The 72,089-nt window shown below is 39.3% G+C and overlaps 2 non-coding genes across 2 annotated transcripts; one reads left to right on the top strand and one right to left on the bottom strand.

The window, feature by feature from the left end:
* Positions 1–9,698: 9,698 nt before the first annotated feature.
* Positions 9,699–9,805, top strand: LOC138849206 (U6 spliceosomal RNA). Its single transcript, XR_011387645.1, has one exon. It is a non-coding gene; the product is annotated as a U6 spliceosomal RNA (small nuclear RNA).
* Positions 9,806–24,178: 14,373 nt separating this feature from the next.
* Positions 24,179–69,245, bottom strand: LOC127491738 (uncharacterized). Its single transcript, XR_007920631.2, has 3 exons — positions 69,106–69,245; positions 26,015–26,235; positions 24,179–25,452 (listed from the first exon to the last, which is right to left on the bottom strand). It is a non-coding gene; the product is annotated as an uncharacterized protein (transcript).
* Between the last annotated feature and the right edge of the window lie 2,844 nt (positions 69,246–72,089).

The raw sequence follows: 72,089 nt of genomic DNA, 5'->3' as shown, positions 1-72,089 counted from the left end.
TGCAAATTGGACCTGGCCTGCTATAGTTTGAACATATTTTGCCTCCAAACTCATGCAGGATTTGAAATACAAAGTCATTAAGTTAATGATACTAACGGTGTGGGAAGTTCATCCAATTATGGTGTCTAGTAGTGGGCCCAGCGGTTGGTCCTGGGTCCCTGGGGCTGTGCCCTTAAGCATAGTTCTAAAGGTTAGTTCTGAGTTGGGTCCAGATGTTCTCTCTGCTTTCTTGCTCACTGTGTGATCCCTGCTCTGTATGTGCTCTACCACTGCCATCCACCCTTGTCAGAGGCCAAACCAATGATCTTGAACTTGAACCTCCAGAACTGTGAACCAAATAAATCCCTTTCTTTCATAAATAGCTTGTCGTGAGTATATCATTATAGTAACGAAAATGACTAACATATGGCCATCAGTCACCTTCGAAAGAATAATTTAGCAGAGTGGAATTCAGATAAGAACAGGCTAAGAATTTTATTTACATTTGAACTACATATATTTAATTAATTGTTTCTGTGAGAGGAGCAGAGAGAGAGAGAGAGAGAGAGAAATAGTTAGAGCTCCTATCCACTAGTTTACTCCCCAAATGTCTACAACAGCCAGGGTTGGGCCAAAGCTGAAGCTGAGATCAAAGAATGCAACCCAGGCCTCACATATGGGTGGCATGAATCCACCCTCCAAGGGTCTGTATTAATAGGAAGCTGAAATCAGCAGTCAGAGCTTGGAATCAAACCCAAATGCTCTGATATAGTATGTGGGAGTCTTACCCATTAGGCTAGATTCCTGCTTCTTGAACTATCAAATATTTTGGAAAGGAAGAAAGGAATTTAAGACAGCAATGTTCACAAAGTTTATCTGAAGAAGAGAGTAGAGGAAGGGAGTGGTACGTGTTTGTGTGTACTGTGAATGTGTGTGTAAGACAGAACTCAGGCATGTTTAAATGCTCTTGGAAGGGAAAGTTGGGGGAGATTGTTATAAGGGCATGAATTTTGGGATGTAGTGAGGGGAGATAAAGATAATCAATACTGCAAAGTTCTGCACATATATTGAAAGAAATAATATGTTTTTACATTCCAAGAGAGGCAAATTGTAATACTTTCCAAAAAAAGTGACATATTAATGGAAAAGTGTTTTGAAAGATTTTTAATTGATTTTACTTTTAAAAAAAGACAGTTGTTTTTGTCATTATTTCCAAGGTAAATTGGGTAAATTTTGGAAAATGGGTTGTTTCTACAATTATGCACAATATAAAGCAGGTTGAATGATAGATACACAGTTAATTGATTAGGAGATGAGTAGGTAGTGAAACTCCTTAAGATCTACTCTGTTGCCTCTATTATCAAGTACATAAGCTGAATATAGCATCTGGCTATTGATTTAACCTGTGAGATTTCTGGTTTCTAGCATAAAAGATCATGCCTGAACAACATTGAATGGTAAACCAGTTACTGCTTTGAAATGTGTGTGGTCACAGGTATATGCTGGTTTTTTTTTTTTTTTTTTGAGCTGTTTTTCGTCTTAATTAATCCTTTTACTTCCTTCTTAAATTCCTTATGGCATATTCACTCCCTGGAATGGCAAGAAATTTAGAGCATCCACTCCCATATTGCCTGTTTCTGTCATAGTAATTATTGCCTGGTGATACTGTGATAGAAAGAGCAGAATGTTTGGAGATCAGAATTGGACTACTAATGAATGTTAATTTACCATTTAATCTAGTAGTTTATTTTGATGATGTTTGTGTTAGCCTTTGGATCTATGGTTAACAAGATGTTCCAGTTGATTACATGACTGTTACAGGTAGGGAAGCGGACATTATATCATTGAAGGTAAGTGAATTTTACTGTACTTTATCTCTTGTTTTATAAATCATGGCAGATACCATAAATTACTTCAGTAATTTATTCCTATGGCAATTATATGACTACAAAGGCTATAGTAATGGAGAAAAGATTTCATTTTAAAACCCAAGTACTGCTCCTTTAACAATATTACATATTTCATCAGTCTTCTGATGACTAAAGAAATACTTTAGTATTTTTTCAGTTTCCAAATTTTTAGTGATGGATTTTCAATTGAAGATTTTAAAATTGTCATCTAGAGAATGTTGCGTTTCCTTCTTGAAATAGGGAGGTTAAAAAAATGAGATACAGGGAATATTATACATTTAAATTTTCAGTGTCAGCAAAGTATGTTTTCACAGGCCCCTACAAATGCTTGTGGAAACAAACAAAACTGGAGTAAGAGTTTGGACAACAAGGGTCCAGGGTTATGTACAAATGACTACAAGCTCTTCAGCAAGTCACTTACTATTTCTAAGTTTCTGTTTCCCTAACTCAAAAATGAGGGCATCAGATGTCCTCTCTAATATCCTTCCTAGCTCTACCATTCCATGGGCAACCACACTTAATGGGTCAGAGAATAATAACTACAAATAATGGCATGTTTCTTCTGGAAAAGCATGCATACCAAATTACTGTATTACAAAACATGGGAGGATTATATGATAATAAAAAGGGCATGTAATGAACCAGCCTGGAGCTCAAATCCTAGCTTCACCATTACTGGCATTTAGTAGTTCATGTATTTCTCTCTGCCAATTTTCTCACCTCTAAAATTATAGTGATTATTCCTCCTTGATGGGGCTATGGTAGCAAATAACTAAACAGTCATACAGAGCTTAGCATAATGCAGGGCTCAGTAAGTGCTCAGTATTGGCTAAATATTTGTTGTTGTTTTTATTTTTTTATTTTTATTTTTTTTGACAGACAGAGTGGACAGTGAGAGAGAGACAGAGAGAAAGGTCTTCCTTTGCTGTTGGTCCACCCTCCAATGGCTGCCACGGCCAGCGCGCTGCGGCCGGTGCACCACACTGATCCGATGGCAGGAGCCAGGTACTTCTCCGGGTCATGGGGTGTAGGGCCCAAGCACTTGGGCCATCCTCCACTGCACTCCCTGGCCACAGCAGAGAGCTGGCCTGGAAGAGGGGCAACTGGGACAGAATCCGGCACCCCGGCCGGGACTCGAACCTGGTGTGCCGGCACCACAAGGTGGAGGATTAGCCTAGTGAGCAGCGGCGCCGGCCTGTTGTTGTTTTTATCAGAGGATTGCCATGAATATAAAAGTAATAATATAATCTGAGTATTATATAGGTAATAGATATTCTTAACTCTTTAAAATTTAAGTATCAAAATATATGCAGTAGAAGACTAGAGGTAAAAGAATAGTCACAAAGCATAAGAAAAGCAGCACTAAAAATGTCTAGAAAAATTCTCAAAGTCATGAAAATGAGGCAAGGAATTTCTTCATAAGGCCAATAATCCCATCCTGGTGAAGTGGGATAATGATGACTCAGAGTGGAAACCCACTGAGGTTAGCATTAAGGAATATACCAATGCAGAAAATACGGTAAGGAAATAAACAGAGAATCAAAAAAACCACCTCAAACAAGAAGCCAGTTCACTCAACAGTAAAAATCGGTGAGGTGGGAAGGCTTGGGGAGGACAATCAATAAAATGCGGATTCTCCCTTGAGTACAAGCGTTAGCAAGTACCATGCAGAGTTCTTGTTAACAGAATTGCCCTACACTTCCTTGCTGTCTTCTGGCTGTGTTCTCAGTGTATTTTTGACACAGAAGAGCACTGCAGTTATAATCAAATCAGAATACTCACTCTGGTCTGCAATGAAGTCTGGTTTCTCCTCTCTGGGGAAGGCACTGTAAAGAAAGAATTAAGCAATGTAAGCTGTTCTTATGTAATTAATATTTCAAATGGGTTTCAAAATTCTACTTTTAGACTCGAACTTTCCAGTGGTCCATTTGCTGGAAATAAGCTCCTTTCAGTGTTTCTGCTCTGTTTGAGTGTTCCTAAGAGATCTTGAGGTCTCTGACAGAATCTTTTCTTTTGTTCTGAACTCTTTTTTTCTATTTCACCATTGATTCTACACTTACATGGTAGCCATGTGGGAAAACTACACTGGCATTCTTCCTCATCCTATTGGCAAGGGTGATTTTTCTGACCATGTCACATTCCGTGGGGTAGGGCATCACTGGGTCTATTCTCTCCTTCAAGAAAATTCTCTGAATACCAAGGACCCCAGCCCTGCTCAAGGTGATATTAATATTCTCATGCATTTGTTCTGAGGATAGAGCTTGCTAGTGGGCAGCCTTTTGGGCTCAAAGCAATGCTGAAGGTGACTGTTTTCTGTGGGAGTGTGGGGCTTAGAAACACGGCCTATGAAATACTCACATGTGGATGAGAAAGGCCCTTCATCAAATGGGACAGAGCAAATGTGGAAAAAGAAAGGTGGTAAGCCGGCACTGTGGCTCACTAGGCTAATCCTCTGCCTTACAGCGCCAGCACACCAGGTTCTAGTCCAGGTCGGGGTGCCGGATTCTGTCCCGGTTGCCCCTCTTCCAGGCCAGCTCTCTGCTGTGGCCAGGGAGTGCAGTGGAGGATGGCCCAAGTGCTTGGGCCCTGCACCCCATGGGAGACCAGGAGAAGTACCTGGCTCCTGCCATCGGATCAGTGCGGAGCGCTGGCCACAGCGCGCTGGCCGCGGCGACCATTGGAGGGTGAACCAACAGTAAAAGAAGACCTTTCTCTCTGTCTCTCTCTCTCTCTCACTGTCCACTCTGCCTGTCAAAAAAAAAAAGAAAGAAAAAAAAAAAGAAAAAAAAGAAAGGTGGATTGTTGGTAGGGTGCAGTGGAGGAGGCAGAGAATTCTCAATTTGAAGTAGCCTTCAGCCTTCAGAGAGATTTGTTGGCCTAGGAGGAGCAGACATTCTAAGCATTTAGAGGGGCTGGATTATGTTTAAATACTTGGGCACAGGTGTGCATGTCTCCTGGGTACTCCTGCCCAGGCCTGTGGATGCTGGGGCAGGCCTGTCTGAGATTAGAAAAATCACCACTGATAGCTTCTCTTCAACACTAGGGAGTGTTCTGTGTGTAATTATTCCCCTCAGCACAAGGGACATTAATAAGACTGTCCTGATGACTTGGAAATAACAGAAGTCTAATTAAGACTAATCAACAACTGTTATTTGTAGTGGCTACTTTTAGGACCCATAGATCAAATTGGACTGCAGAGCCCCTGATTCAATCTGTTAGATTCTGGTATTGTGGAGACCAGCTCAACCATATTAATGGAAATCTGCAGGCACCTGCAAACTCTAGTCTAGGCCCAACTATATATTGTTATTCATGTTCCTGCTTTAAATGGAGTCATACTCATTTTATTGGTGCCAAAATGATTGACAGTGGTACTACCTGAAGGAGATTCCACCTTCCCCTTCAGCCCCCGTTTGTGTAGCCTATGGTCACAGTGGCCTAGAAGAGAACAGCACAATTATTCCCCTGATTTCTCAAAATCAGGATTACTCTATCATAAATAGTATGTGTCTCAGTTACTAATAGTTAAGTCTAAGCAGTGGAGCCATAAGCTCCAGGTCAATTCTCTGTTGCACCCTCAATGACGCAGGACTGTGGAGGAAGGAGGGAACTGGTCAGTCCCTGCTGCCATAGCCTGACCTCAACTTCCAGAATCCTGTGAACAATCATCTAGACAAAAATAACACAAACCCTTTGAGAACCAAGTGTCCCTGACCCGACGGCAATCTAAATCAAGATTGAGGTGGAGAATTCTAAACCTTCAGAGGTAAATTCCCACTACTATGCTCAGTTACACAATTATAATATTGGATAGAACTCAGTAAATCAGCCTGAAGTAGCATCTCTTGGGCTATATTCTTTTTAATCTAGAGCTTCCAGAAAATACGGGTCTCCATTTATATATCTACATCTGCAAGATTTAAGAAGTTTATCAAAACCAATTCTCCTAGGACGAAATGAGTTATCAGCCATTTGCTACCCTTTCCTGTTTGGTGGTTCTAAATTATTGGAATCAAATCTCTACCATACATAACTAAATATGTTTATTACTAAAGACATTGGTGTTTATTGCTACAGTGAATTATATCTGTTGTATCCATATGATGGACTACTGTGGAGAGTAAAAGTAAAAATGGTTGCTGGACAGTAGCATCAGTAAGTACGAAGAAGAGTGCCCAATGGCATTACTCTTATACACGTGAGTTTTAAAAGGTAAAGGCTAGTTAATTCTGTTACTTTTCCCTTTGTACTGGGGGTGGCTGTTCTAGTGAACATATTTGAATTTAATTCAATAATGTTCTATTGTGTGCTTTCTAAGATACAACTCTGTATAATAGGCATAACTCAAACATTTCCTTAACTCGAAGTTAACATTTTCAACTAAACTACTTAGTTGCATTTATACGTATCCTGAAAAACCTGAAAGAGCCCCATTAGTTCAAAAGTTTGAGGATATCTTTTGTTTTCTTCATTTTTCTCCTTAATCATCTTATATGACCAAGGATCTCCCTTCATTTAACAAAACAAACATTTTGTTTTATTTTGTTTCATTAACACTATGTATCAGGCACAGCTATCTGTAATGGTAATCAACAGACCTGTTTTCAAGCTCTTAATGGTTGAGCAATATTATAACATCATCAGTTCTGACTTTGATCACATGTCAGACTGAATTTAGTACTTATCTCATAGGCTTGTTTTGAGGTTTAAAGAGGATAATGAATATACAGCACTTAGTGTAGTAAGGATATACATATTAATAACTGAAAAACAGTATTTCATTTCTGAAATAGGTGTTAAAAGAGATACACAGGTTATGTAGAAACTCCTAATGTCAAATGTAGAATCCTTCTAAACAGAATAAACTATACCTAAATGATGATGTTTACCATATAAGACATGGAAAACTCTTTGTTATCTAGAATCCTATGCATGCAAAGTAGATATATCAGACAGTTGGAAACTGAACAATGAACCACTGCAGCTAAATTAGGTGCACACACATACACACCTTGTACAGGTAAAGGATACAAGTAGGTTTTTATTGAGGTAAAAACTACAGTAGTAAGCCATACTCTTTTCATGTAATACTATTATGATTTTTCTCAGGGAAAATCATCTTATTCAAAGCAAAGCTTTTCCAATTTGGTCCTATGCTGGATGTCACATTCCAGAAGTTCACTCATCCAGTCAGCAAGTGGGACACACACAAAGAGATATACAGATTCCAAGGCCACACAGACTGAGCAGCCAACCTCAGACAATCACTAACTCCCAACCCACGTTAGAAGATAACACTGAAGGAAAGGAAACTCATTTCTGATAAGGCAGCTTTTAAAGTCTGACACTGGGCAGCTGTAGACTCAGAGACAGAGAATATCCTGGAGAACAGCAATAGGGCCCTGATAGACATGCAGGTTTTCTAACAGTTCTCCAAAGGTGGCAAGTCCTCAATGAAGTCAGCTTTCATTATTATTTTTCCAGGAAGACAATTTGGACAGAGAAAAGAGTCCTGTGGAAACTGGAGAGCTGAGGGTACATAGAACAATTCAGAAACTTGGAAATTTAGACTCAAAAAGCACCTAACAATATCCTATTTGTTCAAAAGAATCAAGTTCTGAGTAAGTGAGGGAACTGGTCATCTTCTAGAAGATCTTTTGTAATTGATTTCATGTTTAGGTTAACTCTTAGTAACCTGCATGCATAGTTATTCTTGAGTTTAAAATGTCATCTTCTAAGCTTGTGGTTCCTGGTTTTGGAGCAGCCCAGCTCTGACTGTTGTAGCTATTTGGGGAGTGGGCCAGCAGATGGAAGACCTCTCTCTCTCCCCCTCTCTCTCTCTGCCTCTACCTCTATGCAATTCTGCATTTCAATAAATAAATAAATCTTTAAAAAAAAAAGTTCCAACCTCAAACCCTCACAGGTATCATTATACTTCATAGTATCTGGATCTACTCCAGGTGTTAAAGTTCTAGGGCCCACCCAGAGTGGGAAGAAGAGATAAACCCGTCACCTCAAAGCAAACTGCCTCCAGATGTTGTTGGGACATGCTATAGTATCAGTCATGTGTTTTACTCAAAGATGAGACCTTACTCAAAAAAAAAACAAAACAAAACAAAAAAAAAAAAAACAACTTACTCTTCTATTTTCTAATTTAATGGTAAACATTTATTGAATCTGAATATCAACAAGGCTATGGATATGCACCCAGCCAGCCAGAGTAAGGTAGACTTTGTACTCATAAACTAAATGATAAATATGGTGAAGGAGCAGCCCCTGAACTAAAACCTGTTCTCCAACTTCTGTATGAGAGGGAGAAAATAGAAAAGTGTGACAGTTCTATTTTTCTGGTTTTGAGTATGTAATTCCGAGGTTTGTAAATTGCACTCCAGAAAGTGAAATGCTGCTTTCTGATTGTCCATCACTTGATTCATGTGAACTTTTGAAAGCACACTCACATACACTCCCTGCCAGCATATAGACTTTGAAGGCTTTTATAAAAGCTAGTGACTCATTGGGCAATCTGTGTGATTTAAACACAATGGCGACCTGTGCAGGTGGTTACTCTTGTCACATACTGTGCCTGCTGTGTATATTTCTTCTATTTAGTCATACATCCTGAAGCAGTTAAGGATGTCTGTGGTGAGAAATATGAATTATGCTGGGACTGCTTTTAGCCTGACCTACGATGAACCTGAATGAGTAAAACACTCCCTGGAGAGAAAATTGCTCACTGTATAAGGGAGGCATACTCATTTCTTTCAAGGCAACAGGATACATTTAGCAGCAAGGAAAAAGGAGTTTATCAAGTACATCCTGAGCAAGACTCTTTGGTGGTTTGTTGTTCATCAGACTCAATTTCTAGGCTTCTAATATGAATCCCTTACAAAAAGACATAATCCAAAAGCTGAAACTGATCAAGAACTATATTTTGCTCATGAAGTTATTCCTGGTGAAGGAATGGAATGAAATTTTATTTAATTTCTAATCAGAAGTCTAGGATGATTTTTAGATAAATTATAAAGCTATCAACTTGTATTTAATTTGCCCTGATCAGATTTAATTATTCTCAAGGCAGCTTTCTCTAATTAAATTTGATATGAAAAAAATTAAAACACAGTAAATTGACCAGAGAAGCTGAACTCCAGATAATAAAGGTGAGAGAAATTACACGTTATACCTAAGCAGTGTTCTGGAAAGGGCACTAACAATTAAAGGGGGGTTGGTGTGGTTGTGTGAGGAATGAGTCTCTGGGCAGTGCCTGAGATTTTAGAAGAGAATAAATAAAGACTAGAATGAGAGTGTTCTAAATAAGACTTTAATCACCAGGTGACACAAAAGATGAGGAGAAAGGCCCTCTCATGGAAAACTAATCTGTCCTACAATACAAAGCAAGGCAGTGTCAGCAATAGGGTATTTGTCAGCCTCTTTCTCCAATGTTAGGTAATTCAAACCCTCAGGTTCTGCCTTGCTTCTTGAGTGTCGAAGGCACAAGTTTTTAATAGTACTTAAGATTATATGCATATTGTCAATAAAATATATGACTAAATATGTATAGACTCACTTGAAATAGATTCTTTCTGCCAATAAAGACAGAATTGGGAGTGTGTGGGGCATATAATATATGTAATACACAGCTGAAAACTGTAAGAATTTGGGGGGGAGAGGGTGCTCATTTAATATTTAAAAAACAAAGTGATATAATATTGAAATACAGCTTTTACAATCAGAAAATTATCTAAGTATTTTTAACTGCATTGGAAGATCAAAGATGTACAGATAACAAGTAAGAATAAGAAAAGACATGCAGTGCTCGCTTCGGCAGCACATATACTAAAATTGGAACGATACAGAGAAGATTAGCATGGCCCCTGCGCAAGGATAACACGCAAATTCGTGAAGCATTCCATATTTAAAAAAAAAAGAAAAGACATGCAGCATCATTTGTCATTCAAAAATTAAAAATTAAAAGAACAATGAGACTCTACTAGTGATCTTTATTAAAGACTACAATTGAAAAAACAGAATATCAATTTCTGGTGAAGATGCAGAAGAAGGAATGCTCACTGATTGCTGATGATAATGCAAAATAAATAAATAAATAAATGATTCAGCCATTTTGGAATGCAGTTCAGTAGTTTCTTACACAACTGCACCTAATCTCACCACATGATCCAGCAATTTTGTTGCTGTGTATTTACTCAGCTTATCTGAAAACTCATCATTACACAAAAATCCACACACAAATGTTTACAGCAATTGTAGCCTTATTGTTTTTGTATTTAAAGTATACAAATATTTATGTATTTCATATATACAGATTTAGGAACATACTGATACTTCCTACCCTGGCCTCCCTCCCACACATGCTCCAAACCTTCTTCCTCCTTCCTCTCCTATTCCCTCTCTTAATTTTTGCAATGATCTACTTTCAGTTCACTTTATGTTCATAAGATTTGTGCTACACTAAGTAAACAGTTCAACAAATAGTAAGAGAAAAAAAAACATTGCTCATCAGGAGTAGAGAGAAGGACTGTAAACAATCATCGAATCTCAAAAATGTCAATTTCACTCCTATACATTATATTTTAGGTACTCTACTAGTTACCAGAGATCAGGGCAAACATATGATATTTGTCTCTTTTTTTTGAGATTTAAAAAGATTTATTAGAGTCAAAGACCTCCAGCCAGAGTGGCATGGAGGGGGGCTTCCAAGAGAGAAAAAAACCCAAAGAACCTCATAGCACTGTTGTTTTTTTATTTCTTTTAATTTTTTTTTACAGGCAGATTTAGACAGTGAGAGAGAGAGAGACAGAGACAGAGAGAAAGATCTTCCTTTCCGTTGGTTCACCCCCCAAATGGCCGCACGGCTGGCGCGCTGCAATGATCTGAAGCTAGGAGCCAGGTGCTTTCTCCTGGTCTCCCATGCAGGTGTAGGGCCCAAACACTTGGGCAATCCTCCACTGCCCTTCCAGGCCACAGCAGAGAGCTAGACTGGAAGAGGAGCAACCAGGACAGAATCCGGCACCCCACCTGGGATTAGAACCTTAGAACCGGGGGTGCCAGTGCTGCAGGCAGAGGATTAGCCAAGTGAGCTGTGGCGCTGGCCTGCACTGGGATTTTTAAGTACAATTTCAAAGAAAAAAAAAAAAAACTTGTCTTCCTTTCACTTTGGTTCACTCCCCCAATGGCCGCCACAGCTGGAGCGCTGCACCGATCTGAAGCCAGGAGCCGGGTGCCTCTTCCTGGTCTCCCATGCAGGTGCAGGGGCCAAGCACTTGGGCCATCCTCCGCTGCCCTCCTGGGCCACAGCAGAGAACTGGACTAGAAGAGGAGCAACCAGGACAGAATCCAGTGCCCCAACCGGGACTAGAACCCAGGGTGCTGGTGCCGCAGGTGGAGGATTAGCCAAGTGAGCTACAGCACCAGCCTAACAAGCAGTTTAAACTCAGAGGATCTAAAACTGAGGACAGAGTCATTATTAGAGGTCCTAAGAAAGGTGTCTAGACCATGAGCAAGATTTGTTTTTTCTTTTTTTTTTTTTCCACTGAGAGGCAAATAGGAACTGACAGAAAGGGCTTGAAAATAATCAGGTGAGCTGTAAGGCCTTGCCAGTCATGAGGCTCAGACCTATCTATCTCTTCACATGGAGTACATCATAAGGGAGGTATCCTGCTGACTTCCATTATCTAGCCGGCCTGGCAAGAGATTTGGCTCAAAGAGAAGGTAGGTGGCATTTTTAAAAGGAAAACATTTTTAGTTAACATAAAGTTCTGCTGACCACAGCAGTGGTTATTTTGGAAGCTGGGCTGAATGAAGGGTTCTTTAGTGCTAGTTTATTTCACTAAGTAAAATGACTTCAAGGGTCTTTATTACTGATTTAATCTCCATCTTGGTTATTGGTTTGTTTTAGATTTTCTGTGTCTTAATGACTCAATTTTGGTAGATTGTATGTGTCCAGGAATCTATTCATTTCTTCTAGATTTTTCTTTTTTTTAACTTTTATTTAATGAATATAAATTTCCAAAGTACAGCTTATGGATTACAATGGCTTTTTCCCCCACCATAACTTCCCTGCCACCTGCAACCCTCCCCTCTCCCGCTCCCTCTCCTCTTCCATTCACATCAAGATTCATTTTCAATTCTCTTTATATACAGAAGATCAGTTTAGTATATATTAAGTAAAGATTTCAACAGTTTGCACCCACACAGAAACACAAAGTGAAAAATACTGTTTGAGTACTAGTTATAGCATTAAATCACAATGTATAGCACATTAAGGACAGAGATCCTACATGAGGAGTAAGTGCACAGTGACTCCAGTTGTTGACTTAACAAATTGACACTTTTGTTTATGGTGTCAGTAATCAACCTAGGCTCTTGTCATGAGTTGCCAAGGTTATGGAAGCCTTTTGAGTTCGCGGACTCTGATCATATTTAGACAAGGTCATAGTCAAAGTGGAGGTTCTCTCCTCCCTTCAGAGAAAGGTACCTCCTTCTTTGATGACCTGTTCTTTCCACTGGGATCTCACTCACAGAGATACTTCATTTAGGTCATTTTTTTTTGCCAGAGTGTTTTGGCTTTCCATGCCTGAAATACTTTCATGGGCTTTTCAGCTGGATCCGAATACCTTAAGGGCCAATTCTGAGGCCAGAGTGCTATTTAGGACATCTGCCATTTTATGAATCTGCTGTGTATCCCACTTCCCATGTTGGATCGTTCTCTCCCTTTTTTTTTATTCTATCCGTTAGTATTTTCAGACACTATTCTTGTTTATGTGATCCCTTTGACTCTTAGTCCTTTCATTATGATCAATTGTGAACTGAAATTGATCACTTGGACTAGTGAGATGGCATTGGTACATGCCACCTTGAGGGGATTGAATTGGAATCCCCTGGTATGTTTCTAACTCTACCATTCGGGGCAAGTCAGCTTGAGCATGTCCCAAATTGTTCATCTCTTCCCTCTCTTATTCCCGCTCTTATATTTAACAGGGATCACTTTTCAGTTAAGTTTCAATACTTAACAATAACTGTGTATTAATTACAGAATTCAACCAATAGTATTAAGTAGAACAACCAAAAAAAAAGATACTTCAATTTATTGACCTATAGCTCATTGTAGTAATTCCTGATGATTTTTTAAATTTCTTTTTTTTTAACTTTTATTTAATGAATATAAATTTCCAAAGTACGATTTATGGATTACAATGGCTTCCCCCCCCCATACCGTCCCTCCCACCCACAACCCTCCCCTTTCCCACTCCCTCTCCCCTTCCATTCACATCAAGATTCATTTTCGATTATCTTAATATACAGAAGATCAGCTTAGTATACATTAAGTAAGGATTTCAACAGTTTGCTCTCACACAGAAACATAAAGTGAAAAATAATAGATGATTTTTTTTAAATGATGATGAAATCAGATCAGACCTATTGTCATGTTTAATCCCAGTGAGAGTCAAGTTAGGAATTGATAATTTTTTTTTTTTACAGAGGATCAGTTTAGTATGCATTAAGTAAAGATTTCAACAGTTTGCACCCCCATAGAAACACAAAGTGAAATATATTGTTTGAGTACTTGTTATAGCATTAAATCTCAATGTACAGCACATTAAGGACAGAGATCCTACATGAGGAGTAAGTGCACAGTGACTCCTGTTGTTGACTTTACCAATTGACACTCCTGTCTATGGCATCAGTAATCTCCCTATGCTCCAGTCATGAGTTTCCAAGGCTACGGAAGCCCTCTGAGTTCTCCGATTCTTATCTTGTTTAGACAAGGTCATAGTCAAAGTGGAGGTTCTCTCCTCCCTTCAGAGAAAGGTACCTCCTTCTTTGAAGACCTGTTCTTTCCACTGGGATCTCACTCACAGAGATCTTTTGCCAGAGTGTCTTGGCTTTCCATGCCTGAAATACTCTCATGGGCTTTTCAGCCAGATCCGAATGCCTTTAGGGCTGATTCTGAGGCCAGAGTGCTATTTAGGACATCCGCCATTCTATGAGTCTGCTGAGTATCTCACTTCCCATGTTGGATCACTCTCCCCTTTATTTATTCTATCGGTTAGTGTTAGCAGGTACTAGACTTGTTTATGTGCTCCCTTTGACTCTTAGTCCTTTCATTATGATCAATTGTGAACTGAAATTGATCACTTGGAATAGTGAGATGGCATTGGTACATGCCACCTTGATGGGATTAAATTGGAGTCCCCTGGTATGTTTCTAACTCTACCATTTGGGGCAAGTCAGCTTGAGCATGTCCCAAATTATATATCTCTTCCCTCTGTTATTCCTACTCTTATGTTTAACAGGGATCATATTTCAGTTAAATTTCAACACTTAAGAATAACTGTGTATTAATTACAGAATTAAACCAGTCATATTAAGTAGAACAGACAAAAAAACTACTAAGAGGGATAATGTATTAAGTTGTCCATTAGCAGTCAGGGCTATGCTGATCAAGTCACCATTTCCCATAGTGTCCATTCCACTTCAGCAAGTTTCCTTTTTGGTGTTCAGTCAGTTGTCACCGATCAGGGAGAACATATGGTATTTGTCCCTTTGGGACTGGCTTATTTCACTCAGAATGATGTGTTCCAGATTCCTCCATTTTGTTGCAAATGACTGGATTTCGTTGTTTCTTACTGCGGTATAGTATTCTAAAGAGTACATATCCCATAATTTCTTTATCCAGTCTACCGTTGATGGGCATTTAGGTTGGTTCCAGGTCTTAGTTATTGTGAATTGAGCTGCAATAAACATTAGGCTGCAGACCGCTTTTTTGTTTGCCAATTTAAATTCCTTTGGGTAAATTTCAAGGAGTGGGATGGCTGGGTCGAACGGTAGGGTTATCTTCAGGTTTCTGAGGGATCTCCAGACTGACTTCCATAGTGGCTTGACCAGCTTGCATTCCCACCAACAGTGAGTTAGTGTCCCTTTTTCCCCACATCCTCGCCAGCATCTGTTGTTGGTAGATTTCTGCATGTGAGCCATTCTAACTGGGGTGAGGTGAAACCTCATTGTGGTTTTGATTTGCATTTCCCTGATTGCTAATGACCTTGAACATTTTTTCATGTGCCTGTTGGCCATTTGGATTTCCTCTTTTGAAAAATGTCTATTGAGGTCCTTGGCCCATCTCTTAAGTGGGTTGTTGGTTTTGTTTTTGTGGAGTTTCTTGATCTCTTTGTAGATTCTGGTTATTAACCCTTTATCTGTTGCATAGTTTGCAAATATTTTTTCCCATTCTGTCGGTTGTCTCTTCACTCTCCTGACTGTTTCTTTTGTAGTACAGAAACTTCTCAATTTGATGCAATCCCAATAGTTAATTTTGGCTTTGACTGCCTGTGCCTCCCGGGTCTTTTCCAGAAACTCTTTGCCTGTGCCAATATCTTGAAGGGTTTCTCCAATGTTCTCTAGTAACTTGATGGTGTCAGGTCGTAGATTTAGGTCTTTAATCCATGTTGAGTGGATTTTTGTGTAAGGTGTAAGGTAGGGGTCTTGCTTCATGATTCTGCACGTGGAAATCCAGTTTTTCCAGCACCATTTATTGAATAGACTGTCCTTGCTCAAGGAATTAGTTTTAGATCCTTGATCAAATATAAGTTGGCTGTAGTTGTTTGGGTTGATTTCTGGTGTTTCAATTCTGTTCCATTGGTCTATCCATCTGTTTCTGTACCAGTACCATGCTGTTTTGATTACAACTGCCCTGTAGTGTGTCCTGAAATCTGGTATTGAGATGTGCCTCCGGCTTTGTTTTTGTTGTACAAGATTGCTTTAGCTATTCGAGGTCTCTTGTGCCTCCATATAAATTTCAGCACCAATTTTTTCCAGATCTGAGAAGAAGGTCTTCGGTATCTTGATTGGTATTGCATTGAATTTATAAATTGCTTTTGGGAGAATGGACATTTTGATGATATTGATTCTTCCAATCCATGAGCATGGAAGATTTTTCCATTTCTTGGTATCCTCTTCTATTTCTTTCTTTAAGATTTTGTAATTTTCATCGTAGAGATCTTTAACGTCCTTGGTTAAGTTTATTCCAAGGTATTTGATTGTTTTTGTAGCTATTGTGAATGGGATTGATCTTAGAAGTTCTTCCTCAGCCATGGCATTGTCTGTGTATACAAAGGCTGTTGATTTTTGTGCATTGATTTTATACCCTGCTACTTTGCCAAACTCTTCTATGAGTTCCAATAGTCTCTTAGTAGAGTTCTTTGGGTCCCCTAAATAAAGAATCATGTCATCTGCAAAGAGTGATAGTTTGAGTTCTTCCTTCCCAATTTGTATCCCTTTAATTTCTTTTTCTTGCCTAATAGCTCTGGCTAGAACCTCCAGAACTATATTGAATAGCAGTGGTGAGAGTGGACATCCCTGTCTGGTTCCAGATCTCAGTGGAAATGCTTCCAACTTTTCCCCATTCAATAGGATGTTGGCTGTGGGTTTTTCATAGATTGCTTTGATTGTATTGAGGAATGTTCCTTCCATTCCCAATTTGCTTAGAGTTTTCATCATGAACGGGTGTTGTATTTTATCAAATGCTTTCTCGGCATCTATTGAGATAATCATATGGTTTTTCTTCTGCAGTCTGTTAATGTGGTGTATCACATTGATTGTCTTGCGCACATTAAACCATCCCTGCATACCAGGGATAAATCCCACTTGGTCTGGGTGGATGATCTTTCTGATGTGTTGTTGCATTCTATTGGCGAGAATTTTATTGAGGATTTTTGCATCTATGTTCATCAGGGATATTGGTCTGTAATTCTCTTTCAGTGCTGCATCTTTTTCCGGCTTAGGAATTAAGGTGATGCTGGCTTCATAGAAAGAATTTGGGAGGATTCCCTCTTCTTCGATTGTTCTGAATAGTTTGAGAAGAATTGGAGTTAGTTCTTCTTTAAATGTCTGGTAGAATTCAGCAGTGAATCCATCTGGTCCTGGGCTTTTCTTTGTTGGGAGGGCCTTTATTACTGTTTCAATTTCTGTCTCAGTTATGGGTCTGTTTAGGTTTTTGATGTCTTCCTGGTTCAATTTAGGTATGTTGCATGTGTCCAGGAATGTATCCATTTCTGATAGGTTACCCTGTTTGCTGGCATACAAGTCCTTGTAGTAATTTCTGATGATTCTTTTTATTTCTGTGGTGTCTGTTGTTACGTTTCCTTTTTCATCTATGATTTTATTGATTTGGGTCTTTTCTCTTCTTTTTTTAGTTAGTTGGGCCAATGGGGTGTCAATTTTGTTTATTTTTTCAAAAAACCAGCTCCTCGTTTGGCTGATTTTTTGTAATGTTTTTCTTGATTCAATCCTGTTGATTTCTTCTCTTATTTTAATTATTTCTCTTCTCCTACTAGATTTGGGTCTGGTTTGCTGTAGGTTTTCTAGATCCTTGATGTGATTTGAAAACTCATCTATTTGGTGCCTTTCCAATTTCTTGATGTAGGCACCTATTGATATAAACTTCCCTCTTAACACTGCTTTTGCTGCATCCCATAAGTTTTGGTATGTTGTGCTGTTATCCTCATTTACTTCCAGAAAGTTTTTGATTTCTCTTTTGATTTCTTCTATGACCCATTGTTCATTCAGGAGCATGTTGTTCAATCTCCATGTGTTTGCGTATGCTCTAGGGATTCCTGAGTTGCTAATTTCCAACTTCATTCCTTTATGGTCTGAGAAGCTGCATGGTATGATTCTAATTCTTTTGAATTTGCTGAGACTTGCTTTATGGCCTAGTATGTGGTCAATCCTAGAGAAGGTTCCATGTACTGCTGAGAAGAATGCAAAATCTTTAGCTGTAGGATTGAAAGTTCTGTATATATCTGTTAGATCCATTTGGGCTATAGTGTCGTTTAAATCTACTGTATCCTTGTTCATCTCCTGTCCTATTGATCTGTCTATTTCTGAGAGTGGAGTATTGAAGTCCCCCAGTACTATTGTATTGGGGTCTAAGTCTCCCTTTAAGTCCGTTAACAAATCTTTTAGATAAACCGGTGCCCTGTAGTTAGGTGCATATACATTGATAATTGTTATATCTTCCTGTTGAATTGATCCCTTAATCATTATGTAGTGTCCCTCTTTGTCTCTCTTAACGGTTTTTGTGGTAAAGTTTATGGTGTCTGATATTAAGATGGCTACGCCCGCTCTTTTTTCATTTCTGTTGGCATGGTATATCTTTTTCCAGCCTTTCACTTTCAGTCTGTATGGATCTTTGTTGGAAAGATGTGTTTCTTGTAAGAAGCAAATAGATGGGTTTTGTTCCTTAACCCAATCAGCCAATCGGTGTCTTTTAACTGGACAGTTCAGGCCATTCACGTTCAATGTGACTAATGATAAGTGGTAACTTTGCCCTGCCATTTGCCAAAGATAAGTTCTAATATATGCTTTGAATTCCCTGTGATCTTTTGCTGTGAAGTTTCCTTCCTTGGTTTCCTTCCTTTACCTTCTTTCATATTGATGACCGTGTTTCTGTGTTTCTGTGTGTAACACATCTTTAAGCATCTTTTGCAGGGCTGGACGAGTGGCAACAAATTCTTTCAATTTCTGTTTGTTATGAAAAGTCTTTATTTCACCTTCATTCACAAATGATAGCTTTGCAGGATATAATATTCTGGGCTGGCAGTTGTTCTCTCTTAGTACCTGGGCTATATCTCGCCATTCCCTCCTAGCTTGTAGAGTTTCTGATGAGAAGTCAGCTGTGAGTCTGATTGGAGATCCTCTGAGAGTAATCTGACGTTTCTCTCTTGCACATTTTAGGATCTTTTCTTTATGTTTCACTGTGGAGAGTTTAATTACAAAGTGTCGTGGTGAGGATCTCTTTTGGTCATGTTTATTAGGGGTTCTGTGAGCTTCCTGTACTAGTATTTCTCTGTCCTTCTCCAAACCTGGGAAATTTTCTGCTAATATCTCACTAAAAAGGCCTTCTAATCCTTTCTCCCTCTCCATGCCTTCAGGAACTCCTAGAACCCGAATGTTGGGGTTTTTAATAGTATCCTGTAGATTCCCGACAATATGTTTCAGATTTCTAATTTCCTCTTCTTTTCTTTGGTTTGACTGTATCCTTTCCTGTTCTCTGTCTTCTAAGTCCGATATTCTCTCTTCTGCTTCTCCCATTCTGTTTGTAAGGCTCTCTATTGTGTTTTTCATTTGATCTATTGAATTCTTCACTTCAGTCACTATCCCAGTTTCCTGTTGTACTAGTTGTTACGTTTCATTTTGATTCCTCCTTAATATTTCATTTTCACGAGAGAGATTTTCTACCTTGTCCATTAAGGATTTCTGTAGTTCAAGAATTTGTTTTTGAGAACTTCTTAAAGTTCTTATCAATTTTTTGAGATCTGCTTCTTGCATTTCTTCTATGTCATCATCCTCATAATCTTGAATTGGGGTGTCTTTTTCATTTGAGGGCTTCGTGGTGACTTCCTTGTTTTTATTACCTTGGTTTTTGCGTTTGTTATTTGGCATATTGGAGATATTTGGTTTCTTCACTGTGGTGCTTTTTCTTGTTATACTATGACTCTAGATTAAGTGGACTATCTGTTTTTGATGGAGCCTTAGGGCTTGAGATGGGTGTGGCCTGAGAGCTCTGTTTGGTGTGCCAAAGGTGACACTCCCAGGTTAGGCGTGGTAAACCTCTCTCTCTCTCTCTCTCTCTCTCTCTCTTTTTTTTGATTCAAAAGGGAAGTTATTCTGCACAGCTGAACGAAGTTGGAGGTAGTTAGCAGGCAAATGATATACCCACAGGAGCCAGAGATCGGAAGCTCTTTCCCAAGGACTACACAGGGAATCTGTTCGGCCCTCAGAGTGGGCTCAAATTCTCCTTCAGTCTCCCACTGGGTTGCCAAAGTTACGGAATTGTAGCGTCTCTGGAGAGTGCTCACGTGAATTCCGTGAGTTCTCTCCCCCACCGTCTCTTTTTTCACAGTCTCAGTTCAGTAGCACCACAAATTTACTAGGTCCTAATCTCCTGTTAATTCGCCCCACCCAGAGTCAGGTTTTTCTGCTAGGCTCAGGGCCGGTGCAGACCTGAGGTCGCTCTGCTTATGACGTATGTCCAAGATGGCGCCTGCTCTTTGTCTTGCTCGCCCTTGAGAGGTGAGCGGAGAGAGAGAAACCCGTGTCCGTACCAGTCACCTTTTTTTTTCCCTCTCTCTCTCTTCCAGTTAGCTTGGTGAAGTCCCCCCCCCGGGGGTCGTTCCCTCTAGTCTCCTCTCTCCGCTTGCCTGCTGGTGTCTCGGGTTATTGAGGTTCGGCTCACCTCGCGTTCCAGCGCTGGTGTGTTGAGTCTGCCGCTGGTGTCCCGAACTGTGGGCTCCCACGCTCTCCACACAGGTCCGCTCCCCTTCCAGCGCCGATGTGTGGACTCGGAGCCCTGGACGTCCCAAGTCTCCCCGCTGTTGTCTGTGTGGCACGCACTCCCCTTCGAGCACTGGCGCGCAGACCCTGCAGCTTGCGCAGCTCGGTCCCGCGACTCGGCTTCCGCGGCTCGGCTTCCGCGCGGTGGGCGACCTTGTTCTCCCAGTAGGTCCTCCGATTCATGGCCACTGGATCCAGAAGAGTTTCCTCTGCAATATTTTCCTGGTTCTTTTTTCTGAGGCTACCGTAACTCCCCTTTTATTAAACTAAATTTTCCCGGACTATCGGTGTGCGCCCTCACTATTCCGCCATCTTGGCTCCGCCCCCCCAGGTGTCTTCTAAAGACCGATTTTTTAAATTTCTGTGATATCTGTTGTTACATTTCCTTTTTCATCTCTGATTTTATTAATTTGGGTCTTTTCCCTCTTTTCTGGTTCACTAGGCCAATAACATATCAATTTTGTTCATTTTTTTAAAAAAACAGCTCTCATTTCACTGATCTTTTGTATTTTTTGGCTCAATTTTGTTTATGTCTTCTCTAACTTTAATTATTTCTTTCCTTCAACTAATTTGGAGTTTGGTTTATTGTTGTTTTTCTAGCTTCTTGAGATGCATTGATAGCTCATTTATTTGATGCCTTTCCATTTTCTTGCTGTAGACACCAATTGGTATAAATTTCCCTCTTAACACTGCTTTTGCTGTATCCCATAAATTTTCATGTGTTATACTGTCATCTATATTCGTTCTCAGAATTTTTTTTACTTTCCATTTATTTCCTATTTTCTTATTTGAAAGAAGAAACATGCTCATCCAGGAGCATGTTGTTCAGGCTCCATGTGTTTGCATACATTCTAAAGAGTCTTCAGTTGTTAATTTCCAGCTTCGTTCCATTGTGGTCAGAAAAGATGTGTGGTGTGATTTCAATTTTTTTGAATTTGCTGAGACTTGCCTTGTGGCTTACCATATGGCATATCCTACAGAAAGTTCCATGCACTGATGAAAAGAATGTGTATTCTGCAACTGTGGGATGAAAAGTTCTGTAGATATCAGTTAGGTTCATTTGGTCTGCTGTGTAGATTAGCTCTTTGTTTCTTTGTTGATTTTTTTGTCTAGGTATTCTGTCCCTTGATGAAGGTGGAGTGCTGAAGTCCTCCATTACTATTACATTGGAGTCTATGTCTCCATTTAGATCCATTAACATTTGTTTTCTATAGCCAGACACCCTGGCCTGGAGTGCAAATACATTTATTACAGTCATATTTTCCTGTTGAATTGATCCCTTAATCATTACATAGTGCCTTCTTTGTCTCTTTTAACAGTTTTTGTTTTAAAGCCTGTTTTCTCTGATATTAGAATGGCTTTACCTGCTCTTTTTTGTTTTCTGTTAGTATGACATATCTTTTTTCATCCTTTCACTTTAAGTCCACTTGTATTTTGGTTGGTGAGGTGTGTTTCTTGTAGGCAGCAAATAGATGGGTCTTTATTTTTAATCCATTCAGTGAGTCTATATCTTTTAATTGGAGAATTTAGGCCATTTACATTCAAGATTGCTATTGAGAAGTGATCTGCTCCTCCCTACTAGCCTGTCCCATCCATGGAAAGGAAAATATCATCCCAGAGCCACCTTGTCAGTTTGAGCTCCAGAGTCTATGATATGTTGAGAAGCTGGGGGCACCTTAAGTCCTACATGGGTTCCCAGCTCCCTGTCAATCCTCCCAGCCAGACTCAAGGTCAGCGAGGAATATAGATTTTTTTTCTCTCTGGTAAAATCTCTGGATCACATGTGTGCATAAGAGCCACCCTAGCCATTGCTGTTGTCAATATGGTACCGTCTCCTGCCTGTTGCTGGGTGCATGCCCACAAGCCATGACCAAGCTGCTACTGGTGTCAAGGTGGCACTCCTCCCAGCTGGTTGCACAGTAGAATTGTGGGGCAATGGGCAAAGAGAAACATGCTGTTTTTTGCTGGGTTAGGCATATACCCTGTCCTCCTTAGGGCTCTAGTCCAGATCAAAGACAGTGTAGTCTTCCAGCTTCTCCCTCAAGCAATATCACCCATGGCATGGGCTGCTCTCACCTCACTCTCCAAAGCTGGTGCTTCCTCTAGCTCTCTGCTATGGGATTGAGTGTTGTGTCTTCACTCATTGCTATGTGTCTACAGCTTCCATACTGATCCACTGCATCCCTCTTCCTTTTGTAGAATTTCTACTGTAGGTTTCTCTTTAACTCTCCCCAAGAATGCATTTCCTCTACCTCTTTTTCTACTATTTTCCCCTAGCTTAAAGAAGTACCTCCTTTCCCTACTCCACTATCTTGGAAGAATCCCCCTCAACTTTATTCACAGAATGACTGAGATATTTTCCTATAGATAAATAGGTCTTTTTTGTGAAGATTTTTATTTAATGAATACAAATTTTCATGTGTACCACTTTTAGGGATATAATGTTTCTTCCCCCCATACCCACCTTCCCACCCGCACTCCCATCCCACCTCCCACTCCCTCTCCCATTCCATTTTCTATTAAGATTCGTTTTTAATTGACTTTATATACAGAGGATCAACTCTTTACTAAGTAAAAATTTCAACTATTTGCACCCACACAGACACACAAAGTATAAAGTACAATTTGAAGACAAGTTTTACCATTAATACTCACAGTACAACTCATTAAGGACGGAGGTCCTACATGGGGAGCAAGTGCACAGTGACTCCTGTTGTTGATTTAACAATTGACACTCTTATTTATGATGTCAGTAATCACCCGAGGCTCTTGACATGAGCTGCCAAGGCTATGGAAGACTTCTGAGTCCACAAACTCCGGTGGTTTTTAGAAAGGGCCATAATCAAAGTTGAAGTCTCTCCCCCCTTCAGAGGAAAGTACATCCTTCTTTGATAGCCCCTCTTTCCACTGGGGTCTCACTCACAGAGATCCTTCATGCAGAACCATTTTTGCCACGATGTCTTGGCTTTCCTTGACTGAAACGCTCTCATGGTGTTTTTAATCAGGTCTTAGGGGCTGATACTGAGGTCAGAGTGCTGTTTAGGGTGTTTATCATTCTATGAGTCTGCTGTATGGACTGCTTCCCTTGTAGCAACTTTCTCTCCTTTGTAATTCTATCTATTGTTATTACCAGGCACTTGGTCTTATTTATGTGATCCCTTTGATTGGTGGTCCTATGTATATGATCAATTCCATACTTAGTATGATCATTTTATCACATAAAATGGGATTAGTTCCACTCAGCTAAATGGGATTTGGAGTCCCATGGCAAATTTTTAGCTTCACTGCTAGGGGCAGGTCTGTGGGAATGTGTGCAGAACTGTATAGCTCCTACCTCTTTCATTCCCACTCTTATTTTTAACTGGGATATACTTTCAATTGACTTAATACATATATGATTAATTCTATGTTGAGTAAGGAGTTCAGCCAATGGTATTAAATAGGGAAGAAAAAAAGAATAAAAAAAAGATGAAGTGAAATAATAAAGTCAATACAATGGCTGTTCAAGTAATTGCTTTTCATAGTATCTGTTTCACTTCTACAGATTTCCTTTTATGTTAAATAGGTCTTTTGGAAAAAAAACTGTGATATTCCCAAACAATGGAATATTATCAGTCAAAAGGAAATAAACCATCAAGCAATGAAAACACACAGGTAAATCTTTGATGCATATTGCTGTGTCAATATGCTTTTCAGTCTGAAAGCTATACAATAAATGATTCCACTTACATGACATTCTGGAAAAGGCAAAACTACCCTGATTGTAAAATAATTCATGAATGTCAGGGACTCAGGGGAAACAAGAATCATAAAACAGGTGAAGCACAGGGGAAACTTTAGGGTTATAATTATATTCTACATGATATCATAATTGTAGACACTTGCTACACTTTTTCAAAACCTAGAAATTTACACTATAAAGAGTGAATCTTAATGTACTCAAAGTTAAGAAATATAATTAAGGAGTGTAGGGGATCCCTGAATGAAATGCCCAATGTTACAGAAGAATGTAATTATATCAAAATGTGTGAAAACAATCTTCCTGAAGGCAGTGATAGGTAAAGTTAGATTGGCCTAAGTAATTTGGGAAATGAGTAAGGTCTGTAAGACCAAAAACAAAGAAGACAATTTAGTTGAAGTTGTTTTCTTACCAGTGGAAATTTTAATAGCATTATACATGTATACTGAAATGGAACAATTAAGTAAAGGAATAAGAAATATTAGAAGCCACATTTCTCAATGTAGGAATGAAAAGTCATAAACAAGTAGATTAGGTGATAGATCAAGTTGGAGATGTTAGTAAGTACTCATGTTTACTATATATATAAATGGTTACATGCGGAAATATACACACAGGTTACTATTCACACAGACAGATCACTGCTCTGACAGCTGAGAAGTCGGAAAAGCAATGACACTCTAGTAGCCTGGACATGAAGCACCCAGATGGCTTCTTATGCCATTCTCCAATAAAAGGACTAAGGCTTCCTAGAGAAATGGTTGGCCCAGGTCTGGAGCAAGAAATATGCAAGATAAGATTACAGCATCTTGTCCTGCCAGAAAAAAAGGAAGTGATAAGAGAAAGCAACCTAGCAGACAAACAAAATACAATGATGTTAAAGGGGGTACTAAGGCCAATGGAAAGAGCCCTCAATAGTGAAAATTGGAACAATTTGAGCAACCAAAATAAGTAGGGTTACTTTGGACTATGGCTCAAAGCATAAATAAATCTCCATGAGTCCATAAATAAATAGTTGATTGAAGGCAGGAAGGAATGAAAGAAGAAAGAAAAAAACAATCTCCCTTGCAGACATATTTCAAGTAATTTAAGTAAATATTCTGTCTTCAAGGAGTGGTGAATAACTCCCAGCTCTTTAAGTATAGATTGCACAGAGACTTCCTTCAAAACAGTACAAGACAGAAATATGAGAGAAGAATTACCTTGCCATGGAGACAGCTGACAAACATACTCTTTGGTGATCAAGATTAATGTCAATAGTGACATCAATTTATAGATGTGGCCCTCTATGATCTTCCTCCCCAACACACATAGCAACAATCTAATCATGAGAAAAACATCAGTCAAATCCCACTTGAGGGATAGTTCATAAACTATCTGACCAGCACTTCCCAAAATCTGTGGATGTTATCAAAAACAAGGTAGCCTTGAGAAACCATAATAGCCAAGAGGAATCCAAGGTGACATAATGGCTGTATCCTGAAACAGAAAAAGGGAAATGCTAAGGGAATCTGAATCACATATGGACTTCAATTAATAATAAAGGGTCAATATTAGTTTATTAATTGCTGAAGATATAATATCCAAACATAATTTGTTAATAATGGGGAGAGATATTAATAGTGGATGTAGAGTTTATGAAAACTCTATCATCTTCCAATTTTTATTAATACTATTCTCAAATTTTGTAAAATGTTGACTGAAAATACATGTTAGGGGAAGAGTTTCAGACTGGGGGTGCTGAGTTTCACAAGTCTTAGGGAAAAAAAATGAGATTGGTGTTTTGCAATGACCAAAATCAAAGGATTGGCAATCTTGATCTTGCCAGATCCGTTACTTTTTAGACCTGGAGGGGTAGGAACTCTTCACATGCAGGCACCACTGTTTGTAAAAATGGAATGCAGTGGGAAACACTTCTAATTTTACTTCAGCCTCTTTTTAAAATTCAGAATTTTTTATATTTCAGAGTTGGGGGGAGAGAGAGAGAGCAGGCAAGAGAGAGAGAAAGAGATTTCCATCTGTTGATTCACTCTCCACATACCTGCAGTGGCAAGGGCTGGGCCAGGGCCAATGCCAGAAGCTGGGTACTCAATCCAAGCCTTCCAAGGATCTTGGAGACACACAACTACTTGCTGCTCCACGGGGTACAGAATAACAGGAAGCTGGCATAAGTCGCTAAAACTGGGAATCAAGTTCAGGAACTCTGATATGTCACGAAGGCATCTTAACTGCTAGGCTAAATGGTTGCTCTCTTACTTTAATCTGAGAAGATAGAAATAGCACAAGAAATGCATTTTAATACTTATTTGACCTTTTTCCATGCATTCATTTCCATTGGTAAATTTGCAACCAGATAGTAGATAAAAGCAGAAAAAAATCTTATGCTTTCTAAATTACTAAATACTGAAGATAAAATCTCTCTCTTCAGGAATTTTCCATATTAGAATATTTCTTAAACATACACATTCTTAGCACATTTGATTGTTTAGGGCTAGATCACTCAATTTGTACATTCTTCATTCCTTTTATCCCTCTCAGCCCCTCTGCCAACCTCTCATTTTGATAGAAAATAATTATTTATACTGAGCGGAAAGACAAGCTACAGAATATCAAAAGTTTTATCCAAATGGACTTTAAAATTATTTGTACATCTGATGTCTCTATGCTATTTTTCCATCCAGTTAATGCAGTTATTCACCCACGTCACATGTTTCCAGTTGCCCAGAATCAAAGAGAATAGACTGTTGGCAGAAAGCAGTCTTCGCAATTAGATTTTGAACTGTCAGGAGTCCTTGTCCTTAATTTCATTCTGAATGATTCACAGGTCTGCTCATGGCCTTGGGTTTAGAGGCTCCCCCAAAGTTCTACCTTCACCATGTGTTGACGCCAACTTTGAGTGTCACCTGGTCATCAGATTGCTGTATCCAATATTATACTTCATCAACACAGAGGAAGATGTATCATCGGCACTGTTTGTTCCCATACCTCAATCCTGCTTGGAGGCCTTGGCCAAAACATTCCCTTTGTCTTAAGAGTGTAAAAATTGGTAGCAATGTCCCAGGCCATTTGATGAATTTATAGTGTACTTGAATGCAGAAGAAACAAAGTTTTTACAAAAGTTGGATCAATCTGTAAATTCCAGCAAGCCTAAACCAGACAATACACATATTAATTATTCCACAGTTTCAATTTTTGTCAGCCAACAAGCAACAGAGCGCCTGCTGTAATCTAATACACCAAAATTCTCTTTCAGTTTCTGTTCTTTTCTCTGTTTTACTTACACATACTTGTATATTTTATGTTTGTCTTTCAAATACCCTAGTTTTTAAAAAGTTGTGCTGGCCTGTTCCATATCATCTTCTTGCTCCAGTGTCTCTGGAAAACTTGCTAGGGTGTGTGTGTGTGTGTGTGTATACATATGTCTGTGTAGTGGAAGGCTGTAGTTTGTTTCATATCTCAACAGAAAGGACTTTGATTTTTGTTGAGAATGTTTCAGCCCTTGTGGTCAAAGGTGGGAGGAGGGCTTGGGAAAGGAGCTTGTTTCCACCTAAAATGACACATTCAGTTCCCAATTAAGTCAGACAAGAAAAGTTACAAAGGAAGGTAGGCTCATTATAGACAGCTAGCTAGTGGGGACCATATGAAACGCTGGCTATGCCTTCCCTCTGTAGAGAGCATGGACTAGGAAAGGTTAGATTCTCTTGTGGCTATCACCTACATAACAGTATGGGGTCAGGACACCTTGAGGGGAATGAGGGTGAGGGAGGTAGAGGGAATGGAAGCAAGGTCATGCCTCTGCTTCACAACTCTCTCTTTTGTTTGATACATTTATATCATGTGACAAGGGCAGCAAAATTTAAAATAAGTGAAAAAAAAGTTTGATAGCTGTTAGTTTGCTAAGACTGCCATAATGAAGTACCCCAAAGTGGATGGCTCAGAACAACAAAAATCTGTGGTCTCAGTTCTAGAGACCTAAAGTCCAAAATCAAGCTGTTGGCAGGGACACGGTCCCTTTGGAGGTACTAGGGAAGGATCTATTCCAGGTCTCTCTCCTAGGTTCTTGAAGTTCCTTGGCTTACTGCATTGTAATATCAAGTTTCATATGATGCATCTCTGTGTAGATTTCTCTCTGTGGCCAAATTTCCCCTTTTGTTAAAAGCAACAATTATATTGGATTAAGAGGCCCTCATCCGAACTAATTACATCTGCAACAACTCTATTCACAAATAAAGCAAAATTTTGAAGTACTAGGACGGTAGTGTACTAATTTTCAGAGGACACATTTCAACCCACAGGAACACCAAACTATATAGAGAGACTTGAGGAAATGCCTCTTCTTACAGCTGATGGGTCTGTGTACTAGGAACATTCTGTCTTTGGTCTGTGAAATAATTAAACTGCTGTTCTGGCCAAGGACATGTTGAAATCCTAACAATGGTATGGATTGGGACTAGACTAATTATATTTTCAAATGGTAAACTGTCTTTCTAGAGGTAACCCCTTTGTTTATTGAGATGCTCATCTTACTTCAGTATGCCTACCTTTTCCTTTAGTGCATGTCCAAAATGCTTACTGAATAATACTTCCTCGTGATTTTCCCTTTAGCCTAGTGAAAATCCTTGATGGGTCACTTGGAAGCAACTTGGCATGTAGTAATTTTATAATTAGTTTATATGTTCGTAATAATTTTTCTGTGATACTTCAATCCTTGCTGACTCTTTGCATTTCTTAAAAGTTAAATAGAAATAATAATTTTAGTTGTTTAACATAAGAAAAAGAATATTTCAGGTGGTGTCAATGCAGCACAATAAGTTAAGCTACCACTTGAGACTCTGGCATCCCATATGAGAGTGCTGGTTTGAGTTTCAGCTGCTCTGCTTCTGATCCAGCTTCCTGCTAATGTGCCTAGGAAGGCAGCAGCAGATGACACAAGTACCTGAGTCCCTGCCACCTAGGTGGGAAACAGAATGGGGTTCCTGGCCACTGTCTTCAGCCTGGCCCAGACTTGCTGTTGTGGCCATCTGGGGAATGAACCAGTAAATGGAAGAAATCTCTCTCTCTCTCCCCCTCTCCATCTTTCTCTACTTCCCTACCCATGTTTCTCCCTCTCTGTGGTGCTGCCATTCAAATAAATAAATAAATAAATCTTTAAGGTTAAATCATCTTTACTATTTATTTAAAAGAAAAAAGGAACTCTAAAAGAACATTCCAGAATTATTCCTGTGTTGCACTGGACTGGAAGTTCAAGAGCTGCTAACACATCTAATTGACTCCAATTCTATACTAGCTTTTAATAGTCTTACACTAACTTTCTTCTTTTTTTTTATTTATTTGACAGGTAGAGTTATAGACAGTGAGAGAGAGAGACAGAGAGAAAGGTCTTCCTTCTGATGGCTTATCCCCCAAATGGCCGATCCAAAGCTAGAAGCCAGGTGCTTCTTCCTGGTCTCCCATGCAGGTGCAGGGGCCCAAACACTTGGGCCATCCTCCACTGCCCTCCCAGGCCACAGCAGAGAGCTGGACCGGAAGAGGAACAGCTGGGACTAGAACCCAGCGCCCATATGAGATGCCAGCGCAGCAGGCAGAGGATTAACCAAGTGAGCCACAGCGCCAGCCCAACTTTCTTCTAAAAATGAATCTATGAAAGGTTTCCCTATGGACATTGTTATTGTTAATTAATAAAATATAACATACAATAAAGGAAAGGTACTGGTTGGGCAAAAATGTTCAATTTGCATTTTTTTAAGAAAAGAGAGCCTGGATAGGAAGTGAATAATGCTTCCATTTTTTAAACCTCACAACAATCCTAGCATTCTATATTTTACCTTGTGGACAGAAATGGTCAGAACATTGATATTTCCCAGAGCAAATAACAGACACAGTGATAACTCTACACTGAATCATTTGGCATAGTTGTTTTATGACAAGGTATTCTAGCAGAGGAGACAAGACCCTAATTAGCAAAGTACCCTTGTTAACCTTTAAAAAATTGTCCTGTAGGATCTCATGAGGTTTTAAAAATAGACACATCATTTGTTTAGATCACTTAAGTTTTGTGACTCAATGTATTTCCAAAACTGGCTGCTAGGCCTGACTTATTTTGTCCTCCAAATGAGCCTATTAGAAATTGCATTGTTGAAAGTTAGTTGTTCTTTGAAAACTTCCTTGGTACCCTTTCCCTAAGACACTATTTAGTATTTAAGCTTTCTTCTTTCAATAATATTTACTAAACCACTGTCAGTCAAAGCCACATTTCCTAGGCTAGTGCTGTGTGGCACAGCAAGTTAAGCCACTGCTTGGTGATGCCAGCATCCCAAATCAGGGTGCTGCTTGAATTCCTGGCTGCTCTGCTTCCAATCCAGATTCCTGATAATGCACTTGGAAAAGCAGCAAAACATGAGCCCAAATATTTGGGCTCCTGCCACCCATTTGGATGATTAGGAGACCAGGATGGAGTTCCTGGCTCCTGGTTTTGGCCTGGCCCAATCTTCGTTATTGTGGCCATTTGAGGAGTGAGCCAGTGGATGGAAGTGCTAGCTTGCTCTCTCTCTCTCTCTCATTCTGTTGTTCTACCTTTCAACTACATAAATACACATATTTATGTCTTTCTTTGAAAAAGCTACATTTCTTTTGGGAGGTGATGAATATAGGGTGACCATGTGAAATAGATAGTATCCACTGAACTAGCCTTGACTTCCACATTCTTAGCTGTGGCACAGATGAGAGGTTGAGGTTAAACAAAGGGAACAGGAAAATAAAGAACATGAGATCTGACCTGACCTGACTGCCCAGAGTTTGGAAGGACTCAGGAGACCTACTGGCATCTACCTGTTTTGGTATAGACTCCAGGGGCAGAGGAAGCAGGGCCTGGATTTTGCAGGAACATTTGTCCAGGTTGTTTCCTTTATATTCTAAGAAGAGATAAATGGAGCTTGAACTCAATTCACAGTCAGAGAGAAGCAAGGATATGGTAGCTATTAAGAGTTTCTTTATTACTAAAGGGAGTTGCCAAGGTTGGCAATGAGTTCACATGCTCTTTCCTCCCACTGCTTGCTTGCCTAAGGTAGACCCGAGCTGCAGGCCACTAAGTAACAGTTTGCCAAATATTCTCATTTCCTTCCAGCTATTTGTTCTCTAGGATCCAGCATTTTTGAGATCACTAAAGCCTCACTGTCTGGAAACCATCACACTCACTTTTATTTTGCCTGTCTCTTGATTACAGACACAAGAGAGTACATTTACTTGGAGGGTTTTACTCCATGGCATTTTCTGTTAATATCCCATTATGTATCCAACACAGAGAATACAGACAGAAGAAGGAAGTCTCAAGAAAGTTAACAACAAAAATATTATTAGAGATTAGCCTTTACTGAATGCTTCCTTTGTCCTAGACTTTGAGTTAAGCATTGTGTGAGTTAATACATATTATTTTGTTAGCCCTTACAACAGAACTATAGGAGCTAACAGACACATAAACTCTCAAACTTATCTCTATACCATTCCTCAGAAGAGGATTCAAACCTAGAAACTTTCTTAGTAGGATGATGCTTAACATTGGGGCTATATTGCCTAGCATAATTTCCCTCCCCCATTCAGATTAGAATAACAGAAAATCATGCTTACAAATCAATGAAGTAGGGGCCTGCGCTGTGGCACAGTGGGTTAACGCCCTGGCCTGAAGCACTAGCATCTCATATGGGCGCCAGTTCTAGTCCCAGCTGGCTCCTCTTCCTATCCAGCTCTCTACTATGGCCTCAGAAAGCAGGAAGATGACCCAAGTCCTTGGGCCCCCGCACCCACATGGGAGACCCAGAAGAAGCTCCTGGCTCCTGGTTTCGGATCGCCGCAGCTCCAGCCATTGCGGCCACCTGAGGAGTGAACCAGCAGATGGAAGATCTCTCTCTCTCTCTGCCTCTCCTCTCTCTGTGTAACTCTGACTTTCAAATAAATAAATCTTTATAAAAAATGCTGGTTAGACTGTGTATAACTTGTACTTATTGACTATAAATTGCTATTTGCTGGAGTCCCAGGTTGATTGCTCACTACCATCGTTCATGAGTTCCACTTGTTAAATCTAGTCAAGAAAATCTAACTTTTAATGAACACAGTGTGTGAGAGAGCTCTTAGACTAGATTCTGGATCCATACTTCCTGGGATTTGTAATCTCAAATATTTGATCAAGTCAGCTTCCCCACTGTGCATTCCTGGCCCAATGCCCACAGGATTTTTATGCAAAATAAACTGACTCCTGTAGCATCTGCCCACTGGCTGTAGGTTTGGATTTGCTTTGTCCTAAAGCAACCACAACTGATTTCTACCATTGAAGTCTAGGGGGTATACAAGGTTGATTCTGAACTCAGGTAGCCAACCCTGACTTGTGTCTGACTATAGAAACTAAAACAAATCTCAGTTCAGGAACTGAATACTGTAAAATGCAGGAATTATATGATGAAAGGGAAATGAAACCTGGATGCCCTGAGAGTATTTGGATTCTATGTTCCTTTAAGGAAAAGGAACTTTTTATTTTTTTTATTAAACTTTTGTCTTTATTTATTTGAGATGGAAGACAGAGAGTTGTTTTCATCCATTGGTTCACTCCCCAAGTGTCTGCAACATCTATGGCTGGGCTGAGGTGAAAACCCAGAACCAGGAACTCAGTCTGGATTTCCCATATGAATGGCAGGGAGTCGACCTTTGAGCTGTCACCTGCTTCCTCCCAGAGTCTGAATTAGCAGGAAGCTGGAATCAGGATCTAGAGTGGGAACCCAAACCAAGGTGCTCTGATATGGGATTTAGGTATCCCAACTGCTAGGCCTATGTCAAATGCACATTCTTTATTTGCTTTTTAGAAGGGAATGCTCATTAAATGCAACATAAATGATATTTTTTAAAAATACAGGATATATTAAAAGAAAATTATAAACTAATTCCATTGCCCCAAAACAAACACTGTAACAGTTAAGTCTATTAACATCCAATCTTTTTCTTGGTTTCATTAAAAATACTATTATTTGTATCTTATAACTAGGTCCTTAATGAATATTTGTTGAGTAAACAAAAAAATAACACTTAATTAGATTCTGAGAGCTATTTGCTCAAAGGGATTTTAGTGAATGGTTATAGTTATATTTCAACGAGGTACTATTTCATAACAAAACTGTTTATGTTGATTGCAAATGTCACTGTGAGGGTGATTTTGCAAGCAGCAATTCCACATTATTGAAAGAATACTGATGTGACCAATTCATTAAGGTTTGGTTTGTTCCTTAGGTGCATATATTGCTGGTTATGGTATTGATAGTGATTTCCAACATTTACTGAGTTCTTAGTATGTTTCAGGAAAAAGTCCTTAATGCCCTCCATTTGTTAACTCATTAACTATCAAGATAACACCAGGATTATCTATATGTTAGTAGTTTTCTCCAGGTCACTAGCAGAACTAGGATATGAACCCGGGAAGTCTGGGTCCAAGCCTTTGAGTGTAGCTACTGCTCTCAGGGCAGTCTTCCACTCCTGTTACATCATGGTTTCCATTTCTTGATTTTTCATTTTAACTCATCATTAGCCAACTTGACTATATTTTCAAGTAATCTTTTTCAAGTGTATATATTTATATGTCTCTGTGTTACATTTAACATAAGTTTATTTTTGGTCAGCAAGTAACAGAAAATGTGACTCAAGCTGGCTTACAGCAGTAGACTTCAAGCCTTAGCTTGTCTCAGAATCACCTGCAGGGCATCATGTACAGATTGCTGAGTTCTACTCTAAATTTCCAATTCTTAGGTCTGGCATGGGGCTCTAGAATTCAAATTCTAAAAAGTTCTCAGAGGAGGCTGATGTTCCTAGGCCTGTTGTATGAGAAAATTGAGTCAAGATTCGGGCCTTAAGGTAATTTCTCCAGCTCTATTTCTCTGGATTCATTTAACTGTTATTTTCTCTGGGTATCTGTCTTACCGCCAAAAATTAGGACAATTACTACAGCCATTTTTAATCCTTGAATTTATGTACAAAAATACCCAAGATAAGAGAAACTAGCAAGTTTTATCAGAGCAAGAAAATTTCTTTACCAAAGTCTTCAAAAAAATTTCTCTGGGGAGCAAAGTTTGGCTCATAGTTAAGATGTTGGTTAAGATAGGTGGATCCCATATGATAGTGCTTGCATTTGATACCTTCCAGCTTACCACTAATGTAGGCCCTGGGAAGAGGTAGTGATGGCTCAAGTGGTTGGCTTCCTGCACCCCTGTAAGAGGCCCGGATTGAGTTTCTGACTTTGGCCCCAGTGAGGGAATACTGTGGGTATCTGGCAAGTGAACAAGCAGATGAGAACTGTGTCTATTTCCCTCTCTCTCTTTCCCTGATTCTCAAAAAGAAATTATTTGGGCCCTGATATACACTAGATCACCTCTCCATCCTTGAACAAATTCTAATGGACAGGGTGCACTGTTTACTGATGGCCTTAGGCCTGTGTTCCTGAACCAATCACAGTCAAGAAGCAAGACACAACTACAGATAAATCAGGAACTACTCTGGAACTTCAGAAATTGTATTCTTTAGATGGAGAAAGAGAGCATTTATATTTAAGCTTCCTTTCCATTATTTCAGTACAAAGCACACAAAAGAATTTCTTCTTTCATGAGAAATCTTCAGAATCTACATTGGGAAACTGTAGACTATAAAATTTTTCCTTCCTGTGCCAACTTTAAGGCTAATGTTTTAATTTTACATATTATGATAATGATAGTATTTACAATAGCAGAGCAAGCACACATATATTGTAAAAGTGCCTATAACACACAATACTGAAGATTTTTCTCTGAAATAAAATACAAGTTGATATTTGTCTATATCTGAAGTCTCACTGTAGTTGTGAAGAGGTTATCACTGATTTTATAGAGTGCCTGGAATTTGTTAGGAGCTATACGTCATACACATTTTCTAATTTTATCTGTATGTCATGCAACTCTAATAATTAGACTCTATGTTATCTATATTTTGTAGATAAGGTTTATATAGAGCAGCCTATGGTCTACATATTATGTAGCTATAGTATTATGTAACAATACAAGCTATTTAAATGAACATAACACTATTTTTCTTGATAACTATACAATATATACTATAGAATAATACATACTATTTGTTTCAGACATTATCTCTATGAAGTATATACCCAAAATAATAACTACTATTAAAGGTGCTCTGCTGACATGTGGTTGCTTTCATAACTGATTTGTTTACATCTAATGTCTATACCTATGTTTATCAAATGTAAGCAATTATGTATCATATGTGAAAGCATACAATTTTATATGTATTTATATACAAAGAGAGAGAGAGAGAGAGGTAATAGTCTCCATAAATCTCTTTATACAATGTCTGGGTCATGGTAAGCAGACTTTTATTGATATTTTAATTTAATTCAATGTAACAGGTATTTATTGAGGAACTACTAGCTATGAAGCATTGTTCAAGGAAATGAATATATATTCATGTATATATCTATATATGTAGATAAATAGACACTAAACACCAGTTCCTTTGACATAGGCTGTTCTTAATTTACTCATTACGAAGGTAATTTCTCAAGCAAATTAGTCATGTAACTTATTTTTTGATAACAGCACAGAGAGTTAAGACTGCCAAAATCAACAACGTATTTCAAAGGCTTCCAGGTTCTTTGTAACAAAGGCTGAGTAAGCCATGACTCATAATCGGGAAACTTCTATTTGAGGGCCTCATTATCTCTTCTCATATCTGGGGTGTGGGAAAGACTGGCTGCAGTGGGCAGCAGGCAGGGGAGGAGTTCCGTTCTGTTTCCAGTACCACAAACGAAGTGAGAGGCACATAGTGAAAGTTCTCCAGGAGTCATTTTTTTTTCATAGGCAAGGGAGCCCCAGAGATGCATATACAGTGATTTGAAAACATATGGAGGACAATGGGACTGTGTTAGAATTAATGATCTATCCCAGTAGCTGGATGAGTCATCAGCCAGGAGTAAATCATCCCCTGTCTTGTATCTGGCGGCTCTGGAATGCCTGCTTCAGTCTGTGGGTTTTATTTATTTATGTGGTAGAGGTGATGGGGGAAGAATGAGGATTAGGATAGGTATGTTTTTAAGGCTCCATTTTGAATCTGCCCATAATGTAATTGGAAAAGAATGGTTTTCCAGTTGCTCAGAAAGTTTTTAAATTGTGGCTGTCATGTACTCGAGTGGCTTGGACAATGCCATAACATTTCTGAGCCACAGTTTCCTGTGTTTTAAAAAAGTGATATTATCTACTCAGTGGATTTGTTGTGAAAAAATTAGATTGCAAATGGAAAAGAGCTATCAATTCTTGGTTTATTTAGGCTCTGATGAAAGAAAATAATGAGTTAAAAGGAAACACAAAAATAAAGTGAGTGGATGATATGCTAAATGCCTATTAACTTTGGGATAATGGATAGAGTTTATATCCCAGAGACATGTTTGAGAATGTAGGGTGACTATGAATAATTAGGCCGGGACAACAGGCCAAGCAGACTGTCCTGAGCAAATCTGAAAGCTATACTTATTCTAATTACAACATATTGCTCTATTGTTGAGGCTGAAGGGAGAAGTGAGAATTACTTATTTTTTTGAGGTAATTTAACAACCATTCAAATGTTCTATTATTGTTAACTTGAAAGGTCCAAGTCTCCTTTCAGACACTTCATGGATGTATATCAGCAGATTAGGCATACAACAGTTTGTGCTGAGTGGTAGGATAGAAAAAAAAAAAGTAAATGGCTCAGTTTTCCTTTTCCCATTCTTCTCATTTTCTCCCCTAAACTGAAGAAAATCTAGGTCTATTTCTTGCTTGCACAGCAAAGACAGTTCTTAGAAATCACAAAAATACCGCCTACTCCAGATAACACAGATGTGTCCCTGGGCTTGGTGGACAGAAAGTAAAGAAGAGACATTTTATTAAAGTGTGCTTTTTAAGTCTGTAATTTAAACTCTTGTTCTGCAAATACTTTCCTTCTGTTGTTATTTAATCTGAAATATACTCTTATCATTAACTTAATGACATTCAAGACATTGACTAAATTCAGACAGTAGAATGTGGTTAAATATCCTGATTTAAATTCCTATTTGATATGGAGCAAATAATTTTGCCGTTCACCTGAGAAAAAAACCTTTTTTAAAAAATGGATGATAAGAGGAGAAACAGGACTATTTTAAATACTGTATATTTTATAAAATTCTAATTTTAGTCTTGAAGAGGATAAATATAAATATATACATATATTTAAATACAAAACAAATGCATGCAAAATTTGACACTGTCTATCATTTAAGTTTGAAGATTGATCCTGAGCTATCATAACTTTTGCTGTTAAACCTTACTTTTCCAAGAAACTAAGAGCAAGCACTTTGAGTTCTAATCACATAAACTGATTACATATTAGGAAAGAGATGTTGAAGGTGTTAACTCTAGGCCTTCACTCCAAAAGGCTCTTTGCTGTTTCATTAACACCTGGCAAGTCTCCTGCTCATACAAATGCACCTAGAAAAATGGTTTATTGGTTTATTCGTTCATTAAGGATTTTTTTATGCTCCTACTAAATATTACATTCTAGGCCAAATGCTAGGAATTCAAGCATGATTGCTGCCATTCCAGTCTTAATGTTCAGTGAGGCAGATTGAATAGCCATAAATAATATAAAATGACAGAACAATTAATGATAGAGGAAGTCCAATGTATTACAGAAACCCACAGTGACCTTGGGTTGGCAAAGACTCTCCACAGGTATGATTTTCCAAAGCTGAGTAGCATGAGTAGGAACTGTCCATTTTATATCAGAAATGGTGTACAGGACAGGAGGGACAATACGTGAGGGATAAGAAGAGAAAGAGAGATTGGGGTAAATGTCTGAAAATGTACTAGTGTGAGGAGATAATCAGTCAATGTGAGGCTAGTGAGGCTATTAAGGGCCAAATTACAGAGACTCATGAATCTTATTAGCTCAGATATTATAATAGGAGTAGCTAGGGAGCCACTAAGAGATGTTATACAGAAGGTTCACATGAATCAATATCCATTTCTTAGGGGGAATTCTGGCTACAGGAGACCAACTGTAGAATGATATAATGGTCATGGTCAAAGATATTGTCACTGGAGATAGAGAAATTGATGAAGGGGTATTGATTGGCTAGTCTTGGTGATTCCTGAGAAGTGGTGATGCCTTTTGATAGGATAGAGAACATTTAAAGAGAAGGATGAGTGTGGAGGGTGGTGACACAGAGTTCCACCTTGGAAAAGTTGAAGTTGAAACATCTTTGATGTACGAAGTTGATATTTCAAACAGAAAGTTGTTGAGCTGTTCCTATGGGCCAGGAGCTCAGGAGGTACAGGATTCATTAGCACATAAGCGGTCTTTGAAACCCAAGGAGTAGATGACACACCCTGAAGAGGTGGGCTGGAAGAGAGAAGGTCAAAGACAGACTCCTAAGGAAGATCAACTTACAGAGGAGGAAGCTGCTTGGGCATTTCCTGGGCCCTGAGGTTTCAGAAGGTATTTAGCAAAACAGGCAGCATGTGATCATCTAACTGGTGACAAGATGATTGATCATATCTGCTGACAATTTTAAAATTAGATTCCAACTCAAGTGAAATATCTGTTGAGGGCTCCTGGTTGTGAAGAGGACTCACAGCTTGACCATCTCACTGATGCTTTTGCAGTTTCACTTCTTTTCCTTGCCTTCTTTGGTAATGCTTTGTCCAGGACATGCTGCTCTGGTAGCATGCCAGGCATGTGCAGCTTGAAGACTGCCCTCACTTTATTCTTAGATAATATTCTCTCTCATATTATAGAACAAGAAAATTTTATGATAGGGGTATTTGGAAAATAAAGTATCTGCTTACCCTAGCCACGAGCTATAATTAGAAAGGCCAGAAATGCCCTAAGTTGTATTTCAAGATGCACTTTTCTTAAGAGTCTTATAAAAATTAAGGAATGTGATGGTCCTGATAAAAAGTTTTAAATGTATACTAACAATGAAATGGATGCTCCTGTTTTCCTCTCTGTGTTTCTAGTTTGCATCACATCCACTCACACATGCTGTTTCTCCATTCTAATACAGGAATCTTAGAATCATGGCATGCTGAATCCAAAATTACCTCAAATAGAGACACAAGGATTCTCGCTTCTGGCCTCAGTCCCACTTTTGAGAGTAGGACCATAAGCTGCAGACAGAATGAACTTGAAACTTGCATTTGTATGTTGATGTATAGTTAAGTAAAAATGTTGACATTCAAGGGAAAATCATTGATAACACTGGTTAACACTGCTTAAGAGCCTCAGCTCTTGCAAGACTCTGAGTTTGAATCCAGCTCCAGATAAGTCACTGACCTTTTGCAAATTATCTGACCTTTCTGTCCCCTGTTTCTGCATCAGTAAAATTAGTTACAATACCTATAGCTAAATATTGACAGGCAACTCTTTACTGGATTCCTGTGTTTCTGTGTGTTTTGAGAACAGGAACAGACACTGACTACTGAGAACAAGAACAGACACTGACTACCTTTGTTCCAGACTATCTTTTCAAACATGGTTGTATTGCAAATTATCGTGAAAAACAGTGTATTCCTCCAGAACAAAACGGAGGTGTGTTCACAAAGGTGGGATGCTTATTGCCTTCCATAAAATGTTTAGGTTCCCTAATTTCAGGATTTGTCCTAGAACATGACCCACCACCTGTGCATCAGACCAAGACATCACTTGGTCTGCTGAGAACTAGTGCCAATGTTGATAGTATGGTTTTTACTATTGATGTGAATAATAAAATCCTTGGTCTGATCCAGGAGTCTCATGTCTTCTCCCAGCATTCACTTAGTTATAGCAGGTTAGCAAGTTAGTTTACAAAGTAGGGTAACATCTAAGACAATTTACAATTTTTTCATTATAGATTTCTGTAAGAACAGAGTAAATAAATATAAGAATCCTAGAAGAGTGTCTGACACATCACAACTAGACAGAGTAAATGTTGGTTATCAATGTTATTATGTAGGCATATTTGCCAAAGGACATGGTTTATTTCTGGCAGAGCCAGACCAGAATCCAAAGCTATAAAATTTTAGTCTTGGGGATGGCACTGTGGTATAGCAGGTAAAACCACCATCTGCAGTGCTGGCATCGCATCTGGGCACTGGTTTGAGTCTGGCTGCTCCACTTTTGACCCAGGTTCCTGCTAATGTGCCTGGGAAAGCAGCGCAAGATGGTCCAAGTAGTTAGGCCCCTGCACCCATGTGGGAGACTGGGAGGAAGCTCCTGGCTTCGAATTGGCTCCGCTCTGACCATTGTGGACATTTGGGGAGTGAACCAGCAGGTGGAAGCGCTCTTTCTCTCTCTCTCTCTCCCTCTCTCTCTGTAACTCTGCCTTTCAAATAAATAAATAAATCTTTAAAAAATTTTTAGTCTCATGTTCTTTTTACTTCTCCATTCCACAAAATATTTCTCCCATTCCTACAAAATATTTTTTGCATACTGACCTTATAATTAATGTTGAAACTAATATACTTTAAGAGGAAGAATTAAGGATTTTATAACAACTTATTTGATAAACAAGTTAAAAGTTATTATAAGAGAGGCAATAAACTTACAGATTTATAGATCTTAGACCTATAGATAGAGCACTGAAGTGTTATTTCAAGGGGGAGATGGTAACTAAAACCATGAAACTCTCTGATACCTTAGGAAAAAATTACATTGCTCAGAAGTATGTATTATGAACAAAATACTATGAAGTTTGAAAACTCCCTATTGATAATTAATATTTTTACAAAAGACTTATTTATTTATTTATTTGAAAGACTTACACAGAGAGAGAGAGAGAGAGAGAGATCTTCCAGGGCCAGCGCCATGGCTCACTTGGTTAATCCTCTGCCTGCAGCACCAGCATCTCATATGGGTGCCAGGTTCTAGTCCTGGTTGCTCCTCTTCCAGTCTAGCTCTCTGCTGTGGCCCAGGAGGGCAGTGGAGGATGGCCCAAGTGTTTGGGCCCCTGCACCTGCATGGGAGACCAGGAAGAAGCACCTGGCTCCTGGCTTCGGATTGGTGCAGTGCCGGCCGCAGCGGCCATTTGGGGAGTGAACCAACAGAAGGAAGACCTTTCTCTCTGTCTCTCTCTCTCACTGTCTATAACTCTACCTGTCAGAGAAATAAATAAAATAAATAAATAAAAAGAAAGAGATCTTCCTTCCCCTGTGTCACTTCTCAACTGGCTATAATGTCTGGGACTGGGCCTGGCCAAAGCCAGGAGCCTGGATCTCCACCTATGTCTCTCAAGTGGGTGGTAAGGGACCAAGGACTTCCCAAGTCTTCCCGATGCACCTTCCCAGGAAGATTAACAGGGAGCTGGATCAGAAGTGGAACTGCTGGGACTCTAACTGGTGCTCATATGAGATGCTGACATCACAGGCAGTGACTTAAGCTGCTGTGTCACAACATCAGTCCCTTGATAATCAATATTTTAATGTTACTTTTCTTCATCAAAATCCACCTCTATATTAAAAGCTCTATGTAAAATTTTAAACTGTTTATTTCGCAGACAATATTTTTTTTTTGTCTCCCTTTTTCTTTTTTTTTTCTTTTTTTTTTTTTTAACTTTTATTTAATGCATATAAATTTCCAAAGTACGACTATGGATTACAATGGCTTCCCCCCAATACCGTCCCTCCCACCCACAACCCTCCCCTTTCCCACTCCCTCTCCCCTTCCATTCACATCAAGATTCATTTTCGATTATCTTAATATACAGAAGATCAGCTTAGTATACATTAAGTAATGATTTCAGCAGTTTGCTCCCACACAGAAACATAAAGTGAAAAATAATAGATGATTTTTTTAAAATGATGATGAAATCAGATCAGACCTATTGTCATGTTTAATCCCAGTGAGAGTCAAGTTGGGAATTGATAATTTCTTCTTCTTTTTTTTTTTTTTTTTTTTACAGAGGATCAGTTTAGTATGCATTAAGTAAGGATTTCAACAGTTTGCACCCCCATAGAAACACAAAGTGAAATATATTGTTTGAGTACTCGTTATAGCATTAAATCTCAATGTACAGCACATTAAGGATAGAGATCCTACATGAGGAGTAAGTGCACAGTGACTCCTGTTGTTGACTTTACCAATTGACACTCCTGTCTATGGCATCAGTAATCTCCCTATGCTCCAGTCATGAGTTTCCAAGGCTATGGAAGCCCTCTGAGTTCTCCGACTCTTATCTTGTTTAGACAAGGTCATAGTCAAAGTGGAGGTTCTCTCCTCCCTTCAGAGAAAGGTACCTCCTTCTTTGATGACCTGTTCTTTCCACTGGGATCTCACTCGCAGAGATCTTTTGCCAGAGTGTTTTGGCTTTCCATGCCTGAAATACTCTCATGAGCTTTTCAGCCAGCTCCGAATGCCTTTAGGGCTGATTCTGAGGCCAGAGTGCTATTTAGGACATCTGCCATTCTATGAGTCTGCTGAGTATCTCACTTCCCATGTTGGATCACTCTCTCCTTTATTTACTCCATCAGTTAGCGTTAGCAGGTACTAGACTTGTCTATGTGCTCCCTTTGACTCCCAGTCCCTTCACCATGACCAACTGTGAACTGAAACTGATCACCTGGAACAGTGAGATGGCATTGGTACATGCCACCACGATGGGATTGAATTGGAATCCCCTGGTATGCTTCCAACTCCACCACTTGGGGCAAGTCAGCCTGAGCATGTCCCAAATTATACATCTCTTCCCTCTCCCATTCCCACCACCATGTTCAACAGGGATCACATTTCAGTTAATTTTCAACACTTAAGAATAACTGTGCATCAATTACAGATCTAAACCAGTCATATTAAGTAGAACAGATAAAAAAACTACTAAGAGGGATAATGTATTTAGTTGTTCATTAACAGTCAGGGCTATGCTGATCAAGCCACCATTTCCCATAGTGTCCACCTCACTCCAACAGGTTTCCCTCTTGGTGTTCAGTCAGTCGTCACCGATCAGGGAGAACATATGGTATTTGTCCCTTTGGGACTGGCTTATTTCACTCAGCATGATGTGTTCCAGATTCCTCCATTTTGTTGCAAATGACTGGATTTCGTTGTTTCTTACTGCGGTATAGTATTCTAAAGAGTACATATCCCATAATTTCTTTATCCAGTCTATCGTTGATGGGCATTTAGGTTGGTTCCAGGTCTTAGCTATTGTGAATTGAGCTGCAATAAACATTAGGGTGCAGACCTCTTTTTTGTTTGCCAATTTAAATTCCTTTGGGTAAATTCCAAGGAGTGGGATGGCTGGGTCGAACGGTAGGGTTATCTTCAGGTTTCTGAGGAATCTCCAGACTGACTTCCATAGTGGCTTGACCAGTTTGCATTCCCACCAACAGTGGGTTAGTGTCCCTTTTTCCCCACATCCTCGCCAGCATCTGTTGTTGGTAGATTTCTGCATGTGAGCCATTCTAACCGGGGTGAGGTGAAACCTCATTGTGGTTTTGATTTGCATTTCCCTGATTGCTAATGACCTTGAACATTTTTTCATGTGCCTGTTGGCCATTTGGATTTCCTCTTTTGAAAAATGTCTATTGAGGTCCTTGGCCCATCTCTTAAGTGGGTTGTTGGTTTTATTTTTGTGGAGTTTCTTGATCTCTTTGTAGATTCTGGTTATCAACCCTTTGTCTGTTGCATAGTTTGCAAATATTTTTTCCCATTCTGTCGGTTGTCTTTTCACTCTCCTGACTGTTTCTTTTGCAGTACAGAAACTTCTCAATTTGATGCAATCCCAATAGTTGATTTTGGCTTTGACTGCCTGTGCCTCCCGGGTCTTTTCCAGAAATTCTTTGCCTGTGCCAATATCTTGAAGGGTTTCTCCAATGTTCTCTAGTAACTTGATGGTGTCAGGTCGTAGATTTAGGTCTTTAATCCATGTTGAGTGGATTTTTGTGTAAGGTGTAAGGTAGGGGTCTTGCTTCATGATTCTGCACGTGGAAATCCAATTTTCCCAGCACCATTTATTGAATAGACTGTCCTTGCTCCAGGAATTAGTTTTAGATCCTTGATCAAATATAAGTTGGCTGTAGATGTTTGGGTTGATTTCTGGTGTTTCAATTCTGTTCCATTGGTCTATCCATCTGTTTCTGTACCAGTACCATGCTGTTTTAATTACAACTGCCCTGTAGTATGTCCTGAAATCTGGTATTGTGATGCCTCCGGCTTTGTTTTTGTTGTACAAGATTGCTTTAGCTATTCGAGGTCTCTTGTGCCTCCATATAAATTTCAGCACCATTTTTTCCAGATCTGAGAAGAAGGTCTTCGGTATCTTGATTGGTATTGCATTGAATCTGTAAATTGCTTTTGGGAGAATGGACATTTTGATGATATTGATTCTTCCAATCCATGAGCATGGAAGATTTTTCCATTTCTTGGTATCCTCTTCTATTTCTTTCTTTAAGGTTTTGTAATTTTCATCGTAGAGATCTTTAACGTCCTTGGTTAAGTTTATTCCAAGGTATTTGATTGTTTTTGTAGCTATTGTGAATGGGATTGATCTTAGAAGTTCTTCCTCAGCCATGGCATTGTCTGTGTATACAAAGGCTGTTGATTTTTGTGCATTGATTTTATACCCTGCTACTTTGCCAAAATCTTCTATGAGTTCCAATAGTCTCTTAGTAGAGTTCTTTGGGTCCCCTAAATACAGAATCATGTCATCTGCAAAGAGCGATAGTTTGAGTTCTTCCTTCCCAATTTGTATCCCTTTAATTTCTTTTTCTTGCCTAATAGCTCTGGCTAGAACCTCCAGAACTATATTGAATAGCAGTGGTGAGAGTGGGCATCCCTGTCTCAGCAGTACATGGAAGCTTCTCTAGGATTGACCACATACTAGGCCATAAAGCAAGCCTCAGCAAATTCAAAAGAATTAGAATCATACCATGCAGCTTCTCAGACCATAAAGGAATGAAGTTGGAATTTAGCAACTCAGGAATCCCTAGATCATACGCAAACACATGGAGACTGAACAACATGCTCCTGAATGAACAATGGGTCATAGAAGAAATCAAAAGAGAAATCAAAAACTTTCTGGAAGTAAATGAGGATAACAGCACAACATACCAAAACTTATGGGATGCAGCAAAAGCAGTGTTAAGAGGAAAGTTTATATCAATAGGTGCCTACATCAAGAAATTGGAAAGACACCAAATAGATGAGCTTTCAATTCACCTCAAGGATCTAGAAAACCTACAGCAAACCAGACCCAAATCTAGTAGGAGAAGAGAAATAATTAAAATCAGAGAAGAAATCAACAGGATTGAATCAAGAAAAACATTACAAAAAATCAGCCAAACGAAGAGCTGGTTTTTTGAAAAAATAAACAAAATTGACACCCCATTGGCCCAACTAACTAAAAAAAAAAAAAAAAAAAAAAAAAAAAAAAAAAAGAAGAGAAAAGACCCAAATCAATAAAATCAGAGATGAAAAAGGAAATGTAACAACAGACACCACAGAAATAAAAAGAATCATCAGAAATTACTACAAGGACTTGTATGCCAGCAAACAGGGTAACCTATCAGAAATGGATACATTCCTGGACACATGCAACATACCTAAATTGAACCAGGAAGACATCAAAAACCTAAACAGACCCATAACTGAGACAGAAATTGAAACAGTAATAAAGGCCCTCCCAACAAAGAAAAGCCCAGGACCAGATGGATTCACTGCTGAATTCTACCAGACGTTTAAAGAAGAACTAACTCCAATTCTTCTCAAACTATTCAGAACAATCGAAGAAGAGGGAGTCCTCCCAAATTCTTTCTATGAAGCCAGCATCACCTTAATTCCTAAGCCGGAAAAAGATGCAGCACTGAAAGAGAATTACAGACCAATATCCCTGATGAACATAGATGCAAAAATCCTCAATAAAATTCTCGCCAATAGAATGCAACAACACATCAGAAAGATCATCCACCCAGACCAAGTGGGATTTATCCCTGGTATGCAGGGATGGTTTAATGTGCGCAAGACAATCAATGTGATACACCACATTAACAGACTGCAGAAGAAAAACCATATGATTATCTCAATAGATGCCGAGAAAGCATTTGATAAAATACAACACCCGTTCATGATGAAAACTCTAAGCAAACTGGGTTTGGAAGGAACATTCCTCAATACAATCAAAGCAATCTATGAAAAACCCACAGCCAACATCCTATTGAATGGGGAAAAGTTGGAAGCATTTCCACTGAGATCTGGAACCAGACGCAGACAATATTTTTGAAAACAGTGGCTCCCTAGTACTCGTTGTTGTATTTTGAAATAATTCCTTGAGACATTTTTCGTAACTCACAGTTTAAGACATGATACCTGCATCACCATAGTAACAAAGATTAAAAAGTAATATTAACCAAATATTGCTTTCTAGCTGAACCATGCTCAGTATTTTACATATCTTTCTTTCAGTGGGTCCTCATAATAATTCTAACAGGTAGATGTTAATATTGCCTTTGCAGTGTTGATGAGAAAATGAGGCAAAAACCAGATAAGTAGCTTGCCATGTTCATAGCTAGTAAGATCTAATAGAGCAAAGTACAGCCAAGTCTAATGACTAGAAGCTCTGTTTTGATAAATTCTATCTGTGTTGCTGTTAATATTTGGTTGGATTTGCCAATTAAATAAATATGAGATGCAATGCTAAAATTAAGAAACCAGACTTTTTATCAAACAATAAAACAACTCAAAAGTTATCACCATATACAATAATCGTAAATCACAAACCAGGCCTTCTACTCATCAACAGTCTGGTTCTACCTGTATGATCTTGGAAGTGATGTGAACTTTTTGAATAAATATAATCATCTCATTCAATCTTAAAAAGAAATACAATTTCATAAATCAATCAGACATTTTCCAGAAGGCCTTGAAGATTATTCTTTTACTGAAAATACAAATATCTTATGAAGATAATAAGCTTGTATACATTTCCTAATTTCCCTGACTCTAACTCCTTTTGCTTCACTACCCACATTCAAACATCATGATTTCAAATGTGAGAAGATTAAGGTCAGTGTGTATTGTGACTGATGTTTGAGTTACAATGTTTCTAAAAACATTCAAAGATTTCTCCATTATTGTTAACTCATTTGTTACTTTTCTTTCTGATTCACTTAGTTCATCAGTTTTTCAGACACCGGGGGCCCTTTTTTCCCTGCCTGTCCTATGCTATTTCCGGAGTTCTGTTTTCTGTCTTTAAGTTTGTCAAACATAGTAGTTCCATTAAAAAAAAAAAAAAAACTCGTGTTCCTTTTCTTTTCTACAGGGCACTTCATAGTTTTGAAAATCTGCATTCACAGTCTTCATTCTTGATCACCATTTGCTACAACAGGCTCCCCTGAAGCAAAAGAAAGTAACCAGAACAAGCAACACACTGAATGGTCAGGAGGTCAAGACTAAAGATAAAATTATGTCCATGTGCAGCAGGGGTACTTGGCCACCGACTTTATGTCATTTTAGGGATTTCAAAACCCTCCATGCCTCCAGATGTTTCCAACAGAGTTGTCATCATCCTTAGTAATTATCAGTCAAGGGTGAGGAACTTTTTTTTTTTTTTTTGCCAAGGGCCATTTGGATATATGTAACATTTTCTACAAGCCAAACAAAATTATTAATTTATAGTTTAGCCTGCTATCGATTGATTTAATCTAGAGTCCTGCCTGAGGTTGCCTGGGCAGGGGCAGACCAAATGATTTCCCAGGCCTGGGCTGGACATTCCTTGTCCCTATAGGACTTGTATTTAGTAGGTTGCTGTGAAAACACCATTTTATGGATGGTTATTATTAGAAGAATTACTTATCAACTTCTGAGGACAAGGGCATTTCATTATGCAGGGAGAAATAGGAACAAGGGAAGAACAGGTTAGGGATGAGGTCAGGAAGGCCTGATGGGGTGTCTAGATTTCAGCAGTGCCTCAGAATGTGTAAGGCATTATTTGTCTCCCTGTGAATGCATCAAGAGGACAGGCACTGGGAGGATGATGAAAATGGTAGGACACAGAATAGCCAGGAGAATTAAGCCCACAACCTTGATAGAGCACCATGTATAATTATGTTCTTGTTAAAGAACACGTTAAAGTCTTGTTAAAGGCTGTTAAAGGAAAGAGACATTGAATATCCAGTATTAGTAACAGAATTTTCTGGAAATAGCAATGAAGAATTGGAAAGCAGAATGGTAAAAGAAGGGAATAGCATACACCACTGAAAGATGGGTTGGTAGAAGCAGTTCCCAAAAAACTGGACAAAAATATTTTTCAGCAGAATGTGGCTTTGAGCTGGGGACATCTTAGAAAGGAGACATGGAGTTCATGTATAACAATGAATTATACAAAATCTGCAACTCAATTTTTATATTTATAAAAACAAATTAAATGGAATTTGCCTATTACCCTCCTAATCCATGATGTGTTTGGTTCCATTAGGTTACAGCAGGCATTACCTAAAAGCATCTGTTACATGCCCATCTTAGCATACAATTAAGGACTGAATTAATAGAACCTCATAAACCCAGCTCTTGCCCTGTAAATGACTTTAAAATAATATTGTAGCCTAACAAAACACAGATAGTAAGAATATCATTAGCACACTGTTTGTAAGATGATTGAACTGGAGTGGCCTACACTGAAATACTGTATTTTCAGTCATGTTGTCCTTGTTTCTTATTTTTCTCTTCTCAAAGTTCTTATTTCTTCTCAAATTTTCCTACAGAATCTTGGCAGAAAAACTTAGCCATATCTAAAGGATGATACAAGACATATCTACAATATGATAAAAGAGTGATGTTTAAGGATGTAGGAAATCCTGAATTTGGGTTTCTAAATCCTGAAGACTTAAAATCAGCTTATTACATCCACAGATTCAATTGTGGGTTGAAAACTGTTTAAAGGGACTGGCATCGTGGCATAGCAGGTTAAATTGCTGACTGCAACACTGGCAAACCATATTGGTGCAGGTTTGAGTCCTGGCTATTCCATTTCCTATCCAGTTCTCTGCTAATGGCCTAGGAAAGCAACAGAAAATGGCCCATTTGCTTGGGCCCCTGCACCTACATGGGAGAACTAGAAGAAGCTTCTGGTTCCTGGCTTCCACATGGCCCAGCCCTGCCACTGCAGCCATTTGGGGAGAGACCCAGTGAATGGAAAGATCTCTTGCTCTCTATCTCTTCCTCTCTGTCTGTAACTCTGTCTTTCAAATAAAATAAGTAAATCTTTAAAAAAAATTTTCAAAACTGCATCTGTACTGAACATTCATAGACTTTTCTTTGTCACTATTCCATGAACAATATAGTGTAACAACATTTATATTATATTAGATATTATAACTAATATTGAGATGTTCTAGAGAACACCAGATAATGTGTGTGGTGTATATGCAATTACTTTAGATAAGGGACTTGAGCATCCCCAGATTTTGGTGTTAGCAAGGTTTATGGAGCCAGTCCTCCATGGATGCTAAGGGATGATTAGAATGCTTAAAGAGTAAAGGCTAATGGCACCCCTGGAGACATTTCACAGATAATCAATCACCAAGGGTATTTATGTTGTTACAACACCACCAGAGTATGTAAAGTGAAATAACTCAATTGCTTAGAAAGACTATTTCAAAAGAATAAGAATGCAAGGTTTACAGAATTTAGGTTCATTTTAATATCTCAAACGGCCTATTTCTCTCTCAAAGAAGCTGTTGCCAACATTGTCATAGAGAAGAAATTTGCTACTTGTTATTTAACTTACAGATATACCTTGAAATCATGGAGTACAAAACACTCATACAAGAATCAGAGCTGGCTCCTCCCAGTTATGACTTCTTGTTTTGTTGTTTAATATAGAATTTTGGACAACTTCTGGATCCAGTGCAATCAAGAATCACCTGATGTGGCAAAGTTTGCAACAAGATATGGCTTGACTTGGGAATAACTTACTAGCTTACAGGGAATCACCTTATTTCTTAACTCTGGAGGTAAATGGAGTATAATACTATTGTTTATTGTATTTGCTATCTGGGATTTGTTCTTAGTGCAAACAGATGTTGAGTAAGACTTGCTTTATTATGAAAGCTTTGGTATTATTAATATAATTGACTAGGACTTGGAATTCTATGAAAACACCCTTTTACCAGTTCTTGCTTTGAATATGTGTATTCATTTAGTGCTTACTTGAGAATTTAGGGCATTGTTCACTGTTGTCCTTCTGGATAACTTCAAAGCAAGTATCATTGAAAGATGTTAATGTAGCTAATATCTTGGCTGTTTTATGAATACATAACCCTGCTTGAAATTTAGTTTTTTTCCATTATACTTTTCCAGGCAGGATTTCCCTCATTGAAAAATGTAAGACTAAAAATACGGGAACAACAGATCTAGGGAGAAAGGTGTCATATGAAGTGTGGAAAGAGGTTCAGCAGATATTTTTTCTAGACATTAAAGAGGTGATGTACTAGACAGTTCCTGGAATGTGTTACAGCTTGGATGAATTGTTTTTGGTTGGTTGATGTATCAAGGAAACAGTTGCCCTTCACAGTCAGAGTGAACATAGGACGTGAAAAGTAAATAAAGTCCGAAAGGGTGGCTTTTGCTGCAGCGTTTACAATTCTTTCCTCTTTCAGCACCCCTTCTGCCCCCTTGCTTGTCCTAGAAAGCACTATAGTAGGATGAAGCATCAGGAGGAAGGAATAATGGGGCTGCTGAGCAGAGAAATGAAGGAAGATGGAAAGGATCTGAAATGTGCACAGGGCTCGGTTAGAAGTGAAAGTGTACTTTTGGGGAAAGTGGTATAAACTTAGATTTGAAAAATGTGTGACTACAGGAAAAAAAAGGTGAAAGCAAAGTATAACCATAATTTGAGTCTTTGGATTCAAACCATGCACACCATCAGCTTCTCCTGATTCCATTAATCCCTAAACCATGTGATCACTTTGTTTCTTCAGTTCCTTGGCGGCGACGAATTGTGGCAAGATTAGCTGTTCTAAGATGAGTAGGAATTGCTAGTTCCTATTACAAACTATTAAGAAAGTCTAATTCCTTTGGGCAGAAGTTTTGGAAAATAAGATTCTGATGCCAGCCTTATAACTAATGAGATATCTGAAATGTTGGGACTCTGTGTGTCTTGATTTCCTCTTTTAATAAATAAACTAAACTCTACTGGCATCCTCTTGTTAAGATTAAATGGGATCAGATATATACAACACTTTGAGAAGAATGAGGCAAGAGATGTGTATCTGTATTAGTGTAATTTATTTTATGCTTAGCCTGGAAAGAGCCTCAGACAATGTACCTATGTGTAAATCCCAAAGTAAATGCCATCTGAATACAGATTTTGTGCCCATATTCATTCTGGGAGGTCAGTGAGGAGGAAGTTAAAGAGAGTGAAGTGAAATGACTGTGAATAAGCACAGAGTCTCTCCTGAAGTGGTGCTTGGAATATCATCTGCGATCCTACTTGTTTTCTACATTGAAATAAAATGGATGTTCAATGCCTTTCTTCCTGATAGCATACTTATTTATGTTAGTATTCTTCTCCCTTATTTACTTACAAGCTCCTTGAGGACAGAATCCATGTCCCATATTTTCTAGTCTTGTAAGAAACATCAGAGAGTTTTTCCAAGCATAGTTGTTCATAAATATCTGGTGACTGATTTATATCTGTTGATTTTGCCACTGGTTACATGGAGATAAATCTCTGGTCATATGTTCTCAAGGATACTAGAGATAGCAGATAATAAAAAGGGACTAGAGAGTTGCTTCATGGGTCTAGTACTCCATTTTCAAAGACTGCTTTGACAGACAAAATTTTAATAACTGCTCAAAATGCATCAGTTACATCTGGCCATCACTCAACGTTCTGTGAATCTTTTTCAAAAGTAGGGCAGCCAGTATTCACAAAATGTATGTTCTTACACAACTGAACCTAGATTTCATCATATGCAGGACAAAGACTGTCAACTCTCTTTAAAAGTGTTTTGAAATATAGGCTACAATGTAATTACAGATGTAAAATTTATCTCGTAACTCAGGAGAACTGTTGAAAGAAAAGCAGCTGCTTTGTCTGTCTAGAATGTGTGTCATTATTTTTACAGTATACTTTTAAGAACACTAATTTGTGAAAGAAAAGCACTCCAGAAGGCAAATTTGGTGGTTTAAATTCTCAGCACAAAGTGTTCCAAGGATCATAATTAATTGAAAGATAATGAAGGGCTGAACACAGCTTTGTTTACCTTCATCACACAGCCAGTGAAGTGATTCTGAATTACGTTTTCAAAATTTAAAAGAAGACACTGTACTGTGCTTTAAACAGAAAAACCACAGGATGATTGAGAGATTATGAGTGGCGGAAGGGTGTTTCAACAGAACTCTACTGGTGTTTCAAGAGATTCTTGACTGTCCAAATAAGCAAAATCCCTTCCCACACTGATAAACACACACTTGTAGGTGGTGGTCCATTTTTTGAGGGAGACTTAAATAGTATGGTAGTTTATTATTGTCTGAAAATTGATGCCAGTGAAACAGTTGCCAATCGGGTCTTTTTAAAGCAATCAAAACACAAACTTGTCTCCAAGCCAATCATTTTTGGTTGGTTTAATAAATGAATCAACTGTGCAAACCTTAAAACATAAAAACAATCATTTGCACTATGGACAAGTTTTAAAGAAAAAAATAATGAAGTTTAAAATCAAGGAAAGCTGTGGATTCCCGGATTTAGATTATTTTATACTACATGTATAACTTACTTTTAAAAGCTTTTTTCTGGGGGGGGGGGGGGGTAGAAAAGGAAGGAGGAACTTGGCATTATACTTTGCTTTTTTTTTTTTTTTTTAATTTATTTGACTGGTAGAGTTACAGACAGTGAGAGAGAGAGAGAGAGAGACAGAGAGAAAAACATCTTCCTTCTGTTGGTTCACTCCCTAAATGACCGCCATGGCCAGCGCTGTACCTGTCCAAAGCCAGGAGCCAGGTGCTTCTTCTGGTCTCCCATGCGGGTGCAGGGCCCAAGCACATGGGCCATCCTCCACTGCACTCCCAGGCCACAGCAGAGAGAGGGACTGGAAGAGGAGCAACTGGGATCAGAACCCAGTGCCCATACGGGATGCCAGCGCTGCAGGCGGAGGATTAACCAAGTGAGCCATGGCGCTGGCCCCTGCAGTTATACTTTTCCCTTACTATTATTAGCCCTTACCTCTCACCCAAATGCAGCCAGTAAAATAACATAGTCAAATGTTATTAATGGTAGTGGGGCAGAGTTTCCTTTCAGGGATGTTCAACTTTGGTGGAGATTTGAGGCTGAATTATCCTATGCAAATCAAAGTAGGGAGTAGGGAGGAAGTTGGTAACACTGAAAACATGGTTGACAGGAAACATAAGGAGACCTCTGGTTTGAATCTGGGGAATGTCCCTGTGTACAGGCCTTGCCAGAGCCATGGAACACTTTTCAATGACAGGAGGTAAGGAGGCCTACAGATAGGAAGGGAGTTTGGACTGTCTGAAGGTGGAGGTCTTAGTTTCACATAGAGCTTCTATGTGAGAGGATTTTATAACAGTGAATATATTTTCTGAGTGAGATTTATATATACATTCCTCAGGCACATTAGCAGGTAGCTGGATTGGAAGTAGAACAGTTGGGACTCAAACCAGTGCCCACATGGCATGCCAGTGCTACAGGCCAGGGCTTCAAACCACTGTACCATACCACAGGCCACATAACTTTGTTAATTTTTAAGCATAGACAATATGTTTGAAGTTTTGATGCAGTAAACTCCATGCTTTTTTTTTTTTACAGGACAATAACTAGTCTCAAAAATTCAGTGCCCCAGAATTTTCTCTAAACATTTGTTTATTTCTGTGGTGAGCCCTTTAGAAATCTTTTCATGGCAATTTTCATATTTCTTTCTGTTTCACTACATAGTTTTGTAGATTTTCTGCCTTCCTGAGTATGGTGTTTATGTGAGAAAACATGAGATTCATTAAGGGGCTGGGGGTTTGGCAACACGTGTGCCTATATTAACTTACATTATATGTCCATATACCTATGTGTGTTTAGTCTCAGGAGGGGACCTACAGTGTTCTTTATATTCTGAAATGGGTTTGTACCTCAAAAACAAATTTAAAATCATTAACTGCGTTCATAAGACAACTAAGGGTTTAAGAATGTATACCTTGGACTCCAACTGCCCTGAAAGTAATCCCTTACTCTGTCCCTCACTAACTGAAATTTTCAGCTTTTGATTTAACACTCTGAGTTCTGTTTCCTATATGAAATGGAAATGTTAATACTGACCTAACTGGTTCTTTGTGAATACAAAAAGGCAATATATGTACAAAATCTAGAGAGTGTATAAGACTCAGTAGGCATTCAGTAATTGGTTATCATTATTAACATTTGTAGAATCAGGTTTTAATATTAGTTATTTAAAACTCAATTTTTTTCCCTTGTAATGTTATTCATATTGAATTCCCAAATTGTGTGATAAAACATGTAGAAAGTCAATAAATGTATATAAATTACATTCTATACTTTGATTAGATTTTCCTAATAGAAGAAAAAAATTTTTTTTTGACAGGCAGAGTGGATAGTGAGAGAGAGACAGAGAGAAAGGTCTTCCTTTGCCGTTGGTTCACCCTCCAATGGCCACTGCGGCTGGCGCACTGCGCTGATCCGAAGCCAGGAGCTAGGTGCTTCTCCTGGTCTCCCATGAGGCTGCAGGACCCAAGCACTTGGGCCATCCTCCACTGCACTCCTGGGCCACAGCAGAGAGCTGGCCTGGAAGAGGGGCAACCGGGACAGAATCCAGCACCCCAACTGGGACTAGAACCCGGAGTGCCAGCACCACTGGGACTAGAACCCGGTGTGCCAGCACCGCAGGCGGAGGATTAGCCTATTGAGCCACAGTGCCGGCCGAAGAAAACTTTTTTTTTTTTTTTTTTTGACAGGCAGAGTGGACAGTGAGAGAGACAGAGAAAAAGGTCTTCCTTTGCCATTGGTTCACCCTCCAATGGCCGCCGCGGCCGGCGCACCATGATAATCCAACGGCAGGAGCCAGGTGCTTCTCCTGGTCTCCCATGCTAGTGCAGGACCCAAGCACTTGGGCCATCCTCCACTGCACTCCCGGGCCACAGCAGAGAGTTGGCCTGGAAGAGGGGCAACCAGGACAGAATCTGGTGCTCCAACCAGGACTAGAACCTGGTGTGCCGGCGCTGCAAGGCGGAGGATTAGCCTATTGAGCCTCAGCGCTGGCCCAAAGCAAACTTTTTAATTCTTATGTAAAAACAAAACTGTCTGCTCACTCAAGTATTCATGGAGCTAATAATTCTTCACTACCTTCATTTTGTCAGGTACGATGTATTGTGGTGGCCATTTAGGGAGTGAACCAGTGGATGGAAGACCTCTTGTGCTCTGTCTCAACCTCTTACTGTAACCCTGTCTTTCAAATAAATAAAATAAAATAAAATATTAAAAAATTTAGCAAAGTTAAATTGCAGATTTCTTCTTCCTATTAATCCCTTTCCCTTCTTCTCTTAGTCTATTTTATTTCTACTATGGTCTTATTTTGCTTTTCTATAAAATTTCAGAGGTTTCTGTGTTTTTTAAATATACATGTTTAGGGGCTGGCACTGTGGTACAGCAGGTTAATGCCCAGGCCTGAAGAACCTGCATCCATTTGGGCATCAATTTGGATCCCAGCTGCTCCATTTCCAGTCCAGCTCTCTGCAATGGCCTGGGAAAGCAGTAGAAGACAGCCCAAGTCTTTGTGCCCCTGTATCCATGTTGGAGACCAGAAAGAAGCTCCTGGCTCTTGGCTTCGGATGGCACAGCTCTGGCCATTGCGGCTAATTGGGAGTGAACCATCAGATGAAAGACCTCTCTCTCTCTCTGCCTCTCCTCTCTCTGAGTAACTCTGACTTTCAAATGAATAATAAAAAAATCTTTAAAAAAAAGAAAATATACATGTTTAATTGTACCTTTACTTTTTGACTTTTACATTTTTGATTGACCCTACACTACTATTGCTTTTACTTTGAACACCCAAAATAATTGTTTTTAGAGCAACTAAAATAAGTTAATTTTAATAGCATGATTTATTTCATTTCTTGTGCTCTTCTTTTCTGTACACAAGTCCAAGATTGTGGTTGATCTAATACTGCTCTTGCTTGAAGAACTCACTGAACCCTTCATATGTTTTTTATGTAGAGCCAATGAGATTTCCAGACATATTAGATGCAGCCATTGAGAGAAAGCAAAGTCAAAGATGACCCCAGGATTTATAGTATATATCCTGATAAAGAATTAATTTAGGAAGCGATACTGGGGTAAAACTAACTTGGCTCTAAAAAAATCACAACTTGATATACCAAATTCGTTTTTAATCTAGATATCTATCATGGGCTTTCTTACTCTTCAAAGTTCAAATGTCAATGATCTCACAAAGTCCAAGGCCTTTTCATGGTCATTCCCAAGGGGCTGTGGGAGGGACACAGATCCTGTGATTGTGACTACTATATCTACAAAGGCCTACCTCCTACCCTCCACATCAGCCTGGATACAAAACTCAGTCCCCTCAATGGTTTCAACAAGGAATCTACTCTTGCCTTACCACATATTTATCTGGTTTACTTAACTGTTTCTCATTCCCTCATGTGGTCTTTTTTCCCTCCCTAAGAAATTGCTGTCTGTGAGTTCCAAATGCTTCCCTTTATTTTAGGCAAAATATATTGATATCCTATGCTCAATATTATATACACACCCCCTAAGGAGGTTATCAGAATAAAGAAGGCTTCGAGATTTACTCTTCTTAGGGGTTTAGCTTTATAAAAATACCTTCTTGTCACAGGTCAAGGATTTGCATGCAAGAGGATTATGAAAAGTGTTCATGAAAGAAGCATTTATGAAGGAGCTGGTGAAAAAATACAGGGCAGAGGCAGAGGTTGAAATGAGATATGATTGAGCCATAGCCTTGACCAATGACACAGAGATCTCCCAAGGCTGAGATGGTCCTACAAATATTTTCTCACATTAATGAATGCATCCATACCAATCAATCACTGGATATAAGTTGCCCCTAGGTATTGGGGTATAGATTTGTGCAAAACACCTTCACCTGAAAGCAATTTCCAGACCCATTATCCCAATTGTCTGGAGTATATCTTGATCATGAAGGGGAATCTGGGAGGCATCTAAATGTATCTGCTGCAATCAATCCTTGTGTTACTCAATTCTATTTACCACGTACATTATATTCTCCTCAGAAGGGAACAAGTCCTCCAGGACTGTAATTGGCTTCTTGTTCCAGGAAATATTTAAGAGGAAGTTGAGTATGACAAGCTATAGCACCAGCCCCCACCTTGCAGCTGTTCTCTAGATTGCAGCTGATTATGGTCTCCCTCATCAATTAACCTCTGCTACTCGATCCCCCTCATCTTCGTGGCTCACCAAGAGGATGACCCAGACTTTTATCCCTGAGGGCAACGGAGCCCCTAGTTTATCTGCCCTTCTTAGGTTGTGGTGTCAGCATGTGTCCCTATACTATCACAATTTGTCGGGGTGGGGTACCAAAAGCCCCACTTCTCCTTCTCCAGTATGTCATCTAGGTGCCAAATGGATGCCCTTGTCATGTAACAGTAGTTCAATCTCCTCCTGATGATCAGAATTGATTTCCCCTGCCAGCATCTTTCTTGAATCATTATTTGCTCTGCTGGATCTCTGGAACAAAGAACCTAAAGTTAAGCTATGGCAGTCTTGGTCAAGTTTAATGGAACTCCTGTAGAAACACTCTTTCTCTGGGAACCACAGCCATTAGACCTATAAAATCTAGAACTGCAGGGATGGGAAGAACAAATTTTCCAAAGAGATCCCTGGTAATGATAGTTAATAAAGTTACACCTCTTAGAGCACTTTGCTCTCCGATCCTATATTTTCCCTACTGGGGAACATAGCTGTAATGGTCAGCATTTCTTTACTACAATGAAATAACCAAACAAGCTATGAAGGAAGATTTACTTTGGCTTACAATTTTAGAGCTCCATAGTCTAAAATTGTGCAGCATCACTAGTTTGGCATCTGGAGATAGCATTTTTGCTGGCAAAGTCCCAAGGCAGCACAGAGAATCACATGGCAAGAGGGAACATGCATCTATTTGTCTCTCCTTATAAAGTCACCATGATTTCATCAGGCTGCTCTACCTTAACAGTCTTATCCAATTTAAGCACTTCCTAATGCCCCTACCTCTAGACAACATGACTGAATTAGTCTTCCACCATCCCAGTACCATTAATATAAGACCTTGGGGACCAATCCTTTAACACATGGGCCTTGTGGTGACATCCAACACCCAAACTAATATCCAAAGCATAGTAACTACATTATATAATTGTTGATAATTTAGGGTGTGCTCTTCATCTGGAGGATGGTCCTACATCTTCACAGGGCATAATTCCCAAGTTGCCAGTTTAGGTATACCTTCAACAAGCCAGTCCATCACTCTGCCAGGCTGGAAGCTTCTTGGTGGCATGGTATATGAGTGGACCGGCGAATCTCATGGTCAGATCCCCCCTGCCACACCTTATTTGCTGTTGTTACAGACAAAGTACTTAAGTTTTTCCAAATTCCTATATTGAAACCTAACTCCCAATGCAATGGTATTTAGAGATAGGGCCTTCGGGAGGTGATCAGCTTCTGAAAATGAAGCCCCCATTAATGGGATTTGTGCTCTTATCAAAGAGATCCTAAAGAGCTCCTTGACTCTTCTGCCATGTAAGAACTCAGCAAGAAGCTATCTAGAGGTCAGGAAATGGGCCCTTACAAGACACCAAATCTCCAGCACTGAGATCTTGGACTTTCCAGCCTCCATAATAATAACAAATAAATTTCTGCTATCCATAAGCCAATCTATAATATTCCTATATGGTAACCCAAATTGACTGAGACAGCTGTAAAGGGCATCATATACTCCAGTGCAACATAGGATCAACTGTTGGTAGATCAAATATTTTCTTTTCATTGGATAATGGTACTGCCTATGAGACTGGTGGGCAGCAAAAGTGATCACATGGAAGAAGAACCTAGAATGCCTTTCAAAATAAATTGCTTCCTCCCAAGATGGGATGGATACTATGTAGTCAATTTGGCTAGTGTCTCTCACTCCACAGGCTCACGGAGCAGTGGCAATGGATTTGCTGTTGTTTCTTTCCCCGGTCCTCCCCGGATTAGCTGGCCCCGCCCCGCCTCCACGGAGAGGCGGCACCCCCACCGCTTCCCCCACTTCCACGGAAGAGCAGCACACAGCCAGCCAGCTCTCTCAGGGGTTCCTCAGATGTTCCTCCTGCATGTTGTCTCTCTCCTCCTTTATAGTCCTCTTCCACCAATCCCAACTCTGCTGGCGTTCTCTCCCCATGCACTGAGCACGCAGCTCTCCTCCAGTCAGGGGCAGGATCAGCTCCTGCAGCTTGTTAGTCGAATTGGTGAGGCAGCTGTGTGGAAGTTGTTTACTCCCTCTCAGCGCCATATGGTGGGAGATCAGATGCATAGAGTTAGTCTTAGCAGTTCCAGTAGTTTAGTCTAGTCTCGGTAATCTCAGTATTTGTCCTCAGTATTTATTTGTCCACAGTCTTAGTACTTATTTGTCTCCCGGGCGATGGGCCCTGCCATGTTACGGGAGACAGGCCCTGCTCCCCACTGGGCCCTGCTCCCCACAGCTAGTTGGTCTTTTAAGGGAAGAGATAGTACCATATTAGATGGTGCACACATTCACACTTCATGCCCTTGCTTGTGTGTCATTGCATATGCTTCTTCCCCAGAACCTCCTGCCCCATTCTTCTGACTTTTCTCTTCCTAGGCCTCTGAACAACAAGCCAAACCATTTATCACTACTAATGATTTTGTATATTTTCTTACATCATTCTAGTACTCTTTCAACACGAAATAGTTAATAATGTACATCACCCAAACTTTTGCCAATATGAAAGACTGATCCCCGGTGCTATCTTTCAAGGCCACTCCTCAATGGGGCTATCGTGCAACAGTTTAAATTCTGTCATCATTTGACTATTTTTGTGTAACACATCACCCTAAAATCACTGATTTAAAATAACAGTTTGCTGTGTCTTAAAGGAAGATGACAAACATGGCCCAGGATAGAAGAAAATTAAGTCAAATGAAGGTAAAATCACAAAATGAAGATCTGTAGAGCAATGATTTTGATATCATCATCAACAATGCCAGGATATGAGAAGAAGAGAGACTATGGACTAAACAATAACTTCTTAAATAAATCCATTAGGTCAATTGGAACAAATCTTTTTACTTTCCACTAAAAAAATCTACAATCTTTTTCCCTGGTCTTTACGCCATCCCTATACTGGATTCCATTTTTCCTGTTAAACACTCTTCCTCCAATTGCACTTTGAATGACCCTGTCAGTAACTATTACAAGAAAATGGTCTTTCATTACTGCCTTCATGTGACTCTTCAACTTGGAATTTTCCTCCCATCCCTTAAACTCTAACCCTTCAAGAAATAATTATTTTTTATGATCCAACTAAAGTTATTTTAGGAAGTGGGAATTTAAGTAAATAAGCAAATTGACCCTCCATGAAGAAACTCCTGGCAAGAATAGATCTGGAGCAAGCATTTAGTCTAGTGGTTAAGATGCTAGCAAGGCTGCCCACATACCATATCAGTGTTCCTGGGTTCAATCCATGGCTCTGATCACAGCTCCTGATTCCAGTTTTCTGCTAATGCAGACCCAAGGAGGCAACAGGTGACAGCAGAAGCTTTTTGGCCCCTGTAACTCATGTGTGACACTTGGATTGAATTCTCTGTTCCTAGCCTCAACCTGACATAGTCCTGTCTGTTGGGGGCATTTAGAAAGTGAACCAGTTGCAGACACTTGAGTCTCAGTCTCTCTCTCTCTCTTTCTCTCTCTCTTCCCCTCCTCTCCCTCCCTTCCTCAAACAAATGCATAAAAACTAAAAAATAAAACCAAAAAGATCTATTCTTCCCTTCCCCAAATACTCTGAAATCTTTAAATGTCAGGGACCATTTTTTTAAAGATTCATTTCTTTATTGGAAAGTCAGAGTTACACAGAAAGAGAGGAGAGGCAGGGAGAGAGAGAGAGAGAGGTCTTCCATTCGCTGGTTCACTCCCCAGTTGGCCACAACAGCCAGAACTATGCTGATCTGAAGCCAGGAGCCAGGAGCTTCCTCCAGGCCTCCCATGTGGGTGCAGGGGCCCAAGAACCTGGGCCATCTTCTACTGCTTTCCCAGGCCATAGCAGAGAGCTGAATCAGAAATGGAGCAGCTAGAACTTGAACGGGTACCTTTATGGGACTCCGGCCCTTCAGGCTGTGGCTTTACCAACTATGCCACAGCGCCAGCCCTGCATATTTTACTTTTAATTGCTTCACAAAGAATGGTGTGGCCCAAGATCTGATAAGCAAATGCCTTAGCATCTTATACTTGGGATATACAGCCTTGTATTAAATTTTGGAGTTATTTTTCTCTTCTGGAAGTTAAAATTTCCTTGAAGTCAGAGACCAGGTTTAATTTTTGTATCACACAGCAGAGTGTTTCAACATCAAGTTAGTACCAAAATATTTCCATTAATACACTAACAGAATTGCTGCTAATGTAGGTCAGATGAGGAGAGCTGACTGTGCTGTATTTGCAAGAGCAGCCTCAGTTGATGCTATCAGGAGATCTGAGGGTGGACTGGCCCTTAGAGAGATCCTGAACCTGTTGACAAACCTTTATTCTCTGTATTACCCAGGCAATGGATGCACTCTGGGTCCCAGGAAGAGATCATAGCCTTGGGTGAAGTAGCATAGATTTGTGAAGCCTCAGCATCCAAAATCCTAGTCTACTGGGAGAAGCACTATCTTACTTCTAACAGGGACTCTGGGTGTATCAAATCATTATCCCCAAGGGAGAAAATGTAGCAGCTCCCTCATTTTCCCTAAAAATCCTCTTTCTGAGAAATGAGTGAAGATAACATGGAATTTACCTGTAGCATCCAAGCCTCAACCTCTTCCTCTGAGCCTGATCAACTCCTCTTTCTCTTTGATGATTTTGATTGGCCCCTTGGCTCTTTATTTCTGGCTCAACCATCCCAACTTATTGTAGCAGGATCTCTCTACATCAGTAAACATGTCTTGTGGGACCATACAGTTGTTGCAAGGTTAATTTTCATTATGAGACCTGAAGAAGCACAAAATTGCAAACTTGCACCAATGTGTTTCATCATACTTTCCACTCAGACTTAAGGCTCTGTCCTATGCTAGTGACTCCTACAGAGGGAAGGAGCATCACATCCTACTTTATTCAGCCCCTATGTGCATGATCTCTGCCTACTACAAGAAGCAGACAGAAAATCGATGGGCAATTTTGCTTGCAGAACTGGCCTGTGTCTTTGGCTCCTCCTTGTATTGTGACCTCGGTTTTGGAACGATTAAGGAAAGACTTCCACAGCAATTCCCATTTTCTAGAAAATACTCCTATTTTCTATAACCAAATTTGAAAAAGAGTGGAATTAATTTCACCCTGCAGCCCTATACATTTTCCTTTTTAAAATGATTCGTTTATTTATGTAAAACACAGAGAAAGTATGAGAGAGAGAAAAAAAAATCTTCCATGCCCTGGTCAACTCCCCAAATCTCTGCAATAGCTAGGTCTTGACCAGGCCTAAGGCAGCAGCCAGGAACTCTATCCTGGTTTCCCACATGAGTAGGAGGGGCCCAAGTACTTGGACCATCTTCTGCTACCTTCTCAGGTATATTGGCAGGAGGCTGAATAAGAAGTTGAGTAGCCAGGACTTGAAGCAGCACTCTGATATAGGAAGCTGGCTTCAGAAGCAGCAGCTTAACTTGTACCACAACACTGACCCTTATATACATTTTCTTGAATGTGCCCTGCAAAGGGGTACTTCCCAAGTTAAAGGTGGTTGGTTCTTTGATGGTCACAGCCATTTTCTTGGTGATTAGAGATTGTACTTTAAATTAATGGACAGGGTCTTTCACTAAGTCCCCCCAAGTTTTGTGGATTTCAGATCAGATTTGGAAGTTGGCGAGTACTCCCTGGGACACTATTTGGAAGCAAGTTGATTTATCAGGAAGATTGTTGAATCAGTGTCATCAAATTCAGCTCCACAGGTCTCAACTAAAGCCTACAGTTCAACTCTGCCATTTGGTTTGGTTCCATAAAGATATCTGCACCCCTGTCTCTTTTCTTCTTGAATAAAGCTTTGCTAATAAGGGAAATTTAGATCTCCCATGTGTTCTAAAGCTTCTCTCATAATGCCTTCCTGTACATTTCTCTTGTAATAACATGCTTAAAATGAAGCTGATTTTCCATATTGTTCTAATAGCACCTTGTCATATGGTTCATTGCAAAAGACTCCAGTGTTAACACATTTCCAGAAAACTTTTCTCCTTGCTGTTGGTGCATGGTGGGCAAGTGGATGTACGAGTCTCAGCAACTCTCTGCAGTATCCAATACACTTTTTACTGCTGTCAAGGATTTCGTCAAAGAGGTGAAGTCTGGCAGGACTGAGATCATGCATACTTCCTAATGCCAAGCCCTGTAAACTCTGTTAATCTGCTTCACACCACTGGCTCTGAAACCTGCTAGTACTGCAACACAGCATGCTCCTTGCAAGCTCAAAGTCCTTCTGTCTCTTCCCTGAACTGTACCACCTGAGGATGTATCCCACTGCCAGTTAGCAGCTTCCATGGGGGTTTCAATGGTTTCCTGATAGCCCACTCAATAGATGTCTGGCATTTGAGGCATCTCACTCAACAAATAGAGGTGGATAGGGATCTTTGATCAAGCAAAACAAAATTTTCTCTTCCAAAAAGAATGTAATATTTTAGAGTTTGTTGAGGTAAACTTCTAAATCAAAAGAAAACACCTCTCATCTATAATTGAGATGTGTTGGGGTCATGTGATGCTAGGATCTCTTGCTTAAAATATTCCATCTTGGACAATGTATCCCTTTGCAAAACCTGCAGTGCTGATCTCAGAGTAGATCTCTACCTGTTAGGCTGCTATAGAACTGTTACTTTAAGAGTCTTGTGTGTGTGTGAGGGGGGTGATGTTTTGGCACAGTGGGTTAAAGCCTTGGTCTGCAGTCATATGCATCCCATATGAACACCAGTTCGAGTATCAGCTGCTCCACTTCCCATCCACCTCTCTGCTATGGTCTGGGAAAGCAGTAGAAGATGGTCCAAGTCCTTGGGCCCCTGCAACCACATGGGAGACCTGGAGGAAGCTCCTGGCTTTGGATTGGCGCAGATCCAGCCACTGCAGCCATCTGGCGAATGAACCAATGTATGGAAAACTGACCTCTGTCTCTCTGCCTCTGCTTCTCTGTAACTCTGCCTTTCAAATAAATAAAATATTTTAAAAAAAGGAGTCTTAGAAGTGGTTTTTAAAAATGCATGGTCTTTGAGGCATATCCTGAAAAGTCCATACAAAGCTTTGTGAAAGAGTCTAATGAGAAATCATCTTAAGTCTTTCTAACGCCTTAAGAAAGATTTTGTGGTCACACACTTGACTTCATAATTGCTGAGGTCACATTTTCTGGAGGGTAACAGATTTCTGGATTTGATCTTTGTCCTGAGAATCTCTTATTTTTGAATCTTCTCCTGGGACAGACTAAGGATGGGAAAGAGTTATATTTCTGAACCCAGCAAATCCTGGCCCATTTTTTTGTTTGTTTTCTTTCTGTTTAAAATTAAACAAGTTTTAGGCCAGCGCCATGGCTCACTTGGCTAATCTTCCGCCTGCGGCACCGGCACCCCAGGTTCTAGTCCCAGTCGGGGCACGGGATTCTGTCCCAGTTGTTTCTCTTCCAGTCCAGCTCTCTGCTCTGGCCCGGGAGTGCAGTGGAGGATGGCCCAAGTCCTTGGGCCCTGCACCCGCATGGGAGAACAGGAGGAAGCACCTGGCTCCTGGCTTCAGATCTGCGCAGCACGCCGCCCATAGCAGCCATTTTGGGGGTGAACCAATGGAAGGAAGACCTTTCTCTCTGTCTCTCTCTCTCACACTGTCTAACTCTGCCTGTCAAAAGAAAAAAAAATAAACAATTTTTTTTCTTTAACTCCTATGTCTTTGTTTTCATCTTATGGCATGCATCTAAAATAAATTAGTCTTCCTTTTCAACATGCATACCAGAAATATTCTTAGCCAGATCAATTTATTGACCATTTCTAATCTCTATTGGTGATAGATTTCCTAACTTTCCACTCCTCCTATTCAAGCTCTCCTATCTTACAGGCTCAGATACCATTTCACTTATTCCTCTTTATACCTTCATTGAATGCCTCTCTGGGGCTCACTGGTCCTGGTGACACCCTTTTTCAAGGCAAGAAAAATCTGTTACTCTCCCTATATACCAAAACCACCACAAATCTATTTGTATGAAACAGAATTCATTTTGTTTTTGCTCTTGATTTTGTTCAGCAGTAACTTTGGGAAAGACTCAGTTGGGCAGATCCTGTGAGGGTTCTTTATTGAAGCTAGAGTCAAATGTTGGTAAGTACTACAGTTTTTTAGCAGCTTGGTTGGGCTGGCTGCCAAGGACTCATTTTCATGTCCGGCAGTTATCTGACAACATTAGCTGTCAATGGGGAACTCAGCTCAGCTCTCAATCAGAATTTCTACAAATGGCTAACTTTCTACTTTGAGCTTTGCCTCCTCACGTTATGGTAGATTGCAGTAGTTGAACATCTTACATGGAGATTCAGGACCCCACCTCAAGTGTTCTCATGAATAAAATAAAAACTGCATCAGCTTTTACTAGCCAGCTTTAGAAATCACATAACATCATTTTTCTTTTTGTTCATGAGTCAGCATAGTTAGAAATCCACCTGGATTTAAAGTGAGGGAATGTGTACCACATCTTCATGGAAGGAAGGTCTAATAATATTGCAGCCACTCAGAAACACGCAACACAGGGGGCTGTGCTGTCTAGCTTTCTCATGCTTCACCAGCCTTACCCTAGTCTCAGACACAGAGGGGAGTTCCCTAAGCCTTTGTTAAGGTAATGGATTTTGGAAAGGAAAACAAAGAAATTCTGTAGGTGTTGATAAAACAAGTGAGAAATTATGTGAAGCTTCTACCCCTAGGATCTTCAAGAGGAAAGAGCTACTACTATTGACTTACTATTAGCTACCTTGCATGATGTAAGCCCCTGTCTGCCTAAAAGCAAAGGGCTAGCCCTGGTGTGGTTCTTTTAGTACTTTCCTCCTTTTTTTTAGTACCCTCGGCCCAAGGTATATTCCTACATTGCTGTATCTTTCAGTAAGGTTCCCATACTCCAAGAATATATTGGAGTTATGCTGACCTGGTAGCAGCCTCATGTAGCATATGGTAAGCAAGCAGGCAATCTGGAAAAACTGTGCATGCTCACCAAGTACTCTATTTTAAGGGGCAACATTGGCCACACAGATATCCAGTTCAATGTGCTTCTCTGTTCCATATTTGTATGAATATAATATGGTGTATAAATTTCCTTACACAACTATATACCAAAAATACTTCATAGGGAGGAGAAGGGCTTTAGGAATATCAAAACACCAATCAAATACCTAGTCTCTAAGCTAGGATGAGTTTCAGTAAATGTACTTTTCATACAATATCCAAATAAGACAAAAGCTTCAAAAATCTCTGTTATTGTCCCTTAACACTCTCCACTAGGAAGTTACCACATTTGTAAGAGGAAATATCTACTGAGAAATGTCAGGCATCTTGTTTGAATCCTCTGAAACAAAACAATTTCTGTGATGCACATACAGCGATGCCAAGAAGTCCATCTGACAGCCAGAATTTCATCCTTTAAATACCTTGTTATTGCAGCACAAAGGAACACAATGAGACTTGTTTGGAGTGTCAGTCTTCCATCTCTGGACTAAGGGATTAGGTCTAAATTGCACATCACTGCACACATAAGACTGTGCATGAGAATGTTTGCTTCTTTTGTCCTTAAAAGTACTTGGTGTTTTATAAATAGCCAAATATATCAATTGGACTAAAGAAATCCATTCAGAGAGCCACAGGGAGTAGATTTATCAGGCATTCCAATTTATGTTGTTTATTTAACTATAAAATTTGTGAGGATTTTCAAATACAACTGCTGTTTGTTGGGCACAGCAAGGTGTTGAGGAGAAACCATACACTGTATGCGTTAAAAGCATGACTGTTAGGAGCCAGTGCTGTCGCACAGCAGGTTAATGCCCTGGCCTCAAGTGCCAGCATCCTGTATGGGCGCTGGTTCTAGTCCTGGCTGTTCTACTTCCAGTCCAGTTCTCTGCTATGGCCTGGGAAAGCAGAAGAAGATGGCCCAAGTGCTTGGGCCCCTGAACCCGCATGGGAGACTTGGAGAAAGTTCCTGGCTCCTGGCTTCAGATCACTGTGGCCATTGTGGCCAACTGGGGAGTGAACCAATGGATGGAAGACCTCTCTCTCTGTCACTCCTCTCTCTGTGTAACTCTGACTTTCAAATAAATAAATAAATCTTTTTTAAAAAAGGCATGAATGTTAGAGTATGATCTGGCATTAGCACTTCTGGTAAATAATTGTGACTTTAGGAAATTTAGTTAACCTTTCTATGGCTCATTTTCCTCATCTACAATATGGAGGGAAATTATCTTCTAGAGTTATTCTAAGGATAAAATGATATAACATGTTATTCCCTTGTCAGTGATTGATACAGACTAGATACAGAGTTAATAAGTCTAATAAATACTTTAAAAGGTTGTGTGTGTATTTGTGCATGTGTGTGTGTGTGTGTGTGAGAGAGAGAGAGAGACAGAGAGGGCTCTTATGAGAATATTTTTGGAACAGCACATGGGGAACATTGTTGGAGACACAAGATGCATACAATAGTCACTTGTTAATTTATTGTTGATGGGGTATTGAATTTTATAGATCGTAGAACAGGACAGGAATGGAATGTCAAACAGCATATGAAGATTCATGTCATTATGAGAGAGTCACTTGTCTCTTATACACAGCACCAAGTAGAAAGTTGGCAATATTTCCCACATCCTGCCCTCCTCCTATTTCCATTCCAGTTGTACCTTTGCACACCCCCGGGCCCCTGGTACTTCTATGCATCCAATGTCAGATGTCTGTCCTTAGAACAAAAACATATTCCTTAGAACAATGTCTATTACATGAAACAGTTGGCGTCATCAGGCTATTAAGTGTCACTGCAATCAACTTAGATTTTCATTTTATTATGAGAGGAATGTTCAGTATCATATAGAAATTAAAGAGAAAATAAGAAAAATAAAAGAGAAAAAATAAAGAGAAATTAAAGAGAAATAAAGGTTGGAGAAGGACTGGAGGAAGCTTTTTAAAATAATCATTTATTCATTTGATAGGGAGGGAGAGGCAGTGAAGAGAGAGCAAGTGAGCTCCCATCCACTGGTTCACTTCCTCAAGGCCTGCAATGGAGCCTAAAGTCAGGAGTTGGGAACCCAATCCAATGATTTCACCTGAGTGGCAGAAACCTGCTGCCTCCCAGGGTGCACACTGTAGAAAGACAGATTGGGAAGCAGAGACGGGACTATAACCCAGGTACTCCACTATAGGATGTAGGTGTCCCAACCCATGTCTTAACCATTGTGCCAAAGGCTTGCCCCTGGAGAAAAGATTTTGGGGTAAGCAAAGCCTTTTATTATCTTTTGAAATGAATTAATGAGTCCTCCTTGTTTTCATTGCCTACATGTTAGGCCATATGCAGTAAAAGACACTGTAATATAATGCAGCAATCTTGTTATTATTTATCAGTTTAATTATTTCTATAATTTAAGGATAATTTCTATAATGGTTTTATTTAAAAAAAAAAAAGCAAGTATAGCCTAGCACAGAAATGGTAAATTCAAGGATTTTTCACAAAAAATGGTTTTCATTTTATCTATTGTTCTATTCAAATACAATTCTTTTAACACCCTTCTCACAACCTTTTAACATATTACTAATGAAACTATGCACCTTGATAAAATGTTTCCTGTATTTCATTCCTCAAGGCTAAGGTGACACAATTATTAGCTTTCAATAGAGTTAAACAATAACCACCCATGCTTACCTTTGTGAAAGAATGGAAAACAAATGCACCTTGAAGCATTATCACATTTGAAAGGGCTTCCATACTTTGGCTTTTTGTTATTTTTCCTTTTCCTAGAAGAGCACAAAAAATTTATTTTAAAAGCAAAAGTTTCAAATAGATTTTTTCTTCACTTTTAGTGATAAATACATCCTTTCTATCCCTAAATCTTAACCATGTCAAGCTTTCTAATTGAGACAGTCTTTAATCCTGGGTGGCTGTAGTAGTAGTAGTAGTAGTTAGAATGTTCCAGGTAGCATTCTATATGTAGAGGACAGAACAGTAACTGAGATAATAAAAATTCCAGCCATCAGGGATTATAGTTTGATGAAGGGAGACAGAAAATGAAAAATATAAGTAAATCTAAGATGTGGGAATAAATAAAAAGGAGGAAACTAAGTCAAAAGAGGGAACAGTCCCTGGGGTTGGGCAGGGAAGGGTTTCTGAGAAGACAACAGTTAAGGAGTGGTGTGAGAAAGTAGAAAAGGAAGCTGCTTAAGGACACTGAGTAGCCAAGTGGAGTCAGCTGGGGCTACAAGTGGTGAGAAATGAAGAATCTGAGGCGGACAGCCTGGTAGCCTATTGTGAGGACTCTGGCTTGACTTCTATGCCATGGCATTAAGTGGCATTTCAGGGATGAGATAGGAAGCAATTTAAGCCCTGTCTTCTTCTTCTATTGGCCTCTAATAATTCATTCTTCACACTTCATTCTGTTTTCTGGCCCAGTAAAACACAGCTCTATTTTACAATCTTTTCCTCATGGCTATATATATATATATATATTTTTTTTTTTTTTTCCTCCTCTTTAATCATCCAAATGTACCCTCTGTTAGAAGTAAAGATCCCAGCTCCCTGAGTTTTCCTGGAACAGGAGTAACCAAGACTGGCCCTAAGCCCACCATGTCAGTGCTGTGAATCTACTAAAATGCAGATTCCTTGACCTCACTCAAGACACATTCAATGTCTTTGGGACTAGGGCTTGAGAATCTACATGTCACTTCTTTTTTGTAAAGTCTGAAAATTAGAATCTTAGATGACAGAAAGAGCAGCCTCCTGGGGGACATTCAGTTCCTTAAACCCAATTTTTCTTTGCTCCAAAGTGCAGAATTCAGAAATACTTTGGTTCTGGTGCATCTTGATTAACTACAATCTGCTAATCTTTTTTCCAATTTTTATTCAATGCTTATAAGATGTTTTAATTTGTGAAATATATCATCACTCAATACTATCAGTAAGAATGATCTTATAGTCTTTCTCAGTTTGTTTAATGAGCCTTGATAAACCATTTATAAATTTATAAATTGTGGAAGGATTATCTACAACTTCTTTTTTTTGTATAACAGCACATTTTATTTTTTGTAGCTAATACTTCCACGATAAGCAATTTTTTAGCATTTTATTTGAATTACAAATAAAGATATCCCAAAGTTATAACAAACACTGCTCATCATGCTATGGTTTTATGCTGTTCAAGTTGAATTTCGAGGAATTTCTGGGAGTTATAGATGGGAAATGCTTCTGTGCAGTAGACTGCTGTAGAACATTTCCCAACAACTTATGCACCACCACTTTCAGAGTATACCCAATCTTCTAGAAGAGACTAGACGGATGCTTCTGAGTATTTCTCTTACAATTTACAGAGTTCAGCACTTTTAAACAAATATACTCTGGTTTTTGTTTTGTTTTGTTTGTAGATTTCATAGGTTAATTTTTCCCTGTGCCAGAATTTGCTATTTCAAGATACTGGGGCCAATCAAGATGGTCAGAAAAAAAGCAAGGGAGGCCATGTCATGTACTAAGCAGATAATAAATATATAGCTCAGTAGCCAAATTCAGTCATTTCTAAGGAGATTGTCTTTTTTGCATCTCTTACTAATGATTTTTGAATCATTTCCTACAGAGGGAGGGTTTCACAGTTTGATTGGAAGCTCTGCCTAATGCATTGGACTAAGATTTAAGATTATATGCATTCCAAACTGGAGAGTATCAGAACTTGGAGTCTTTATGTCCTACTTTGGCCAGGCTGTTTATGACAAATGCACAAAGGCATACATGTCCTCTCAAATACTAATATTTTCAGCTGCTGGTTAAAAAGATATCTTAGGGGTACAAGCAGATGGAAGGTTCTCTCTCTCTCTCTCTCTCTCTCTTTCTCTCTGCCTCTCCTTCTCTCTGTGTAATCTGACTTTCAAATAAATAAATCTTTAAAAAAAAAGATATCTTTAGTGGTTCCTAAAGCAAATGGCCCCTACATTTTAAGACTATATGAATGGCTTGTGAATCTTAATTCAATGCATATAATAAAATGTCTCACAAAGAAAGACTTTTGAAGAATTTCTGCTTTTCTGCCTTTGATCAATTTTTGAGTCAATGAATTTTACACAAATTATTTTTCAGAAGGATAAATAAATTTTTCACTTTTCAAAGTAATTGTATGTTTTCATTTGTTAGTGGAAGGGCTTACTAAAGTTCTAGAAATTAGAGATATTACATGGAAAATAAAGTCATCTGTTAAAAAGAGAAATATTGTATATACCTCAAAAGCCTTCATTTATATGACTTTAGATTTTAAAATAAGAATCATACAAGATTTAGAAAATCTAAATTTCCAAAGAACTTTGAAATGTGTTAAATAATACTAATAACAACAATGATGAGGTATCAATACAGCTAAACTTTGTACACTTACCCTCTGCCCGGCATTGTTTTAAGAAGCTTTACATACGTAATCTTAGTCCTCATGACAACCTCATGATGTAAATATTACTAACTTCATTTAACAGTTAAGGAAACTGAGATACAAAATGTTTCACAGATCTGCCTAAGGTCATGGTGCTAGCAAGTAGAAGAGTCAGTACTAAGGCTGAAGAAACACTTGTAAAATCATCCCACCCAGTTCTAACCATGCAAAGTGTACACAGCTGCTGAGAGTTGATGTGAAGGTGCCAGAAGGTCTACTCCAATAC

The sequence above is a fragment of the Oryctolagus cuniculus genome, chromosome 3, assembly GCF_964237555.1.
Source record: "Oryctolagus cuniculus chromosome 3, mOryCun1.1, whole genome shotgun sequence".
NCBI lineage: Eukaryota > Metazoa > Chordata > Mammalia > Lagomorpha > Leporidae > Oryctolagus > Oryctolagus cuniculus.
Note: the sequence above shows the minus strand (reverse complement) of the source record. Positions and strands in the feature narration are given on the sequence as shown.